The sequence below is a fragment of the Chlorocebus sabaeus genome, chromosome 12, assembly GCF_047675955.1.
Source record: "Chlorocebus sabaeus isolate Y175 chromosome 12, mChlSab1.0.hap1, whole genome shotgun sequence".
Lineage (NCBI taxonomy): Eukaryota > Metazoa > Chordata > Mammalia > Primates > Cercopithecidae > Chlorocebus > Chlorocebus sabaeus.
Window position 1 is genome coordinate 7,547,004 of NC_132915.1, and position 72,089 is coordinate 7,619,092.

At 40.3% G+C, this 72,089-nt stretch overlaps 1 protein-coding gene across 1 annotated transcript; it reads left to right on the top strand.

The window, feature by feature from the left end:
- Positions 1–14,830: 14,830 nt before the first annotated feature.
- On the top strand, positions 14,831–47,608 carry DIRAS2 (DIRAS family GTPase 2). The gene is made up of 2 exons (XM_007969716.3): positions 14,831–15,395; positions 42,756–47,608. The coding sequence occupies exon 2, from the start codon at positions 42,792–42,794 to the stop codon at positions 43,389–43,391; it is 600 nt and encodes a 199-aa protein (XP_007967907.1). The 5' UTR covers positions 14,831–15,395; positions 42,756–42,791; the 3' UTR covers positions 43,392–47,608.
- Positions 47,609–72,089: the final 24,481 nt, after the last annotated feature.

Here is a 72,089-nt window from a genome sequence, read left to right on the forward strand (position 1 = left end):
TTTTACATTTCCAGCAATGGTTCCCCACATTCTCACCAACTGTTGTTATTTTCTGTTTTCTATTGATTGATTGATTGATTGATTGATTGAGACAGAGTCTCGCTCTGTCACCCAGGCTGCAGTGCAGTGGCGTGATCTCAGCTCACTGCAACCTCTGCCTCCCGGATTCTAGCTATTCTCCTGCCTCAGCCTCCCGGATTGCTAGGATTATAGGTGCCCGCCCAGTGAATTTTTGTATTTTTAGTAGAGACAGGGTTTCACCATGTTGGCTAGCCTGATCTTGAACTCCTTACCTCAGGTGATCCGCCTGCCTTGGCCTCCCAAAGTATAGGGATTACAGGTGTGAGCCACTGTGCCCCTCTGTTTTTTTTTTTTTTTTTTTTAATTAGCCATCCTAATGGATGTGAAGGTATTTTCATTTCATTTTGACTTGCATTTCCTTAATGATGAGTGATATTGAGCATCTTTTCATATGCTTATTGGCCATTTATGTATCTTCCTTGGAGAAATGTCTATTCAAGTTCTTTGCACATTTCTCCATCATTTGTTGTTATTGTTCAGGTGTGGAAGTTCTTTAGGTTTTGGATATTAACCCCTTATCAGATGTATAATTTGCAAATATTCTCTCCCATTCTGTGTGTTGCCTTTTTACTCTGCTGATTATGTCCTGATGCATGGAGATTTTAATTATGATGCAATCCATCTATCCATTTTTCATTTTGTTGCCTGTTCTGTTGATGTGATATATTTTGGTGTCATTGCTAAATTTAATGTCATAACACTTTTTCTTAATTTTTTCAAATATTTCTTCGTTCCTGTCTCTCTTTCTCCTTCTGGTATTCCCATTATGCGTAGAGTATACTTTTTGTGCCATCCTACCGTCCTTGGCTATTCAGTTTTGTTTATTTCAAGCTTTGTTTTCTTCCCTTGTCGGTTTTGGAAGCTTCTGTTGTCATGTCTTCAAGCTCTGGTATTCTGTCCTCAATTGTGTCCTTTCTACTAATGAACTCATGAAGAGTACTCTTTGTTTCTGTTACAGTTTTTTTTTTTTTAACCTCATATATATATATATATATATATATATATATATAAGTTATTCCTTAGGATTTTCATCTCTCTGCTTATACTGCCTATCTGTTTTTGCATGTTGTCTACTTTGCCCATTAGAACCATAAGCATATTAATTACAGTTGTTTTAAATTCCTTGTCTAATAATTCCAACCTCCTTGCCACTGTTTGGTTCAGATATTTGCTCTATGTCTTCAGATTGTGTTGTTTTTTATTTTTTTTCTTTCTAGTGTGCCTTGTAATTTTTTAAAATAGTCCAATACGATGTACTTTGCAAAAGAAATTCCTATTAATAGGTCTTTATAATGTGGTGATCAGGTGTAGGAAAGAGAAAGCGTTCAGTAGACCTCTAATTAGATCTTCTAGTGAGTATGTGGCTCTAGTCTATGAACTTCACATGTATTTCTCAGTTTTATTCTCCCCTCTTAGCAGGGCCACAGGATGGCTAGAGTGGGCGAGAGTTGGGTATTTCCCTTCCCAATGTGGAAGACTAGAGGAAACTGGATTTGGGTATTTCCCTTCACCTGTGTCACTTAGGCTCTAATAATACCCCAGCAAGTTAGACTCTGGTTAATTAGTTTCTTCTGAGGGCAGGACTTGTTCAGAGGAACGGAATACACTAGTGTATTTCAAAATGCTTCTTTTTTTCTTCTCCCTGCTGCAAGTACAAGGAGATTTTCCCCTGAGATTTACTGTGGGAAACTGGCTGATTTCCTGGTGGTAAATCTCACAATATTGTGGAGGCCTTGTGATGAATCCCCCTGGAGTTTTTAACTCTCAGAGTTATGTACTGACTCTCTGGCAGTTTGTCAATTACAGTTCAGGTTTTTCTACCCCAGCACTGCGTCCCATGTGGTGTTCCCTCTTGAGTCTCTGCCAGTAAGCTGTGACTCGTTGTATTTTTCTGCCTATCTTTACAGTCTTGGGGGCAGTGGTTTGTTCTTTGTCCTCTCCTCTCTTTCAGATGCCAGGAAGAGTTGTTGACTTTTCAGTCTCTTCAGATTTTTTACTTGTTTTTAGGATGGAAGGAGTAATAACTTTGAAGCTCCCTACATGCTGAACCAAAAATTGGAATTTCTTTTTCTGTTTTCTTCTAAGAGTTTTATACTTTTAGTTCTTATGGTTGGACCTTTGATTCATATAATTTTTGTACATGGTATGAGGTAAGGTTCAAATTTCACACTTTTGCATGTGGATCTGGTTTTCCCAGCATCATTTGTTGAAAAGATGGTTCTTTCCCCTTTGCATTGCATGGTCTTCGCATTTTTGTCAAAAATCACTTGACCTTATATACAAGGTTTGTTTCTGGGCTATCTATTCCATTGGTCTAGATGTCTGTCTTTATGCTAGTGGTACACTGTTTTGGAGGCTATACCTTTGCAGTAAGTTTTGAAATCAGGAAATGTGAGTTCTCTAACTTTGTTCTTCTATTTTTTAAGATTATCTTGGATATTTAGATTCCATTAAAATTCCATACAAATTTTAATATGAATTTTTCTGTTTTTTCAAAAATGTTTGGATTTTGATAGAAATTACATTAAATCTATAGATGGCTTTGGATAATATTAACATCTTAATGATGTTAAGTATTCTAATCTATTAACATGAGCTATCTTTCCATTTATTTGTATTTTATTTAATTTCTTTTAGCAATATTGGATAGTTTTCAGTGTATGAAGCTTTGGCATTGGCTGGGTGCAGTGGCTCACGCCTGTAATCCCAGCATTCTGGGAGGCTGAGCTGGGTGAATCATTTGAGGTCAGGAGTTTGAGACCAGTCTGGCCAACATGGTGAAACTCCGTCTCTACTGAAAATACAAAAAATTAGCCAGGTGTGGTGGTGGGCACCTGTAATCCCAGCTACTCAGGATGCTGAGGCTGGAGAATCCCTTGAACCTGGGAGGCAGAGGTTGCAGTCAGCCGAGATTGTGCCATTGCACTCCACTCCAGCCTGGGTGACAGTGCGAGGCTTCATCTCCAAAAAAAAAAAAAACCTTTGACATTATCAGTTAAGTTTATTTCTAAGTATTTTTATTCCTTTAATGTTATTGTAAATGGAATTGTTTCTTAACTTCCTTGCCAAATTGCTCATTGTTAATGTATAAAAATACAACTCATTTTTACATGTTATTTTCTTTCTTGCAACTCTATTGAATTCATTTATTAGCCTAACAGTTTTCTCTGTGCGTGTGTGTGGAATCTGTAGGCTTTTCTACAACTAAGATCATGGTGCCTGTTAATGGCAATACTTTTACTTGTTCCTCTCGAATTTGGATTTGATTTCCTTTTCTTGCCTAATTATTCTAGCTAGGACTTCCAGTACTGTGTTGAATACAAGTGGCAAAAGAGAGAATCCTTGTTTTGCTCCCAATCTTAGAGAAAAAGCTTTTAGTCCTTCATGGTTATCATATTAGTTGTGAGTTTTACACATATGGCCTTTATTGTGTTAGGGTAGCTTCTTTTTTTCTATTCCTAGCTTGTTGAGTGTTTTTATCATGAAAGGGTGTTAAATTTCGTCACATGCGTTTTTTTGCATCAATTGTGTTGATTACACGTGTTTTTCCTTCTTCATTCTAGTTATGTGGTGGATTACATTGATTGGTTGATTTTCATATGTTGAATCATCCTTGCATTGCAGAAATACATCCTACTTTGACTTTGACGTGGTGTATAACTTTTTATGTATTGGTGAATTGTATTTGCTAGTACTTTGTTGATATTTTTGCATCAATATTCATATAGAATATTGGTCAGTAGACTTCTTTTCTTACAGTGTCTTTAACTGACTTTGGTATCAGGGTAGTGCTGGCCTCATACAATTTTTTACATGACTGAGAGGAATTGTCTGTTAAGTATTTGTTAAGTTTTTGCTTACTGATCAAATCTCCCCATTGGTCATAGGTATATATAGATTTCCTATTTCTTCATGTTTCTGTCTTATCTATGTTTCTAGAAATTCATTAATTTATCTTGGTTATCTGATTTCTTGGCATACAGTTGTTTATAGTACATTTTTATAATCCTTTGTATTTCTATAATATTAATAGTAACGTATTTTCTTTCATTTCTGAATTTAGTAATTTGAGTCTTCTTATTTTTAAAATGTATCAATCTAGCTAAAGGTTTGCCAGTTTTGTTTATCTTTTCAGAAAGTCAGTTCTTGGTTTCGTTAACTTTCTATGGTTTCTCTCTTCTCTATTTGGTTGATCTATGCTCTAATTTTTATTATTCCCTTCATTCTGCTAGCTTTGGGTTTAGTGTATTCTTCTTTTTCTAGTTCTTTAAGGCATGATATGGTTTGGCTGTGTCCCCACCCAAATCTCATCTTGAATTGTAGCTACCATAAGTCCCACCTGTTGTGGGAGGGACCTGGTGGAGGTAATTGAATCATGGGGCAGGTGCTGCTCTTGTGATAGTGAATAAGTCTCACGAGATCTGATGGTTTTATAAAGGGGAGTTCCCCTGCAAACACTCTCTTGCTGCCACATGTAAAATGTGACTTTGCTCCTCATTTGCCTTCGGCCATGATTGTGAGGCCTCCCCAGCCATGTGGAACTGTGAGTCAATTAAACCCCTTTTCTTTATAAATTACCGGGTTTGGGGCATGTCTTTATTAGCAGTGTGAGAACACATTAATACAAGGCATAAAGTTTAGGTTGTTAATTTGAGATATATTTTTTCACTTTTAATATAAGCATTTACAGCTATAAATTTCCCTTAGCACTGTTTTTATTGCAACTCATAACTTTTGAGATGTTGTAATTTTATTTTCATTTATGTTAGCTATTTTATAATTTCTCTTGTGATTTTTTTCTTTGATCAACTGGTTTTTGTTTTGGGGATTTTCCAGTTTTCCTTCTGCCATTGATTTCTAGTTTCATTCCTTTGTGAACATAAAAGATACTTTTATGGATTTCAATCAACATTTTAAAAAAATATTGAGATTCATTTTGTGACCTGATATATAATCTAGCAGAGAAATTTGCATGTATACTTTAAATTCTGCTCATGTTCGGTGGAGTGCTATATATGTGTTTGTTAGTTCCAGTTGTTTTACAGTGTATTCACTCTCTGCTTTTTTATTAATCTTTCGTTTAGTTGTTTTATTTTTTTATTTAAAATGGAATATTGATATCTCCTACTATTGCTGTAGAGTTGTCTACTTTTCCCTTAATGTTAATGTTTGTTTTTTATATTTTGGAGCTGTGATGTTTGGTGCATATATTTTTATAATTGTTATATTTTCTTAATAAATTGAATTTTATCATTGTATCATATATTTATCTCTTATAACATTCTTTGACTTGAAGTCCATTTTTCTAATTTTAGTATAGCCCCCTCTGCTCTCTTGGTTACTATTTTCATGGAACATCTTTTTTCCTTATTTCACTTTGAACTTGTGCATATTCTTAGGCCTGAAGTGAATATTTTGTAGATAGCATATAGTTGTGTCTTATTTTTCTGCATATTCTGTCAATCTATGCTTTTTGATTGGAGAGTTTAAAGTAATTATTGATGATATAAAACTCGCTATTACCCCTTTATTTTTTTCTATGTGTATGACAGGTTTTTTGGGGGCCCTCATTTTCTTCCTACTGTCCTCCTTTGTTTTCAGTTGATTTTTTGGTAGCAGAATATTTTCATTTTTTTCTCATTTTCTTTTGTGCATATTTTACAGATATTTTCTTTGTGCTTACCAGGGGATTACATATAACATCCTAAAGTTATAAAAATCTATATCAAATGTGTAACAACTTAACTTCAATTGTGCATATTTTACAGATATTTTCTTTGTGCTTACCAGGGGATTACATATAACATCCTAAAGTTATAAAAATCTGTATCAAATGTGTAACAACTTAACTTCAATGGTGCATATTTTACAGATATTTTCTTTGTGCTTACCAGGGGATTACATATAACATTCTAAAGTTATAAAAATCTATATCAAATGTGTAACAACTTAACTTCAATGGTGCATATTTTACAGATATTTTCTTTGTGCTTACCAGGGGATTACATATAACATCCTAAAGTTATAAAAATCTATATCAAATGTGTAACAACTTAACTTCAATGGTGCATATTTTACAGATATTTTCTTTGTGCTTACCAGGGGATTACATATAACATCCTAAAGTTATAAAAATCTATATCAAATGTGTAACAACTTAACTTCAATTACGTATAACCAAAAAAAGCCCTCCAGTCATTTACAGCTCTGCCCTCCCTTTATATTATTACATGTCATGAATTACATCTTTATGTATTTTATATCCATTATATACAGTACTCATTAATATAGATTTATAATTATTTTATGCTTTTGTCTTTTAAATTATATAAAATAGTAAGTGGAGTCAAGAACCAAAATGACAATAATAGTATTAATTTTTTTCCCTCAGTTATTTACCTTTACCAAATATTTCTAAAATTTTGTATGGCTTCAAGTTACTGTCTCGCATCCTTTAATTTCAACTTGAAGAATTTCCTTTAGGATTTCTTTTGGGGTAGGTCTAGTGATAACAGACTCGCTCAGTTTTTGTTTACCTTGGAATGTCTTAATTTCTGCCTCATTTTTGAAAGACAGTTTTGGGAGATACAGAGTTTTTGTTGATAGTTGTTTTATGTTTAGGACTTTAAATACATCATCCTACTGCCTCCTGGCCTGAAAAATTTCTGCTGAGAAATCTGCTGATAATCTTATTGGGGATCCATTGTACATAACATGTTGCTTTTCTCTTGCTACTTTCAACATTCTTTGTCTTCGACTTTCAACAGTTTCACGTCTTTGGATTTAGTCTACTTGGAGCTCATTGTCATTCTTGCATTTATATATCCATGTCTTTCTTCAAATTTGGGAAGTTAGGACATTTTTTTTTTTTTTTGCCTCCTTTTTTCTTCTGAAATTTCTCTAATGTATATATTGGTCTGCTTGATGGTGCCTCATAAATCCCTTAGACTCTGTTCACTTTTCTTCATTTTTTTTTTCTTTTTGTTCCTGAGACTTGATATCTGAAAATCATCTGTCTTCAAGTTTGCTGAATCTTTTTTCCACTTGCTAAAATCTGCTGTTGAAGCCCTCTGGTAAATTTTTTAATTTAGTAATTGTATTTTTTAGCTCCCAAGTTTTGATTTGGTTCTTTTTAATAATCTCTTTACTGATATTCTAATTTTGTTCATATATCATTTTTTTCTGATTTCCTTTAGTTCTTTGTCCATGTTTTCTTTGGCTTTTTGAGTACGTATAGAACAGTCTTTGTCTAGTAAGTTTTTGTCTAGTAAGTTCGAAGTCAGTGTTTCTTTAGAATCTGTTTTTACAGATTTATTTTGTCCCTGTGAATGGGCCATATTTTCCTGTTTCATTCTATCCTTTGTGAACTTTGGTTGAAAATTGGGCATTTAAATAAAAATAGCCACACTGCAGACTTTGCAGACTGCCTCTGTGCAGGAGAGATCCTTATTAATCAGCTTGGCATGGAGGTTTAAGGTCTTCTGTGACTCTTTTGGGGATGCATATTCCCTAGGACTGTGTATGTGCCATTTTCCCAGTACCCTTATATACATGACTGTTTTTACATGTCTTAATTTTCCTAGGGGTTTCACCCCTTCTTCTTCCCTGGCCTTAGATGTTCTATTGTGGTCCTCTGCCTATAATATCTTCCTTCCAGATACCTATGGGTCTGAAGTTCCCCTGTAGTTTTCAGGCATTCCAACACCCACCACTGCTTTCAATATCCCCTGACCTACTATCCAAACTGCCATCATTCTTGTGTGATTGCTGAGTCAGGAAAAACAGAAGCCCATTCTTTGGGTGGTCCCCAGACAAGCTACAACACTGCAAATAAGTCCTATTCTTTTACTTTTTTCCCAAGAAAGATACCAGGAATTAAGTGGCTTCCTTTGGCACTCTGCTTGGGAGGGAATGGGGCAAGGTGAGCACAAACACAATGCCATTTTCTACTATTTAGAGTTTGTTTTTTCTTGATTGGGCATTCACTTGGTTGCTACAGAGCCTTGGTTGGCTTCTAGAACTTTCACTGAGCTATTCACTCAGTCTGTTATTGCTTGATATTTCTACAGGGAACAAGAACCTGGAGTTCCTAGTTTGCCATCTTGCTCAAATATTTTGAGTCCTGTATATTCTTAGGTATGTTCTTTACTGTTTTAGAATCTAGGTAGTGAGGGAGGTAGCAATTATGTACATCATCCCTCAATTTTTTTTTCAACCTGACATGCTGAAGAAATGATAAGAAAGACTCATGGTGTCTAACTTCATAGAGCTTATAGAATAAAGGGGAAGACAAAAATAAGCATATAAATGATTGATATACAGGAATAAAGATATAATCTAGACCATAAAGGAAGCAGAAACTAGGGGCTGGATGATGAAAAGTGTCCTGGGCAGTCCAGGCTGCTATAACAGAATACTACAGACCGTGGATTAAACAATAGAAATTTAATTCTCACACTTCCGGAAGCATGAAACTCCAAGATCAATGTGCCACGAAATCTGGTGTCTGGTGAGGGCTCTCTTCTAGCTATGCACATAGCCACCTTCCTGCTGTGTCCCCACGTCATGGAGAGAGAGTGTGCTGGTGTCTCTCCTCATATGAGGCTACCCCATCATTATCTAATTCCCTTCCAAAGTCCCTATCTCTAAATACTATCACATTGGGCATTTAGGCTTCAAATATATGAATTTGGGGGAGGGTTACAAATATGTAGTCATATCAGGAAGTATATTAGTTTGCTAGGGCATCTGTAACAAAGTATCAAAACTGATGGTTTAAAAAAGATAGAGGTATTGTCTCATAGTTCTAGAAGGTTGAAGTCCAAAACCAAGGTTTCAACCTTGTTCCTTTTAAAACGTTGGGGAACAATCCTTCCTCACTTCTCCCAGCTCCTGGTGTTTGCTGGCAATCTTTGGCATGCTTTGGCTTGTAGATGCGTCACTCCAGCCTTTACCTCCATTGTCACATGATGTTTTTCTCTGTGTGTCTCTTTCTGTCTTCTTACAAGGATGCAAGTCATGTATTCTACAAGGGGTGTTCCCCGTAGGGGCCCATCCTACTCCAGTATAACCTCTTCTTAACCTATTCTATCTGTAACAGCCCCATTTCCAAATAACGTCACATTTTGAGTTACCAGGGGTTAGTATTTTACATATCTTTTTTTGGAGGACACAATTCAATCCAAAGCAGAAGGTGATGAGACTTTAAACAAGGTGATCAAAGAATGCCTCTCTGTGGATAAGATTTTTAGGGGTACATTAGAGGCAAGGAATCCGGTGAAACAGCCATGGCCATAAAAGAACACAGAGCCAAGTAACGGTATGTGCAGCCGCCCCAGTGGGAGGAGGGGCAGGGTGAGTTTTGAGAATTGAAAGAAAGCCAGGCCCATTGGCACCTGTGAGTAGGGAAGATGACCTGAGATAAAACTGGAGATGTAGCAAGCAGCTGGATCGTGAGAGCTTTATAAGCCAGATGAAGGTTTGGGCTTGATTCTCAAAGCTCTAGAATATCCTGCTCTGCTCATCCTGGCTGCTGCAGGAACAGACTGGAGATCACATAGGTCGGGGAGACCACTTTGGAAGCTGATACTTACCTGGTAATTCCTTCAATCTTTTTGATTTTTCAGAGGGGACAAATGAGTGAGAGGGACAGAAAATGGTTTTGCCTACCACTTATACAAATGGAGAAGATCTAACAGACAGGGAGAAGTGAGGGTGTGGAAGAGACAGATACTTAGAAAGAAGAGATCCTGAGCATAGGGGAGACATAGGCCTGCTGAAGAGGCATAGCTATGTGACTGTGCTTGAAACCCATATTCTATTGTGATGCCGGGGAGCAGGATATGACTATCTGCGGGACAGCTGGAGTGTGGTGCAGGAAATGTCAGTGGGGAAAGGGAGAACCATGACAATAGAGGCCAGAGGTGTGGTGAATCTTTCAGGCAACCAGGTAGAGAGGAAGACCACCAGGCCAAAAGGATGGCAGATGATGACAGGATGAAGAGAAGAGAATGACATCATCCAAAAAGAGGCAAGATTTTGCCACTGGGAGTAGAAGATATGGCCCAGAAAAGACCATGTGACCGGAGGAAGGAGAACTTCTGCTTGAGATGTGACCAGAAGCAGGGACCTGGAGAACAGTCCTTCCACAAAGAAGTTTAAATTTCCAAGGAATTTGATGAATAGGACACAAGCATTCCGGAGGATGTAGTGGAAGGTTTGGGGAGGAGGGAAGGAGAGGGCTGTGATGGGTTGGATCCAGCAATGTTAGTGCGCAGAGTTATATTTTATGCATATAATCATCTGTTCATGTTCACTAATATTTTGAGTAGACCGAGAAAACTAGGTCAACCTCACATAAGGCAGGGATGAGAAACTCTCTGAGATTACGGAGAGCAGATGTCAGCTTTAGCATCTGTGTAGCTCGGGTAAGCTGAAGAGATTAATGGGGCACACATGGTATCAAAGGAAGGAAGGAAGAAGAATGGTGAAACCTTGTTAAACTTAAGAGCATCTAGTACAGTTGGGTGGTACAGCCTGAAGGGATGATTAAAAATAGAGAATCAGGATTGAAGCCAATGGAATAACACTATAGCTTTATCTGCTGCAAAGAAGACCTACCTCTGAGATTCTTTATTTGCAACAAAATGGCACCATCCTCTAAAAGTCACCCTTGGGGACTGTGGGGGATGCCATCGGGCACAACCTTATCCATCACGCAGGACTGAAGCTCTTATTGCACCAGTGGCAATACAATAGAAATACACATTTCAGTCCCACTTTGGGCCTACTGATTCAGAAACTCTGAAGGTGCAGCTCAGCAATCTGCTTTTTAGCAAACAATCCAGGTGATTCTGATGCACAGAAGGGTTTGAAACTCACTGAGCTAAAACTAGTTTTTAAATATCACACATCTATAATTTTGGAGTATCACTGCGGAAGGCTCTCAGCTGACTCCCTTCCTTGACATTACCTTCTGCCGAAGACAACCAACTTGCCCAAATTATATTCCTGAGGAGTGAGGAGAGACGGCACACAGACAATGACTGATCTAGGGTGGCTTTCTTGCCTCAATATGGGCTGTCTTTGAAGGGCCGCCCCAACTTCAGAGCTCTTATGTTTGGACCAGTTAACTCATGGACAAGAATGAAAGGAAAATTTTATTTTCTTCTTCCATTCTGGGGGCAAGCCTTTATGTGCTTCCTTTCTCCGAGATCTGCAGAGCGTTTTGTACTTCAGGGCTGTGACCTTAGTTTCCAGGATTTGGTTCCTCCAGAGATTAGGATGGAGTGACCCTGTTGAGGAGGGCATGGTGACTGGGCCTTGAGGTTCAGAGAGACCTGGGGCAGTCCTGGAGGTGGGCATCCTGGCTGGTGACAAGACTGCTGGGAAATGGAGTGTCCTCTGGGCAGCAGAGGCCTGTGCCCCACCCTTGTATGGTAGAACTTGAGAAGGGACAGCTGGGAAGAAACCAATGTTGTGATGTCAGGAAGATCTGCTGAGTCTTCATTACCGAAACATCACAGAGGATGAGGTCCATTGTTCCCCGGAGCACATTCTACCAGCATGGTAACTTTTCAAGAATTTTAGAGGAGATATGTTGACAGGGCATTTGCTAAATGTATAATTTAAAAAAAAATTGTAGTGCGATGAGTTTCAAACTCTGTGTGCACCAGAATCACCTGGAATGTTTGCTAAAAAGCAGATAGCTGGGCTCCACCTTCAGAGTTTCTGAATCAATAGGTCCAGGGTGGAGCGGACATGTGTATTTATAACACCTTCCCAGGGTTGCTGATACTGCTGGTCCCCAGAACCACTGTCTTAGAGAGAACAGGATAAAAGTAAGACAAAGAGACCCATGGAGAACATAGTCCAAAGGCATGTGTTTTCATTCACTGCATGCTTGCTTGCTCGGCACCTGATCAGTGCATTTACTGCCTTCTTCCTTAGTTTGTGTCCCCAGTGGCAAAATTTGGCTCTTCCTCTTTGTCGGCAGTGTCTGGCACTCTGTGGACCAAGGTCATAAATGGAGCTATGAGCCATCACACAGACCATGCTGGCCTGGTAGGGGAGCAGAGCTGATGTGTACCTTGAGGGATGTGCAGTTTGTATAATGTACAAGGTGACCAGCAGAGGGTGAGAGTGGCCTGGGGCTCAGCAGGTGCATCCTTCACCCAGCTGGGTACCCAGAGTGTCTGCATCTGTTCAGAAAGTTCTTTGCACAAAGGGTCTTCTGCCCCTCAAGCCACGCACTGTCTGGGCAGAGGGAAGGGTTGTGTCCACACAGAGAGGGGCCGTCTTCTCATTTGCACAAGGGCCACATGTAAGCTTGCAGAGTCCTAAGCTGTGAGATCAAAGCAGGAACTCGGCTGAAGAGGCTCTTTTTACAGCCACCCAAAGACCCTGGGGAAAGTGCACCTGTGAGACTGTGGAGAAGGATGGGGCTTCCCCAAAAGGAGTGACACTGGATTGAGTTACTTTTGAAAATGGAGGACTGTTACGTTTCTTCCACCTGAGCACTGAACAGCCCACCACCATTTGCTACTGGTCTCTGCATGACCTGAGTGGCATAGCTCATCTGGATTCCTGCTCTAAGCAGCATCAGCATTACCAGGGACCCCACTCCAGACCTACAGAATCAGAAAACCAGGGCGTGGCCCAGCTGGAAGTGTTTTAACAAGCCCCCTCCTCCAAGGTGATTCTGATATATCACAGTATTTGAGATACTCTGGCTTGGAGCTTCTCCACTTCTACCAAACTTGGGAATCTCCTGAATGTTTTATTAAAGTCAGATTCTGAGACTGAAGTTCTGGAGTGTGGATTAAAAGTCTGTATTCTTAATAAGTTGCTAGGCCATGTGGATGCTGCAGATCCGTGAATTCACGTTGAGTAACAAAGGTTTATACTAGATTAATGGTTCTTGACTTTGACTTCTGTTCTACTCTTGGCTGTTATTAAAAAAAAAAAACATAGACTGGGTAGCCTGTAAACAACCAAAATTTATAGCTTACAGTTCTGGAGGCTGGAAAGCCCAAGATCAAGGCAGATTTGGTGTCTGATGAGGGTCTGCTTCCTGGTTCATAGACGATGCCTTAGCTCTCTGGGCCCTCTTTTATAAGGGCACTAATCCCATTCATGAGAGCTCTGCACAGAGGTCCCACCTCCTCACATTGGTAACTAGAATGTCACCATATGAATTTTTTGAGGACACGAACAGCAACTTCACATAAACACATTGAAATATATGGATGTTTGGGTCCCATCCACAGAGGTCCTGTGCCAGTTGTGGCACGAGTTGGGCTGGAAATTGGACTTTGTTTTAAAATGTATTTATAACTCCTCTGCTGATTCTAATGTGCAGGCAGATGTCAGGATCCCCTAACCTAGAAGCAAATGGGACAGGCTCTTAGAAGGATGTAAGTTAAGGGAAAGTAAAAGGAGGAATTTTGGAGCAATCTGCTCCTTCTGGCTGATGAAAGGTTAGGGATTGTAGGGAGTGCCAAAGAGGCTGGAGACATCGTTTTAAGTGAGTTGCTCCTTGTTTAAATGAGGCCTCTGGGCCTCTGCTTCACATTCTCAGAACAAATAATGATGGCATGTGGTAAAAGGCAGGATTCTTCTGCGTTATGGGATATTCAGCATAGAACTGGCTCTCTTTATTAGCTCCTGATTTGCTCTCCCTGATTCCATGCTAGCACTGGATTTTTGCCTTCAGCATTTTCACTTCTTTAATCTTTTTACCCTCCTTTGTTGAGTTCTTAAATTCCATTTTGTCATTTAACCTGATAACCTACATTTTGGTTGTCATGGAAAACAACATCCTGACTTATAAAGCTGGATGGTTGTCTCAGGACCCAGAAACTGCATCAGACGGTGCCCAGAATCCACTGTCATCATATTTGGAGCCTCCTCTGGGATGGGTTTCTGAGTGGGATACATTCCTTTGTAATGAAGAGGAGACTGTGGAGGACCGGGTGACCACTCTGCTTTCAGACATCATTAGTGTAGGGGCAGGTTTATTGACAGTAGCCTTAAATGACTTTAGTAAAAACAGTATATTTTTATTTTTATATTCCAATGGCCGTAGGATCAAGGCCATAATTAGGATGAACTGGGGAATAAAATAAGTTTTCTCGACTACAAGTTGTAAAATGTGTAGTTTTTAAGTATGATTTTTAAAACACATATTTCCTGTGAATAGCAAGGCAGAATTTTACTTTGGAAATGAACTTCAAAGGTTACCATGTTTTAATTATTTAGAAAGTGAAGACGGGATTAAAACCGATAAATAGGATTCTACAACACCAATCAAATGTAAAGAACTACAGAATATTAATTTTGCTCAAGTCTTTTAGCATATTTGGTGTTACAAAAGAATGAGTAATATAACCAAGAGAAGAGATCTTCCTTCAGTCTGTAGTTTAAATTTAACATGGATCAATGTTACACTAAAGCACTTTTAAAAATGCCTGCACAGAATTGTTAGCCATTAATCTTTTTTCTTGCTGATTCACCTGTTTTTAATCAATGCGTCTTTGACAAAATTGTTTATCAATGTCAGGAAATAAACGTGGTTATTTCCTTGAAATGCTAATGTGAAACCACTCAGTGAAAAGGCAATTCTAATCCAAGCTTGCCAATAGCGGTGTTGTCATAGGATCCTATTAAATTAGAATATATTAATCTACGCTGTGTGGTTGGCTATGGTATGGGTCAGGGCATTTCGTCTGCCTTTAAATGAGTTGGTTTTTACAAGTTAAAATCTGGAAATTGAAAAAAAAAGTCTATATGGTTAGTAGTAATTATAGTTGGCAATGCGAACAAAAGAATCTGGTTCCCTTTCAACGGAATTATTTTAATTCATTAAATTATCAGAAAATTCCAGTCCTCGCCATCTATTCCAGGAGCATGCAGTAGGTGGCACCTAAAAGCTCTTTGGAGGCGAGCAGGAGCCATTTAAGCAGGAACAGCAGCCTCTGCAGCAGTTGGCACATCTGAGAAGGCAGAGATTGAAGAGAGTAGGAGGAGCGTGCAGCGGCGGTGACAGTGTCAGGCCGGCGCGGCTCAGGCCAGCGCAGGTGCAGGGGCTGCGGGCGGGTGGAGCGCGAGAGCACAGAGCGCAGGGCGCAGGGCGCTCGGCCGGCGGGCGGTGCAGGGCGCACGGCGGGCGAGCAGCTGACAGCATCGTCACGGCGGCGGGAGGGAGCGCGCTGCGCCTGCCTCCGGGAGGAGCCGCATCCACACACCCTGCGCTGCCCTGTCCTGCGCGAGCGGAGCTCTGAAGAAGCTCTGAGCGGAGTTGTGTTCTTCCCCAGGTAACCAATTTCCCCCTTCTGCCGTGGCTTCGCTGTGTCCGCATTGGGCACGGGTGGCTTTGGCATGATTGTTTGCCAGCCCCTGGAAAGGGATTACTGCTCTCTGGGAGGGCTAGTCAGCGTGTACTGGAGTTGGTAAAGGGGGAAGAAACCTGCATTTCTGTATCCTTGTTAGGGAGGGTGAGCATCATGCGACCCTTGTCTAAAACATGTTCTTTTTAAAAAATCTGTATCTTACATATTATTAGGGATTCCTTCCAAAACAGGATTTACCGTTTTAGAAAATTCTACGGTGCAGGTGTTTCTGTTAATGTGGAAGTTTAATGGATTGAGGAAAAGAGTAAGAAGATGTGGTCTAAAGTGAGAAAAATGCCAAGCACGCTAGAGACTGCCGTTTGGTTTCGGCATGCTTTCATCCTCGACTGCTTCACTTCATGCGCTTGGCTGAGACCTGTCTAAATCTTTTGTCTGTCTTCTTAAAGAACGTGTTTCATGATATCTACGTGGGTTTCTTTCCGCTTCCTTGTTGTAAGAGCAGAAGATGGGCAAGGGGCTGCATCCAGTCCTCAGTTGTAAGACTGGTTTCCCATCAGATGACAATGACTGCTGACAGCTCCCAGGCTCGCCTGCAAAGCAGTGCTGGCTTCCGGCGGTGTGGGAACCTGCCTCTTTCGTCCTCTCTTGAAAAATGCTGTTTTTCCTGTTTAAAACTCCAATTCACATTCTATGTGGGTTTGGGAGACTTTTAAACTAGAGGCTCTGTGAATCATCTGTTACATCTATTGAATGTTGGAATACAACATTGTGGTGGAATTCAGTTTCTTCCTACTGTGCAGAGACACAGCTTGCCTTCCCTAGGAACTTATTTTACATATTTGCCCTTGTTATCTTTTAAATAGATCCCTTAGGATGTGAGAAGCTAGTCTAGCATGTCAGAACTTTCCTGCTTCAAACTAAAAATTTTCAAAAATATTATTTTTAAGGAAGATTTTCTAGGTAACGCTAAAAGTCTGGAGAATTTTACATTCCAAATCAGTCACAATGCGCTCCATTTCCAGTGGCATTTGGATTTGAGGAGGTGGAGTGGGAGGGAGAGAAAAGGGGAGGATAAAATTAGAATAAATTTAACAAATTTGTAGGGGAAATCATACTTTTTTTTCTTCTTGGTTATTGCCTGAAATTGCAAATTGTCCACAACTTTATCTATCTCTGGAAATGCAGGAGGCTTTGTGGGCCGGGGACAGGAAGACACATAGTTCATTTTATAGAAATAAAAGATACAGTGGCAAGGAACATTTTCATCCCATTTAACAGATGGCATTTAATTTGGTAATAGTCCCAGGCAAGCACAGGGAAAGGAAGGGGAAAGGAGGGGGAATTGCTGTCTATTCCAAGGCACAGAACTGCTGCTCACACTTCAGTGATCCCTGCAGATGAGAAGTATGTGTTCATGGTTATTGTAGACACCTCCAGAATCTTTCTTTGTTACAGCTTCAATAGAGTTGTTCCTAAGAGGCGACTCAGAAAACATACAGATTGAATGCCAAGTTGTGGAAGTCACTCTTCAGCTTGTGTCTAACAACCCAGCGTTTTCAGCAAAGCAGTTTCCTCATGAGAAGAGTGGAGGAGACTTTTTTTTTTAAAGAGATTATTTATTGTATGTTGTTCGTATCCTATACACCACACACAACTTTTACTGTATTGGAAATGTATTATTTCAGTGGTAAATACTGCATATCTTACTGAAAAATTAAAACCTTTTAAGAAACAACTAGGGTGCTTTTGTCAAAAAGAGAGTGTATCTGTGATAATAAAAAGTATCGTTCATTCTTCTTCTAATTTGGAGACCAGAGTTGATATGTTCAAAATTAACCTACTGATTTAAGCAAAATCATCATTTCGCTCTGACAAATGCCTTACATTTTTCTCCCAGAGAATTTCTTTGTGAGGGGACCGTTCTGTTGTCTGGGGTGGAGTGGTTGCCTGCCAGCTGTTTTAAGTAAGAAAAGCGCTTGGTGTTGATCTGTAACTTTCAATTCAGATAACAACCATCCCCAATGGTCACTCATAGGGTGGATTGGCTCTATTTTTCATCATTCTATCTACCTGGTGTGAGTATTCACAGTGGACAGATGTCTCTTTAAGAGCAGAACTGATTTGTAGGACACTAATTGATTTTGGTTTTGATTTTTCCAGGAAAACAGCTGCTCAACCGAAAGGGAATACGATGGTTGTTATGTTGTCAAAATTGCTGATGGCTTTTTAAGAGTTAAATTGACCACTTCATGCATACATATTTAAACATGAACTTAAAAATTATTTAACTGGTGTCAAATAAATCTTTAGTTTTCATTATATTGCATGGCTCACAAGTCTCTCCTCACTGATGGGGAAGGACTCCTTGAAGTACTAAAAACAAATGTCCCCTCATGCTCTCCTTCTTTGCTCTCAACCACTGGCAAATTTAGGAAAGAGATTCCTTATAGCTGTCTCCTAAATGCAGTGAAGTGTTTTCTTAGAAATCAGTACTGTACAATAGAATTGAAAAATGTGAGTCACATGCACAGTTTAAAATGTCCTAATGGTCATAATGGAAAAGTAAAGAGAAACAGCTGAAATTAATTTTAATAATATATTTAAGCCAGCATATAAAAATGATCATTTGGGTATAATCCATACAAAATACTAATAAGATATTTTACCTTTTTAAATACCTGCTGAGTACTTACAAGACATCTCAATTTGGATTAGCCGTGCTTCCAGTGCTCAGTAGCCCATGCAGATGATGGCTACTGTATTGTCCAGCACAGCTATAGATCATTACTCAATTGATGGTAATTTAAAAGCTAAGATGTTCGGCACCATCACCAACTAAGCACTATCAAAAATAAACATACAAGTGATCTCAGATTGCTGTGAGATATGTGTTCTTCTCCTTCCTGCCATTAACTGTGATGCTGTCTTGAACCTATTAGTTCTTTATCAGAAAGACAAAAGGATTAGATCAAATAATTCCTGTGATTCTGTGAAAAACAACCAGTGAGTAGATATGGGGGATCCAACCTGCAAACAGCCTACAGGTTTATTGTGACAGAAACAAGGGAAATAGGTATGCCTTAATGGGTGTCATCATTTTGCACCACTACGAACTTCTATCCCAAGAAGTACTGCCCCCCTGGGTTTGCTTCAGCATTATTCTTGATTACAGAGGTCAGCAACTTAGTCCGCAAGTCCCATTATGGATCATTCAATTTTCATGTAATTTCTTTTACTGAACAAGCAGTAGCAAACCCATTATAAAACTAATGAACAACTAGTGGGCTATTCTTTACGATGTAATAAAATATATTTTGCAGATCTTTTAGTATTATTATTCTTTACTGGTATGAGTATTTTAAATGATTGTGTCTATTTGACACCATTATATAAAGTTTAGGGTGAAATCTTATGCTTTGTAATTGACCCATGAATACCAGATTCTTGAAACACAGAAATTAATGACCTTAATGAAAACATGTCAATTTCTTCATCTAGTCCCTGAATACCTCCATGATCAGTGAGTGCTCGTGGGGTGGGTACCATTTCCATCACATGGTTCTCTGTCTCAGAAATTATGACAGGAGATTTAAAGAGGGCAGTGTTTTGTATGAAAGGATTTGGGGCAATATTTTTCTAAAGCTAATTAATGTCTGCAAAGTGATTATTTTTCTGAGAAAATAAGAACGCAAAACTTTCCATTAGGCCTTCGCATAATAAACACACAGACGCCCTTCCCTCCTTTACCATCTTTAGATACTCATCGGAGCTCAGACAAAGGAACCTTTGGAGGAGGAAGCTTTCCTTCCTCTGTCAACCTTACTTTCTGATTGTTTTATTGGAGCACCTTTGTGCCTTTTGAGTTTGGGAGTTTCTCTCTAGAAGATGCTGAACAAAAAGGAAAAGTGATCAGAATCCAGGTTTCTGCATTGAGGGCAAATCCAGGTGGAGTCCACTCAGCTCTCTATTTGCATTAAAAAAATCCAGCTTAATGCCATTTTTGTGCAAACTTAGACTCATCTCCCCAGCCTTATTACCTAGCTACCTACCACCCCAATTACACGCATACACACACACACACACACACACACACACACGATCAACGGAGTATTTCATTGCCTCTTTGCCTATAGAACAGTCATCTGACACTTAAAAAAGGATTGACTAAGCCTTTTGCTTCCTTCTCTTTACCTTTGTGCTTCTCTCTTGGGACTTCTTTGGCCTTCACTGGGTTCTTACTTACAGAATGAATGGGAGCAGACCACAAAATGTAAAACTGACATTAGCTTTTTAGTAAGGTCTGTGTAAATGTTTGCAAGCCAAGAAGAGATAGAACTACTGGATAATAGAAATGGCTGGGTAACCCAGATTTTGAAAAGAACCTGAATTTCTCTGAATATCATGAAAATCATGTGCTTATCTATTTTTTAAAAAATTTTGCCAGATTTACATATAATGCTTTGTGCACCTCTTTTTTGTTCTTCCATTCTTTAAATGCTAGTTTAAATTCCTCCACATACACAAGAGTTTCAAGATGCAGAAATAAATCAAGTTGTTGTAATAAATATTTAAACATGAAAAATGAAAAGGTAAATATGGGAGAATTCTTAGTAGGGGAGGGACTTTTTAAGGATAAACTCAAACTGAAATACTAAAAAGGACAAGTTTGTTAAATTGGAATACACAGAAATTTTAAATTTCTGTCCAGAAGACAGTTAAAAATAAACAACATCAAAGGAAAGATATTTGCAACATATTTTAGATGAGGCCTAATTTTTAAAAATACAGTGCTTCTCAAATTTTGTAAACATCAGAATCACCTGATGGCCTTGCTGAGCCTGAGATTGCTGACTTCAAACCCACGTGTCTCTGATTCAGCTGATCTGACTCAAAGGGGACCAGGCGTTTCTAAGAAGGTCCTGGTGAAGGGGATAGTGCTGCTCTTTCCTGCACAGCTGGAGAGCCATGGCCTTAATATAAGATAACACCATCCTGGCAAACGACTGAAAACTGAGCAAAGAACAAGAACACACCGGTTTCAAAGATACAAATACCAATTACTTGGAACAGAAAAGATGCTCAATGTCAGCCAAATTAAGTAAATGCAATTAATTCAGTAATGAGAAACAGACATCTTGTTTCAATGGAAGGGATCAAAGAGTTTGATAATACACCATATTATGCAAGGTCTGGGGAAATAGCACTCATACAGCACCATGGGACAGGAGATGGAGAAGTTGGTAGTAATTTTCAACAGCAACAGGCAATCTCTACCAAATTTGAGGTGTACCTACCCTTTAATTCTGCAGTTCCATTTACAGGAGTTTTCTCTACAGATAGGCTCAGAAACATGAAATATTTATACATAAGGCTATTCATTGAGCAAAAGACTGAAAATAGTAAGAAAGTGGTTAATAAATGATAGCTTATTCCTCAGCAGAGTCTTATGAAGCTGTTAAAAAACACCATCTGACTCTATATATACTAATATGAACAAATCTGTAGATGGCTCCCAACTTGCAATGCTTCAATGTATGATGTTTTGACTTTACAATGGTGGAAATACTACATACATTCAGTAGAAACTGTACTTCAATTTTTGATATTTTCCTGGGCTGGCGATATGCAGTGATATATTGTATGATACTCTCTCACGATGCTGGGCAGTGGCAGTGAGCCGTAGCTCTTAGTTATTCCCATGATCACCAAGGGAAACAACTGATACTCTATAATTGACTGTGTTGCCAGAAGATTTTGCCCAACTGTAGGTTAATGAAGGTGTTCTGTGCACATTTAAGGTAGGCAAGGCTAAGCTATGGTGTACAGTAGGTTAGTTGTATTAAATGCATTTTTGACATGATATTGTCAATTTATGAGGGGTTTATCAGGACGTAGCCACATGGTAAGTTGAGGAACAACTGTACATGAAACACTGTGGATACCATACTTCCATGTATTTATCTATCTCTCTGACTAACTAGCTATCAATTGATGTCTGTCTCTCTTTGACTGTGTGCCATTTTGTTAACACCTGATCACACTGCTGCTCCGTTACCAACGACCACTCAAACCGTTTAGTCACATGCTAAATGTTCCACTACCAACCCCTTCTTCACATTCACTGTATGCTTTTGACAAGAGACCATTTCTGGCGATTGAGAAAAAAATCATGTTGAGTAAGTTGCCATTGGCAGTTAATGTGAAACAATGAGCCAATTAAGTTAAAACATTGTAGAAATATTCAACTTTGTCTGTTTTGTTGCATTTCAAACAAAATATTGTTGATTTTTGCACTGGTAACTTTTTGGTGATATGTTTATTCTTATAGAGGTGTTCTGTAAGAATATTCAGGGCCGGGCGCAGTGGCTCACGCCTGTAATCCCAGCACTTTGGGAGGCTGAGGCAGGCAGATCACGAGGTCAGGAGATCGAGACCATCCTTGCTAACATGGTGAAACACTGTCTCTACTAAAACATACAAAAAATTAGCCGGGCGTGGTGGTGGGCACCTGTAGTCCCAGCTACTCGGGAGGTTGAGGCAGGAGAATGGTGTGAACCCTGGAGGCGGAGCTTGCAATGAGCCGAGATCGTGCCACTGCACTCCAGCCTGAGTGACAGAGCGAGACTCTGTCTCAAAAAAAAAAAAAAGAATGTTCAGTTGTATTCTCTATCCTTTAGGACAATTCAAGATTCCACTGATGTTGTTCCACTTCCATTATGGAAACAGAAGCTATGTTTGGGGCAGAAGGGTCTTGCCCTGCAACCCTAAGACTGCAGATGGAACCCAGACCTCTTGGTTGTAGGACTTGTACTAAATAGGAAACTTATACTAATTAGAAACTGTGAGTCTTGTACCCCAACATTGAAAGATATGTAAATACTAATTATCATCTTATCTCCCATTACCTTCTCTTAAGACTGGCAAAGACCAACACATGAGACTCCCTGTTCTGACTCTAGTCTCCCATGGCCTGGGCCTTCTCTGGTCAGGCTTATGAGGACACTTTTGCCCCCAGTGTTAATTAAGGCTACATTCAAATCATGAATTAAATATCCCATGATGTAAGTATAACCCATGTTTTCCTCCAAACGTGTGTTTTCTTGACCTTGTGGTGTAGTTGTTCAGAGTTCAGCTTTTGGTGTGGACCTTATATGAAGCATGTATAACATTTTTGATGTGTCAGAAAACATACACAGTTATCCATTATAAGCTGCCTAACATCATCGTTGCATTTTTAAAATGAATATTATATAAGTTTCAAAGTTACTTGGCAATATTATAGGTTAGTCTGAAAGGCTTCCTTCTGCAACATTTTAGAATCCAGTGCTCCTTGTTTGGTTGTTACTAATTTGGATTGGTTTGAGTGCCTTCCCAGATTAGCTATGATTACTATGTCTAGGTGCACTAAAACGTTAATGAAGATTCTGTCCCCAGATACCTTCCTTGTTTTAATGGAAGCCTAGACCATGTTTCTGGCCCCCTAGGCTCTTGTGATTGACTGCTCTTCTTCCATGTGTGTTTGGACTTACTTAAACTTGAGTTCAAATGTGGATTCTGTCACTAGCTGTGACTTTAACCATCCAGAGCCTCAGTTCTCTCATCTGTAAAATGGGGCTACTAAGAGCTAAGTAAGTCAAAAGGTGTTTTGAAGATGAAGCTTGCCTAGAACCTCTGGATTCTAGCTAGGTAATAAGGATTCAGGCTGTTTGGGTGGCTGCTATCTGATGAATATTTGAGTGGTTCCTCTTTCTCAGTGTCTCAGGTTTATTCCTCTCTTTTACAACTTGGCATGAAGCCCATTGTCTTAGAGTTTGTACTTTATTTCTGGATGGAATTCTGGCTTCAGCTTCAGCCCTTTCTCATTTACCAGAGCTCACACTCTCAAATGAATGTTAAAACGTTTGATTTTTTCCTATATATCTTTCTGTTTTCATTGGACCAACTGGGACTCTATTTTTCATCTGGTTAAATCCACTTTCCTCCTTTTGCCAACGTTCCTTTCCTCTGTTGACTGGACTCATCTCCCCATAGGAGTTCCTGACTCTAACTAAATTCGTATGGTTTTGAATATGAAAGAACATGCCTTGGTTGATATTCTTGTTTTTCTAGCCTTGAGCTGTTCATCTGTGTAAAGATCTTGGGCATCCTGGCCTTGACTGGAAGCCTGTCAAGGGCTCCTCAGGTATAGGGACTATATGAGGTTATTGATCATTGGATTCTAGACACATTGGTAGCTATTCCCCCTTTTAGCAGTATCGCTAACCTGCCTGGTCACCGTGGAGCAGACACAAATAAATTTTCATTGATTAATGGCTCCTAGATCCTTACTATATGCCCTTGCTCTCTTCTGACCTCCTGGAAATTGTTCTTCACTCACCAAGGGTATTGGCCCCTGGTCCATTGTCTTCCTCCTGACCTCATGTTCAGATATCATCCAAGGTCACTTCACTCTTTTTCCATCACTCTTCTTATGCTCCACAGGCACAGGAGGACCTTTTCAGGACTGGAAACTCTTGCATTTCTAGGGGACCAGAGGGAGCCTCCCCGCTCTGACCATAGCACTTCCTTTTGACCCTCAGCAGAAACTTACATTTAATCTTGCTGGTGAATTCGGCTGTTACCTTCTCTTTAAAATGTATACATGTCTGTATATCTGTATTTGAAAATTAATTTTTAAAAACGTAACAAATCAAAACTGTGTACCATGTAGCCACCAATTCACAGTCTTTCCTCTGATTCACAACCAAAGTCTCAGCAAGTGTTTCTGAGCTATCTCAATTTCTACATTTTATGCTCACTTCTCAATCCACTGCAATCTTATTCTACCCTGCGGTGCCACTGAAGCGCCTCTTGCTGGGTTCACCAGTGACTTGCATTGCTTTGCATCCAGTGGGTGACTGGAGGGTTAATGTTGCTACTGACTGAGACAAAGAAAACTATAGGGGAGCAGTTTTGGGGTATTACAGGGTGTTTAGACTTGTACATGTTCTATCTGGGGTGTGTGCATGGCACCCAGGTGGAGATGTTGAGGCAGGAGAGCGGTATATGAGCCAGCAGTTTTAGAGAGAGGTCCTGGCAGTGGGTGTGCAGTTGGGGGTGCTGGTATACGAATGGTATGCATATCAGATGCCCCCACTGACTGAATGAGTAGAGTAGCGGCAAAGGAAGAGTAGCAAAGATAGGGTGTGGGCTGTCTCACGGGCGAGCTAGTTGCAGTGATGGTGCTGCCTACCTCTCCTGCCGCCTCTACCCTGGTACAAGCCACTGTTGGCATGTATCAGGGTTGTTGCTGGAGACTTCTGACTGGAATCCTGCCTCCGCTCCCGACCCTTGGCCTGCAGGCCCTCAAAGGGGTACTTTTACAATGGAGGTCCCACCCTGTCACTTCTCTGCTCAAAACCCTCCAGCTGTCTCCTGTTTGTCTTAGAATAAAAGCTGACCTTTTCCCTGTGCTTACAAATCTCTACATGACCTGCCTATCCTGGCCTCTTTACTTTGCTGACCTCCTGTGCTTTTCTCTCTCCGTTCAAGAATTTATCCACATGTCTTGAGCACGTTGGACAAACATCTGTGTTTGCACCTACTGTTCTCTCTGCTGGAAGAAACCCACCACCCACACACAGGTTTCTAGAGAGTTCATGCTGTTACCTCTCTCTGACTTTTGCTAACATATCAACTTTTTAGGGAATCCTTCCCTGGTCTCTCATCATCTTTGATGCTCACTACATATTTTTGATATCTATTAAAAATATATTGTATTCATGTATTTTTGTCAAATGGTTCCACACTCAAGGAAATCCTGCATTTGGACAGCCTTTAAAATTAATTTTTAAATTTGATTTTCAGGTTCTTAATTGTGCCGATTGGAGAGTTAATTTTAAGGACGCATTTACATTGCTTTGAGCAATACCATGTAAGGGTGGAATCATTTTTATAAGCCTCTTTTCAAAATGCTGTCTCTGTAGGATGATTAGGTTTCCAAAGCAGGTCCTGTGTCTCTCACCTTTCAATTACAGGGATGAAGACAGTATGCATATTTTTGGAAAATACCTGCTCTATGCTTGCTACTGAAGACCTATCAAGGAGAAAACATCAATAAATTTAGAACAGTGCTTTTTGTATAAAAGAAAAATATACACCTTGATATTAGTTCTGTAACTCATTATTATTATTATTATTATTTGCTACAGAGTAACTAGCAAGCCACTGTGTGATAGAAAATATTTTCATGTTTGCTGCACATCTCCATGTAAAGTATTAGAAAGATTCTGTTGTATTTTAAAAGTCTGATTTTTATAAATGAAAAATAACATATCCAAGTGCTTGCTATCTAGTAGCTCCCACCTACTTTTGGCTTCAGGATCTTTTCTGCAATAGTGTAGTGATGAATGATGCAATAAACTCACCTCTCATTCTGTTTCTATCATGTTATCACATATCTTTGTGTAAGTTTTTCTTTCAATTGGCATTGCCAACCTTTGAGTGGTTTTAAGTAGAGATTTTCAAAAAACTTTATTTACTTTTTTATAGTTCAATTCTCTTCGCTGCTACAACTTTCCTTTGTTGGACCACACACACACACACAAAATGTATTTCCACAGCAAATAATCAATATGTACTGAGTGTTTCTGATGTACCTGACATTGGGCTAGAAGCATGGATGTGCTGGAGAATGAACCAAAAGTCCCTGCCTTCCTGTTGCTATTGACTGAGACAAAGATATTGATATTCAAGTAGGGAGCAGGAGAGAGAGAGAAAAAAAGAACGGAAATAAATGCATAAATAAACACTGAAAGAAGAATATATGTACCAAAGTATCTTATTGTTGAAAGAGAATCATTCTAGCAAATAATAAATGAGCTGAGGTGTATTGGGAACATTTATACTTTTACCCAACTGTTTTGCAAAGCTCTCTCTCTCTGTACCTTCTAATAGGGTGGTGCCCCTCTGTATCTGTGGCATCCACATCTGCAGGTTCAACCAACTGAAAAAAAAAATTGGGAAAAAGAAGATGGTTGTGCCTGTACTGAACACGTAGACTTTCTTTCTCATGTCATTATTTCCTAAATGATGCAGCATAACAGCTATTTATATAGCATTTAAGTTGTATTAGATATGATAAGTAATCTAGAAATGATTTAAAGTATCCAAGAGGGTATACGTATATAGGCAAGTACTACTCCATTATGCATACGAGACTTGAGTGTCACAAAGTTTGGTATTCACAGGTGTCCTGGAAACTATCCCCCTCAGATACAAAGGAACAACTGCATTGGTTTTTCACACCGTCAGCAGTTTTTTTTTTTTTTCTTTATGTCTTCCCATAGGATTTTGAGAAAGAAGTGAATTTTAGTTTGTGCCATACATTCTGGTGGATTATTGTATGTATTTTGCCACAGCGGGAAAATAAATGTTTTTCCAGTGGCTCGTGGCTTTTTGCCTTTCACTATTAATAGAAAACCTCAAAAGAGGATTCTAAGCATTTTTTAAAAATCAAGCTTATTTAAATTTTGTAACACATTCGATTAAGTATTGTGTGTTATTAAACTGTGTATAGAGATTTGTTTTTATGTTCTCCAGCAGTGCAGACAGTGTGAGCCACATATGATTTTGTATTTGTAGTAACCACATTTTAAAAAGTAAAAAGATGAAATTAATTTGAAGTAATAGATTTTTAGGCTGGGCAAGGTGGCTCACACTTGTAATCCCACCACTTTGGGAGGCCGAGGGAAGTGGATCGCTTGAGCCCAGGAGTTCGAGACCAGCCTGGGCAACATGATGAAACTCTGTCTCTACCAAAAATACAAAAAATTAGCCAGGTGTGGTGGCATGAGCCTGTAGTCGCAGCTACTGGGGATGCTAAGGTGGGAGGATCACCTGAGCCCGGGAGGTCGAGGCTATAGTGAGCCATGATTGAGACACTGCACTCCAGCCTAGGCAACAGAGTGAGACCTTGTCTCAAAAAAATATACATATGTGTGTGTGTGTGTGTGTGTGTGTGTATATATATTTTAATTTTGTTTTATTTTGCATTTCATATATTATCCAGTTTTACATTCTCACAGGATCAGCAATGACAATGGCCACCTAGTCTTTCCAATCTGAAATGGCAAGACAATCACAGCTGTGGCTGACAGTAAAGTACGATATACTCACAAATCTATGAAAGGTGATCATTTCAACTTGTAATCAATATCAGAATTTATGAATGAAGTTTAAAAAATTTTTTTATTCTAAGTTTTCAAAATCCAGGGCAGCACATTTCAGTTCAGCCAGCTGCATTTCAAGGGGCCAGTGGCCTTGTGTGGGCAGCACAGGTCTAGGGGCTGAGTGTTAGATGCCATGGCTAATAGTGATGGCTTCACACAGTCAGTGATACAGTAGGGACTTAAGGCCAGCATGAAGATGTGCATTTTAATTGGTCTTCTCAATATATTAGTTTTGTTTTGTTCATCTTGTCAGATTAGGTGAGATGGTTGCTGTTTTTTTTTCTTTTCTTTTCTTTTTTATGCAGAACATGCAAGTTTGTTACATAGGTATACACGTGCCATGGTGGTTTGCTGCACCTATCAACCTGCCATCTAGGTGTTAAGCCTGGCATGCATTAGGTATTTGTTCTAATGCTCTCGTTCCCCTTGTCCCACAACCCCTGACTCTTGCTGTTTTTACTATAGTGTGGATGAATAAGGAGGAGCTGTCTGCCTAGCTAATGCTGCCAATTATGTTCGTTACAGACATTATCTTTAATTCATGGTTCAGTTATTGCTAAAAATGTTTATATATACAGTCATATCTATTTTTATGGTAAAATATATATAACATACAATTTTCCATTTAAATCATTTTCAAGCATGTAATTAATTCAGTGACAGTAAGTAAACTCACATTGTCATGCAATCATCACCACCATCCAACTCTAAGAATCTTTTCATCTCACAAAATCCAAACGCCGTACTCATAAAACAACAACTCTCCTTCTTCCATTCCCTCATCCCCTGGCAACTCCCATTCTTATTTCTGTCTGTGAATTTGACTACTATATGTACCCGCTATAAGTGGAGTCGTACAGTATTTGTCTTTTTTGACTGGCTTATTTCATTTAGCATAATGTCCTCAAGGTTCATCCATGTTGTAGCATGTGTTAGAGTTTCCTTCCCATTTAAGGCTGAATAATATTTCTGTTGTCCTAGTCCATTTTTGCATTGCTGTAAAGAATTGCCTGAGACTTCATAATTTATAAGAAAAGAGGCTTAATTGGCTCATGGTTCTGCAGGCTGTACAGAAACCGTAGCAGTGTCTGCTTCTGGGGAGGCCTCAGGAGGCGTACAATCATGGCAGAAGACAAAACGGGAGCAGGCACTTCACATGGTGAAAGCAAAAGGAATAGAGAGTTGCAGGTTGGGGGTGTGGGGAAGAGGAATGCCACATGCTTTTAAATGAGCAGATCTTGCAAGAACTTACTCACTTTTGCAGACAGCACCAAGCCATAAGGAATCTGCGCCCATGATCCAGACACCTCCCATGAGGCCCCACCTCCAGCATTGGGGATTACAATTCAACACAAAATGTGGGCAGGGACAAATATCCAAACTATATCACCTGTCTACGTACACTGCATTTTGTTTATTCGTTCATCTTTTCTATGGACATTTTGATTGCTTCCACCTTCGGGCTATTGTGAGTAATACCACTGTGTGAACACGGGCACACAAAGACCTATTAGAGTCCCCGCTTTCGTTTCTTTTCCACCAAAAGTGAAATTGCTGGATCATACAGTAATTCTATCTTTGATATCTTCCACAGATTTTGGACCATTTTAGATTACCATCAGCAATGCACAAGGGTTTTGGTTTCTCTCCATCTTTGCTAACATTTTTTATTTTCTGTTTTTTAAAAATAGCCATTCTAGTGGGTGTGAAGTGGTACTTCATTGTGATACTTCATTAATTTACTTCTCCCTAAAGACTAATGACGTTGATATCTTTTTATGTGCTTGTTGGCCATTTGTATGTATTCTGTAGAGAAATATCTATTCAAATTCCTTGTCCTTTTTTTTTTTTTTTTTTTTTCAAAGAAACAGGATCTTGCTATGGTGCCCAGGCTGGACACGAATTCCTGGGCCAAACCATCTTCCTGCCTCAGCCTCTCTGGTAGTTTGGACTATAGGCATGTGCTGCTGCACCCAGCTTCTTTGTTCATTTTTTAGTTGACTTGTTTGTGTTTTTGTGGTTCAATTGTAAGAGTTTCTTTATATATTCTGTATACTATATTGTTTTCAGATATGTTTCCTCCAATTTTGTAGGATCTCTTTTTCTTCTTTTTTCTTTTTCTTTTTTTGAGACAGTCTCAAGTTGTCGTCCAGGCTGGAGTGCAGTGGCACAATCTCAGCTCACTGCAATCTCTGCCTCCCGAGTTTAAGCAATTCTCCTGCCTCAGCCTCCTGAGTAGCTGGGATTACAGGCGCGTGCCACCACGCCTGGCTAATTTCTTGTAGCTTTAATGAGATGGGCTTTCACTGTGTTAGTAGCCAGGATGGTCTTGATCTCCTGACTTTGTGATCCGCCCGCCTTGGCCTCCCAAAGTGCTGGGATTACAGGCGTGAGCCACCACGCCCGGCCAAGAAGGATCTCTTTTAATTTTCTTGGTAATGCCCTTAGTTGTACGAATTTTTAAAACTTAGATGAAGCCTAATTTACCTATTTATATGAGTTACAAGGGGCCTTACATAGATAAAAATTTCTTAAAAAAGAAGTACAAAGTTGAAGACTCATACTTCCCAATTTCAAAATCTACTACAAAGTTACAGTAAACAAAATTGGGTGGTGCTGGCATATGCACAGACATATAGAGCAATGGGATGGAATTGAGAGTCCAGAAATAAAGTCACTTTTATAGTTGATTGATTGTTGACAAGGGGGCTGAGACCATTCAATGGAGGACGAATTATCTCTTCAACAAATGGTAGTGGGATAAGTGGATATCTACATGTAAAATAATGAAGCTGGACACCTACCTCACACCATATATAAGAATTAAATAGATCAGTGACCTAAATATAAGAACTAAAACCATAAAACTGTTAGGAGAAACATAGGAGTAAATCTTCATGACCTTGGATTCGGTAATGGATTCTCGAATGACACCAAAAGCATGAGCAACAAAATAATTCATTATTGTTTGAAAGAATCATTTTTGTACCTTGCCGATTTTGTAAATGTTTAGGTGGCTAACACTAGAAATTCACGTAACCGAGAATACACGGGTAGCCCGCGGACTGACAGTGAATTAAATAGTCTGAGCTGCACACAGTAGTGCATCGAGCCCTCGTAACTGGCATCAAATACTTCATTTTCCATTCATGCAGATTTGTGTGCTCCAGTTGACTTTATCTTTGGGTAACTATTTCCCTGCAGAGGTTAGCTTGCTGCATTGGTCATTGGTCACCAGTCCTCTGACCAAGACAACAATCTTGTTTGTTATTCACATGATTTTCCTTTTTGTTTTCCTTACTCACATAGAAAATGAACAAATCAGAAGATGCCCAAAATGTAGTTAGGCTCTGAGCAGTCTTAAAAATGTCATTAAGCTGCTGGGTGTGGTGGCTCATGCCTGTAATCCCAACATTTTGGGAGGCCGAGGCAGGTGGTGGTGCGTGCCTATAGTCCCAGCTACTTGGGAGACTGAGGCAGGAGATTCGCTTGAACCTTGGAGGCGGAGGAGGTTGCAAAGAGCCTACATCGTGCCATTGCACTCCAGCCTGGCAACAGAGTGAGACTCCATCTCAAAAAAAAAAAAAAAAAGTGCCATTAAGTATGTTTTATTTGGCTCTTTGGAATTTTTTGCCATCGTATATTCCCCAAATGAAATTGTTCTACACAAATATAAGTGAATCTTATTTGTATACTTAAGCTGTGGGCTTATTGGCCTCTTGGATATGAAACCTTAAAAATAATTTATGCTATCCCCGCCATTCCAAGAAGTGTCCCATTTATATCCACTGACTTCATTCTTGCAGATAGTATGCATCTTGAAATGAGCAGCTGAGACCCTCCGGATGTGTCTCTTGCTTCCATACCTGCCCCACTGCCAGGAAAGATGTCTTTATAACACTACAACACAAGATTCTTGGAAAAGCATTCTGCTTTTTTAGATAAAGTTGAGCCATGGATGTTTAAGTCTCTTTTATGATCAAACATTTCCCACTAACAAATCTATCATTTTTTAGATTCAGCTAAGAAGGGATATAAACATTTATTTAAATCAAGATTCTAAAAATATATAAAAGTACACTTTTCTACCTAAAGAATTTACATTTTGTTGATTTTTGTTTCTTAATGACCATTATTCACCTTGTATTACTAAGAGTTTTAAGGGGCTCTCATGTACAAACTTCAAATACAGGGTTTGTTTAAAGGTAATAACATTTTGTGGAAACCAAGTCAGTAACGGAGCAGAGACAATCTGTATAAACCTTTTAGCTTCATAAACCTTTTAGCTTAGGCTGTAGATAGAACATTTAGGGCACAATAGTACACTAAATTATCAACCTTTTTCAAACATTTGCTCTCAAAGATCGGAATTCTTCCAATCTATAATTTTCCCTCTAGTTTTGGCTGTTTGTTTAGACAGGGTCTCATTGCATCACCCAGGTTGGTCTTGAACACCTGGGTTCAAGCGATCCTCCTGCTCCTCCTGCCTCAGCCTCCCAAGTAGCTGGAGTTACTGGTGTGTTTCACCATGCCCAGCTCCATGACTGTGTTTTGAAGCAGAATTAATTTAGAGTAAAATACAGATAAAGGCTGTGGGTTTCTTTTGCCTGAGATCATGCTTCTGTCTCATTCCCATGAATTCAAGTTTCTTCTAAAATATTCCTGAATGGGAAACTTGTGTCACTCAGTAATCAAAATGCATTTTCCCTCAATCTAGGCCCTATAGGCCTAATAATGATTTTCACTGCCTAGGAGGTCTCATTTTGAATTCTTGACATGTATTTTTATATTTTATGCACTTTGGGATGGTTTTTTTTTTTCTTTTCTTAATCCTTTCCTTCCTCTATCTGTCTATGTATAAGCTTTTTCAGAGTATAAGGGAGTGTTGAGGCAGTTTAGTTCAACCAAGTTCAAGAAAAGGAAAATAACAGGGGTGTGTATCAAGTCACCCCAGCCTTCCCATTCAGGGGATGGGCTGTGGATAAACAGAATTGCACATCTTCAAGAGTACGCACACTCCAGCTACCTCTCCCAGCCGACGTGATGATTCTTTCATAAATCAAATGGAAAACCAGAGACCAGCAGACATGTGGGGAAATGAGCAGATGAAAAAGAAGGATTAACATGAACAAATAGAGACAGAGATAGCTCAGATAAGCGAGGAGAACAGCCACAACCAATGACAGTGGGCATTCTCATTGAAATTCTGCATGGTAGCTTATTTCCCAAGATAAGAAACTACTTCTGTGAAAAAGGGAAAATCAGAGGACAAGAAAGGTTATTAAAAATAGAAGATGCTGGAGAAATCGAGAATAGGTACAATCAGTCCGTCATCTAATAGAAGCTTCAGAAAGAGAAAAGATACAGGGATTGGAATGTTATAATTTTTAAAAGTAGAAGAAAATATCCCCAGGCTGTGGGAAAAATTGGGTTTTTATCCCTTCTCTCCCCCTCCAGCCCTCAAAAAGCAATTCTGAATGGATCCTTGTGAATCTTCATAACTCCAAGGTTAAAGAGAAAACTCTAACTCTTCCAAAAAGTAAGGAAAAAACACAAATTTCTTACAAAGGAAAGATAATCATACTGGCTTTGGATTTTACAGTAACAAGCCCGGATGCTAAACTTAAAAATGAAATAACGTCTGAAGAAGGAAGAATTTGAACTTGGACTGCATTCAGGACTCTTGTCAATCAAGTGAGAGACCATGAATTCAGAAATTTTAATGTCATCTAAAATAATTTATTAGTCTTGTTTATACCAGCACATGAAATGGTTGAAAGGAGACAAATTGAAATACCAAAATTGGCAACTAAGAATTAGAGGGAAAAAAAAAACTCCAGAAAAAAAAAAGTAAGATCCAAATGTTACTGGCAGAAAATGATTCTTCAATTAGCAAAGTTTGATGAAAGAAGATTATCCTTCTCTCTTAGTGGGTCCAGTCCTATTACCTACTCCTGCACTGAAAAATAGTTACAGAATCCTATTAATGTTCTTTATTGATAGGGTATATATGTATTTATTTATTTGAGACAGGGTCTTGCTCTGCTGCCCAGGCTGGAGTGTAGTGGTATGATCACAGCTCACTGCAACCTCACGTTCCTAGGCTGAAGAGATCCTCCTGCCTCAGTCTCCTGAGTAGCAACTATCAGAGGTGTGCGCTATCACGCCTAGCTTATTTTTGTATTTTTTGTACATACGGTGTCTTGCTATGTTTCCCAGGCTGATCTCGAACTCCTGACCTCAAGCAATCCTCCTGTCTCAGGCTCCTAAATGCTGAAATTGTAGGCATGAGCCACTGCACCCGGCTTTTTGGTAGGATTTAGAAACAGGCTGTGGACAAAGCATAGAACACTCATACATTTTAGAACAAACTATAAATAACATAGCTGGAAATCTTAAATACTGATACATACTTTATTTTTCTTGTAACAAAAATCAGGATAGTGGAGGAAGGAATGCCATTGTGTTAATTTTGTAGATATATATGGTGCAAAGTCAGTAAGTCAAGATGCAAAGATCTGTTATTCAAACAATAAGTGCCTGATTTAAAATTATAATCTTTTAAATAGCTGTTATTTCTGAAAAGAGAAACTGGGTGGGGTGGGGGTTGCTCCTGAATGAAGGGGACTGGCTATGCATGAAAGAACATTTTATAATCTCCTTATATTTTTTTAACCAAATACATGCATTGTGCCTATTTTTTTGTTGTTGTTTTAAAGTGTACTTTTATAAAAAATTATTAAAATGCAACCAGGCTTTCTCCTGTGCTCTCTGTGAGATGAGTGATTTGACTTGGTCTGGGCAGCTTTAATTTGAGCTTCTGAACTAACACCTGCCCTCTCTTCTCTCTTTCCTCCCCTCCTTGAAGACGGACCTGCCGTGTGCATCCTAGACCCCAGTGACTCCTGCTTCCTTGAAGATTTGCTCCATCAGTTATCCATCACCAGATCTATACAGAATCTTTCCTACCGCTCTAACCCTGCATCACCTTTTACTAGTCATTCTTTCTCCTTTCCTTCATCTCCACATTTATTTCAAGAGAAATCTACATTTCTTGTCTTTCTAGCCATCTCTTCCATTTCCATCATTCCCAGGCCTATTGCAACATAACTTCTATTCCCTTCACACCCCTCAATGTCACTTAACTAAAATTTTCTCAGTCATCATCTTCTGATGTCCACGATTATAATTTTAAATCAGGCACTTATTGTTTGAATAACAGATCTTCACGTCTTGACTTACTGACTTTGCACCATATATATCTACAAAATTAACACAATGGCATTCCTTCCTCCACTATCCTGATTTTTGTTACAAGAAAAATAAAGTATGTATCAGTATTTAAGATTTCCAGCTATGTTCTCAATTAAAATTATTTAACCCCTGCTTTGTGAAATCAAAGATTTACTTTCTATTTCTATCATACTTCATATCTCAACACTCCTATTCCTCTAACTGGGATCTGAAAATGTATCCTATTAGATTTTTGAGTTTTCAGATTTTTTAAATTTGAAATTTTATTTTCACGATAATTTTAAATGAATAAGATAGGATAATCTAGATATTGGCCATATAACAACAGTGTTAACATCTGTCACCACCACCCACATTAAGATATGTAACATTTCCAACACCCAGCAGGCCACCGTCAGGTTCAAAGAGGTTATTGCATGTATCATTTTTTGTAGTATTTTCTCTTTTTTTAATTTCTTTTCTTTTTCCCTTTTTTTTTTTTTTTTTTTTTTTTTTTTTGTGACGGTGGAGTCTCACTCTGTCGCAGAGGCTGGAGTGCAGTGGCGTGATCTCTGCTCCTGGGTTCAAGCAATTCTCGTGCCTCAGTCACCTGAATAACTGGGATTACAGGCACACACCACCAGGCCTGGGTAATTTTTTGTATTTTTACTAGAGACGGGTTTCACCATGTTGTGCAGGCTGGTCTTGAACTCCTGGTCTCGAGTGATCCACCTGCCTCAGCCTCCCAAAGTGTTGGGATTACAGGCACGAGCCACCATGCCCAACCTGTACTGCTTTTTCTTAAGGTATTAATATGTTCATTTAGGGTACTGTTTTTCATGCTATGAATATTTCAGGGTTTGTTCATCTTCCGTGAATATTTGGGATATTTCAATTATTTGCCTAGTAGGAATAAAGCTGAGGTCTGTTAACCTTTAACAGGTTATTTCTCATACCAGGGTCTGTGACCTGATGCTCTGTATGTGTTTATCATTTTCAGTAGATAATGGATTATATACAGTGGATTACTGGCCCTCCTGATGTATATTTTTAAGTAAAAGCTTTATTGAGATATAGTTCCCCCTATTAAAGTATACATTTCAGCAGTTTTTAGTACATTCACAAGGTTTTACAGCATAGCCATTACCACTGTTCTAGGATACTTCAGTGCCCCTCAAGAAACCTTGTACCTATTATCAGTTATTTCTTGCTTCTCCGCTGTGCCTACCCCACCCCATCCCTAGGCAACCACAAATACCCTTTCTGTACATTTGCAATTCTGAATGTTTCATATAATGGAACCATACAGTGTGTGTGGTCTTTTGTTACTGGCTTCTTTTACTTACCATAGTATTTTCAGGATTCATCCATGTTGTAGTGTGTACCAGTTCCTTTTTCTTGATGAATAATATTTCATTGAATGGATACATCACGTTTTACTTATCCGTTCGTTAGTTGCAAACGTTTGTGCTATTTCCACTTCTTTGCTATTATGCTTAATATTGCTATGAGTATCTTTGTATAAATTTTTGTGTGGCTATGTGTTTTTATTTATCATGGGTATATACAAAGGAGGGGAATTGCTGGGTCATATTATAATTCTGTTTAACCTTTTGAGGAACTGCTAGAATTTTTTCCCAAACAGCAGTATAATTTTACATTTTGGCCAGCAATGTACAATGCACAAGGGTTCAAATATTCCTACATCCTTGCCTACATTTATTTGTTATTTTCTGGGTTTGTTTTTTGTTGTTGTTGATTATAACCATCCAAGTGGGTATGAAGTAGTACTTTATAGTTTTTTGTTTCATTTTGTTTTTGAGACGGAATTTCACTCTTGTCGCCCAGGCTAGAGTGCAATGGCGTGGTATTGGCTCACTGCAACCTCCGCCTCCCGGGTTCAAGCAATTCTCCCGCCTCAGTCTCCCTAGTAGCTGGGATTACAGGCACCCGCCGCCACACCTGGATAATTTTTTTTTTTTTTTTTTTGTATTTTCAGTAGAGAGAGGGTTTCACCATGTTGGCTAGGCTGGTCTTGAACTCCTGATCTCAAGTGATCCACCCACCTTGACCTCCGAATGTGCTGGGATTACAGGCATGGGCCACTGTCCCCAGCCTTTGTTTTGTTTTTTGAGACGGAGTTGGCGTCTCACTCTGTCGCTAGGCTGGAGTGCAGTGGTGCGATCTTGGCTCACTGTAACCTCTCCCTCCCATGTTCAAGCAATTCTCTTGCCTCAGCCTCCCAAGTAGCTGGGACTACAAGCATGCGCCACCATGCCCAGCTAATTTTTGTATTTTTAGAGACGAGGTTTCACTATGTTGGCCAGGATGGTCTTGATCTCTTGACCTTGTGATCCACCTGCCTCAGCCTCCCAAGTGCTGGGATTACAGGCTTGTTACAGTTTTGATTTGCATTTTCCTGGTGACTATTATGTTGAGTATCTTTTCATGTTATTGACTTACTATTGACTATTTGTATATCTTCTTACTGACTACTAAATATAGTCAATATATTCATGTATCTTCTTTCAAGAAATATCCTTGTAAGTCTTTTGCCCATTTCTAATTGAGTTGTTTTGTTGTTGTTGAATTGTAGAAGTTCTTTATATATACTGAAACTAGTCCCTTATCAGATATATGATTTATAACAATACTCACTTATTCTGTGGGTTACTTCTTTCTTGATGGTGTCCTTCAGTTTTGATGAAATCAGATTTACTTAGTTTTAATCTTGTTTCTCATACTTTTGGTATCACATCTAAGAAAACACTGTTTACTCCAAGGTCATCAAAGTTTATAACTATGTTTTCTTCTAAGAGTTTTATAGTTTTAGCTCTTATATTTAGGTATTTGATCTATTTTGAGTCAATTTTGTGTATGGTGTGAGCGAGAGGTGCTCCCCTTATTCTTTTACCTGTTTCAGCATCATTTGTTGAAAAACTATTCCTTCTCCCTTTTGAATTGAATTTTCTTGGCACCCTTGTCCAAAAACAATTGACTGTAAATATGAGGGTTTTTTTCTGGACTCTGAATTCTGTTCTGTTCATCTATCTCTGTATCCTGTGTCTGTACCACAATTTTTTGATGTATTATATCCTTGACGTGAGTTTGAAATCAGGAAGTATGGGTCTGCCGGCTTTTTCATTTTTATTTTTTCAACATTGTTTTGACTATTCTGGGTCTCTTGAATTTTTATATAAATTTTGGGATCAGTTTGTCAGTTTCTGCAGAGTAGTTAGTGGGATGCTTTTAAGAATTGCACTGAATCTGTAGGTGATTCCTGGAAATATTGCTATCTTAGCAGTATAAGTCCCCTGATACATGACACAGGGTATTTTTCTATTTATTTGTGTCTTCAATTTCTTTCAACCATGTTTGTAATTTCCAGATATGTTTTGCATCTTTTGTTAAATTTATTCCTAAGTATCTTACTCTTTTTGATGTTATTGTAAATTGAGTTATTTTCTTAAATTTCATTTTCAGATTGTTCATTACAAATATATAGAAGTACAGTTGGTTCTTTATATGAATGTTGTATTCTGAAATCTTGTTGAATGAATTTAATAGCTAGTTGCCCTCTTGCGAGTTTTTCTCCCTGTCCATCATACTGCTCCTTTATGAACCCCTTATCTGCATAGTCCTTCTTGAATGTAACCAAAAACCCATGTGCTGAGAGCTGTTCAAGTGCTTGATTGCATTGTGTTACTCACTCCCCACACTAGTCTCATAAACAATGTGGCATTATTATATCCATTTCCTGGCTGAGAAAACTCAAACGCAGAAAGTTTAAGTAACTTGCCAAGTTCTCCCAATAGCATATAACAGATTTGGCGTGTGGTATTCTCCTTTCATTCTACATGCTCTCTCCCTGGAGAATTTTTATTATACTGCTGTTTGTATATGAATGGTATCCAGATATTTATCACTAGATGAAACCTCTCTGCTGAGCTTTCACACTAAACCCCAATCACCTACCAGGTATCTCCCCCTATTTGTCCCATAAACCTGACCCAATCACAGCTCCTTTCTCCTTGTTATTTACTGCCATTTCTCTAAAGCTACTTCTCTCTTCGGCCTTTTATCTTGATTGACGGTCAGTGCCACCACTCCCTCCCCCAGATTCACTCCTGGATGCCAGTTTACACAAGCTGTTCTACCGTGGCACGAGCATTAGCTCTATTTCCTTCATTTATTCCTTCTTATGAGGTTCTTTCTTCTGACTAACATGCCTTTCATCACTTTGCCATCTGGCAAGTTCCAGCCCTCTATGAAATGTTTCCTGAGGGCCCCAGGCAGAGCTGGATTCCCCACTGGGTTCTTCTCCTGCCTTTGTTGATAACTAGATCACAGCATCTGCAAAGTGGGGTATAATGTATACTTTCCTATGCTTGTCCCCCAGCCCCCCAATGCTATGAGTGCTATCGGGTAGGCATTGAGTTTGCACAGTATCTAGAAGACATTTTATAAATGCTTGTGAAATAAATGAATGGTTCTGACATGGAAGAAAATAGTTTACAAGTTTTTTTTTTTGAGGTGGAGTCTTGCTCTGTCACCCAGGCTGGAGTGCAGTGGTGCGATCTCAGTTCACTGCCACCTCCACCTCCTAGGTCCAAGTGATTCTCTACAGTTTGGGTTTTTGTTAGTGAGTTGAAGATCACTATGGAGTTATTGACCCAGGCCTATCTCATAAATGCACATTGAACTTCATACCCCTTCAACTTTCTGACTCCTGTTCATCTTTCAGATTCATGCTTCCATGCCACCTCCTTAGTGAAATTCTTCCTGATATCTCAAATTTCATGAGGTTCCTTCAGACCTCTCTTTTGCAGCACTTGCTATGATATAGTTTATTACATATTTGTGAAGTTATCTTTTGATGTCTGCTTTACTTGGTTCTGAGTTCCATGAGAATAGAGATCCTTCCTTAAGTCTGTCCTTTTCCTTAGTTGTTTCCTGGCCCTTTGTCTACAGCCTGGTTTAGTGGAAGCTCGATGGATATTTCTCTGGGTAATTGAATAATTGTAGCCATGAATACTTTATTTTATGTTTAGCATTTACTTCCTGTGTGTTGGTTGCCAGTTTAATAATGGAGAAACCTTAACATAGCTGACCGCATATTCAGCAAACTCATAAAGAGTGTGTGTGTGCTGTGAACCAAGAGATCTTTGAGATATATTGGGATGCAGAACTTGTTAAGACATGTTCTCTTCCAGTTAGATGCTTAGGCTCTAGTCTGGAGCTAAATAACCATAATACAAGGCAAAACAGAGTGAGGAAACTCCCTTCTAAGCAAAAAGAGAGCTTCATTCTGAGGATGTAGAAAGAAGCTTAAGATTAGATTCCTTTGGCCATTTTCTATGGTTTAAATGTGTCCCCTAAAAGTGCATGTGTTGGCCAGGCCCATTGGCTCATGCCTGTAATCCCAGCACTTTGGGAGGTTGAGGTAGGTGGATCACGAGGTCAGGAGATCAAGACCATCCTGGCTAACACGGTGAAACCCCGTCTCTACTAAAAAAATACAAAAAACTAGCCAGGCGAGGTGGCGGGCGCCTGTAGTCCCAGCTACTCAGGAGGCTGAGGCAGGAGAATGGCATAAACCCGGGAGCTGGAGCTTGCAGTGAGCCGAGATCCAGCCACTGCACTCCAGCCTGGGTGACAGAGCGAGACTCCGTCTCAAAAAAAAAAAAAAAAAAAAAAAAAAAAATTAGCTGGGCATGGTGGTAGACGCCTGTAGTCCCAGCTACTCGGGAAGCTGAGGCAGGAGAATGGTGTGAACCCAGGAGGTGGAGCTTGCAGTGAGCTGAGATCGCACCACTGTGCTCCAGCCTCGGCGACAGAGAGAGACTCGGTCTCAAAAAACCAAAAAAAGTGCATGTGTTAGAAATGGAATCCTCAAATGTGTATGTTCATGGTATTTGGAAGCGGGGCCTTTGGGGAGGTAATTAGGAATAGACGAGGTCATGAGGAGGCTGGGCAATGCCTGTCATGGCATCAGTGGCCTTCTAAGACGAGGAGAGGGACCCTAGCTGACATGCTTGCTCTCTCTCATCATGCCATGCTCTCCACTATGTTATGCCACAGCAGAAGGCTCTCACCAGATCCAGCTTCTTCATATCAGACTTACCATCCTCCAGAACTGTAAGAAATAGATTGCTTTTAAAATTATTTCATGTGTGATATTCTGTTATAGTGACAGAAAACCAACTAAGACACCATTGAGTTTTTTAAAAAAAATTGTAGAACAGTTTATCACAATGCTCCACCCTTGAATTAATCATAATAATCTCATAAGCATTTATTAAACTTTATCAAACTCCTAAGCAGACTCTTCTGCTGTCTTTTGGTGTTAATGAGCTTCCTAATAGTCTTTTATATTCTCTGTTAGCACTGATGTTTCCTTAGTTTCTTGGAGGGTTTGGGATTCCAAAGTGCATGCAAGAGCAGCAGAGTATTGAACTGAGCAGATCTGTAAGCAGACGCACAAGGCAAATTGAGAAGGTGGGATGCCTCAGTCCGAGACTTTGACCTGATGTTCTGTCTGTCAGGAGAACATATTCACTGCACACATGCATTTCCTTCCCTTGTTAGTTCTGTTTAATACTTTTACTGGACTCTAAAACGGATTTTCTTCTGTAAAGCTTTTTATTGTTTTTCCACAGTTGCCCTAAAACTAGAAAAGCAAAAAGTCAGCACAATGTCTGCTTGCAGAAAAGAATGAATGAATTCCATGCTTCACATTAACATGTCAGTTTTAAAAATTTATCCAAATTTGTGTAATTCTCTATTTTATTTGTGTTATATGCCCTTCGTTACCAAAGAAGATACAGAATGAAAAAAATTTGATAGGTTGTAAATTAAGAGGGCACATCTACACATCCCTGAATAAAAATACATATTAGACTGGGGGTGAAGTTTATGATGGAGAGTTGCTGCATTCTCTTCATTTTTAATGACCCTTAATAAGTAGTTTATGCTACTATCCTGGTAATACCCAATTCCTTATGTTTCTTAAAAATAAAGCTTATATAATAATTTTAATTTTGATGAATGAAATGACTATTCACGCTTATTAGTTAGCTCTTCATGCTTAATGGAGACAATCTATACTCTGGCCCGAGTAATGCCTAAGTCACTGTGACCAGCTCTGTCTACAGACAGCCTACGGGATGGGCGTTGACATCCACAATGCTTTGGTTGTATCCTAGCCTTCCCTCTTACTGGCTGTGTAACATCAGAGACTTTCCATTCCCCATCTCTTCCTCGTTTCCAGTTTCATCATTGTACAACAGAGCTAATGGCACCAACTTTTGCAGAGTGGTAAGGATTTCATGAGTTAATATAAACACTGAATTAATATTAAGAACATCCTTTTCCCTCACTCATCTCCCTCTCCCATTATTTGTTAAAACACACACACACACACACACACAGACACACACTATGATGACCAGTATATTGGGTACTCAGTACTTCAGGTAAAACAGCAAAGATATGCTGCTGCTGCTGCTGATGGTGATGTGTGTGTGCATATGTGTGTCTGTGTTTTTTGGGGGGTGGTTAATTTCTTTTCTCATTGCCCTTCCTTGGTGCTGCCTCTTGGGCTCACTTTGCATGTTTTCCCTGGGCTTAGGGCCTATGTGGGAGCAAAGATGCTCATTGTCATGGTCCAATAAAGAGAAATAGATGGGCTTCAGTGAGCCCGAGTAGATTGTCTGTTCTTTTGAAAACGGCAGATTGACCAAATTTATTGGATTTAGAATTGTAGCTATTATAAATGTCATGACCTCCCATTTTTAAGCTATCAAAAGAGGGTAGAGCCATCCTTATTAACGTTTTTATATTTTAATTATTAATTCTCTTAAACATCTGGTTCCTTTGCTAGGTGCGTCCTGGCTGATAGTTGGAACCCTCCAGCAACATGCCTGAGCAGAGCAACGATTACCGGGTGGCCGTGTTTGGGGCTGGCGGTGTTGGCAAGAGCTCCCTGGTGTTGAGGTTTGTGAAAGGCACATTCCGGGAGAGCTACATCCCGACGGTGGAAGACACCTACCGGCAGGTGATCAGCTGCGACAAGAGCATATGCACATTGCAGATCACCGACACGACGGGGAGCCACCAGTTCCCGGCCATGCAGCGGCTGTCCATCTCCAAAGGGCACGCCTTCATCCTGGTGTACTCCATTACCAGCCGGCAGTCCTTGGAGGAGCTCAAGCCCATCTACGAACAAATCTGCGAGATCAAAGGGGACGTGGAGAGCATCCCCATCATGCTGGTGGGGAATAAGTGTGACGAGAGCCCCAGCCGCGAGGTGCAGAGCAGCGAGGCGGAGGCCTTGGCCCGCACGTGGAAGTGCGCCTTCATGGAGACCTCAGCCAAGCTCAACCATAACGTGAAGGAGCTTTTCCAGGAGCTGCTCAACCTGGAGAAGCGCAGGACCGTGAGTCTCCAGATCGACGGGAAAAAGAGCAAGCAGCAGAAGAGGAAAGAGAAGCTCAAAGGCAAGTGCGTGATCATGTGAAGGCCCTTCCTGCGGGAGGAGCAGCTGTGTGTCCCCGGCACCTCACTCCCCCCAAGTGACACCCACCATCGTCAGGGTAGCATGTACAATGCCCACGTGTTAAACATTGCATTTAATCGAGATGCGCCCTATAGTCCTTAAGAGGGCGTTCCACACCACCAACAGTAAGCCAACCCCTCTGGAGTCACAGAAGCTGCCAGGCGTGCAAGTGAAAACCAATACGCTCAGCATCCCCGGGAACTGAGAGCTGCCGGCAATTTCTGAAGATGGCGATGAACACCCGAAGGTGGGAGGGAGGACTGGTACCCACAAAGCAACATGTACCGAGAGGACTAAATGTCATCTACGTGCATGTGAGAGCCTGTTAACCCAGAGCTACCCGCACCAACCCCAGACAGAAGCCAATCACATCTTTGGGGGAGCGGAGGGGCAGGAAGAGGTGAGAAGATCAGATGGTCCAAAGTGGACCACAGTTGGTCCATTTTACACATTTTTAAAGGTGGTTAAAAACCACAGCCTCTCCCCCAAAGGGTGTTCATTCTTAATTCCCACCTGGCCTGTTAGGAGCCTTGCTACCCTGAGGGCATGTGTTCACTTCACGTAGACCTAGTTAGGAAGTATCATTTTAACCTATTAGAGTATTTATCTTCATGTGCAGGGATAAGTGCACTAATAGTGTGCGGCTCTGTCAGAAGTTCTTCAGTTTTTAAGTGAGGATATCGTGACAGTATTAAAACATCGCAATAATGTTCCTGTGTGTTATACATCGAGGGTTTTAGAAATGTGATTTTCTTCTTTTGACCTGTGAGAAGTATAACTTCTTTCAGCCCTCAGATTTTAAATATAAGCAAATAAACTCGGTATTTTTAGATGTTTTTTTCCTCCAAGGTGGTTTTCTTCTCTTAAATAACTCAATCTGTACCCAGCTGGGTAGCAGCCAGCAAAGGCCATCAGACAACCTGAAGCACATGCATTTTTGTAGTGTCACAAACGTGTATATGCCACACTTTGCACATTAATGAAATACTTTGAAACAGAAGTTATTCACTGTGTTTTTGATGATCTATCTATATTGGAAATATATTCCTGGACAATGCATTTAAGTAATAGTAAATTCTCCTGCATGTTCCATTATACATGTCTTCTAAGAGCTGTTCGATACAGTATTCACTCTAGAAACAATTATCTTTTTCTCCTAATGATTTTGTGTGCATCTTTAATCTTTCAAGCCAAATTACAGCCATTTCAGGTTTCCTGTGTTAGCTTGGGGATAGGATGGTGGCTGGAGACAGGCGGGCTGCTCTGCCCTGGGAAGAGCCCACTCAGCTTAATTGCTCTGCCATGGTAGAGCCTGGTTGGACTTGGCTTCCTGAAAACTCCCACTGATAGTGCCTGTTAGATCTCCCGTTTGTTTCAGTTGGCAGAACATTTACTGGCCCCAACTGTGGCATCATCCTCTCAGCAATCTTCCTGTCACCCGCCTGGCAGGCAGAAGAAGCTGCAGTCCCACGTGGGCCTGCCTGGGGGGTAGGGGCTGCCTGGCTGTTGGGTGGCAGTGACAGCACAGGCAGGGCTTAAGTTGGGGATGTTTGACTGTGCCACCTCCTGCAACTGCTGTTTCTCCTGTCCCTCCTGTGCAGGGTTAGCAGCAGCAGCAATGTGGCCATCTCCATCCCCCAATGCGCACTTGCTCTCTCAATATGTCCTAGTTTTCTTTAGCCTTTTCTGGTTCAGTTCCCTTGTCCTGATCTCATCCTCTCTGGTCTCCCAATAACTCACCCTTGGGATGTGTTTAGTGCGTGGGAGGTGCCTTTGAGAACTGCTGGACTCCATGGTCTCCTAGAACAAAACCGCCCTGACTTTGCAGGGGGAGCACTCATGCTGAGCTGAGAAAGCAGAGAAGTGGCCTGGGAGCCAGCTGGGGGTGCAGAGCATTTGGGCCAGTCTCGTGCCTCACTTCAAATTCCTCAAGCAGGATTGTTCTGTTCTAGAAAGCTGTTGCACAGCATTCGCAATGAGATCTTTAGTTGGCGGATTTTCTGGAACATTTGTTTTTCAACTTGTCCCGACATTTTTTTCTGTTTCTATTCTGAGAGAGAGATGATCAAGTTTTAATTTGGGTATAGGTTAAATGGAAGAAGAAACAGAACTTCATGGCCAAAATGGGGTGTATAGATTTTGAGTGGGTTCTTTGCTAACAGTAGAATGTGATATTTACCACCGACTGTAGTGTTAATAAAGCTTTTAATGTGAGACATTCCTATAAACCATCCGATTTCTACTGATTGTAAGTCAGAATTTCTTTTATCCCTTTCAAATCAGTTTCTACATGTTTAAGTGTTTAGGGCTTCATCAGCATGAGAAGTTTATAATTACTGAAAATCTGATTTCATTCAGGACACGTTTTTTTCCTTCATATTTTGCCTGTGAATTTATAGGCTAGGAAGGCTATTGAAGCTTCAATTATGGGTCTTCATTTTGAGATCATTTTCTATGAGCTGAACTGAGGATATCGATGGTTATCGCAAAATCATCTTTTAGGAGCTCCCCAATTGACTCAGGGTTTGAGGAGTTAGTATCACAGAATCAGATCTTTTTATAGCATTTGTATGTTTCCATTCCCAAATATGTAGCTGTGGTTCTTGAAAACACATCCTACATTGCATATGGGCACAGCAGTTTTTGACCCAGCCAGAATCAGTTAATATTTAATTAAATATTGCTTTGAGGATGGCGCTCTGGGCATGAGCATGGGGCTCCATGACTTCCCTTCTGTCCCCACGAGCCCCTCCTCCATCCAGCGACAAGCCATGGGCATGCACACAATGCAGCAAGACCAACACAAGAGCAATATTGAATTGTTCATTCTATCTAAAATTACATGTATATAAAACATATAATTTATCTTCCTGCATTTTTGAAGTATAAAGTCATAAATTGTACATATCTGTAAGCTAGTATATTTGTTTCACTGTTTGTAATATTTAAGAAATGCTCATTCTTTGTAGAACAAAAATGTATCAAATATTTTAAAAATTGCTCTGTGATACTTAGTTTTTTTCCCCTAAATTTGTAATGTGTTGCTTCTACATAAGTTCTCTGGAAATATCTACAACTAATAGGACACATGTAAATCCTTGAAGACACATCCTGGAATTCAGTACCCCACAAGGACAGTGTGTAGACAAAGTACTTGCAGAGCATGACTTTTATATGCGTGGGATATCAATGTGTATATTTATATTTAAAGTGTATTTATTGTTACAAGTCTATTCTCTATTATATTTTATTTACTCTGCGGTTATAAAAATCACCCTTGCATACAAGTTTCTAGTTGCCAGTGATGTTCTGGAAATAATGGGACATATTACAATAAAGCTACAGTTATGACACCCTGGCTGGAAGATGGTGCTATGTCTTATGGGGTTAGCTGGTCTAGGATGACCTTGACTTGGTGACCTCTCAGCAGCTGTTATGTGCTTATTTCCACAATAGAAGGATATCAGGCTCTGCACAGAACTAGTATAGGCAACAGTAGCTCACCCTGGGGTGTCCCGTGAACCTTTCCCATGCTCCCTGTCATTGGGTAGAAATGAAGCAGAAGCTCCAGACAGGTTAAGGTGAGAGGGAAGGAGTAGGGCAGGGCCCTACTTGTGTCAAAATAGAAGTGAAGACAAACTCCCTTCTCTTTTTTTAAATCCTGCCTTCCTCCACAACCCCAGGCTATTAAACTGTAAACCAAAAATAAAATTCTAAGCCCCTCAACTGATTGATGGATACTCCCCTTGGCCAAGGGCATTCCAAAGTTAACTCAAAAACTAGTTCAGGCCATTATGGGAAGTAGGGATCAGACATGCCTCATTATATCCTCCTCCTCTTGAAATTCAGGCACAACTAACCAGCATTAACATTAAAACATCTGAAGAATGATAGACTGTTCGGGTCTGGTAAGAGGCATTTCCTTCTATTGATTGTTTCTGCATAATAGGAACCTTGGTTTCCATAAGCCCTATCTTAATCCAGACATTCCCTTCTATTGATTCCAGTCTTTAGATAATAATCTAACTCTTTCAACCAATTGCCAATTAGAAAGTTCTGGAATCTACCTATGACCTGGAAGCCCCCATTTTGAGTTATCCCACCTTTCTGGACCAAACCAATGTACATCTGACATGTAGGGATTGATGTCTTACATCTTGCTAAAATGTGTAAAACGAAGCTATAGCCAGATCACCTTGGGTACATGTTCTCAGGATCTCCTGGGGTTGTGTCTAGGGTCATTAGCCACTCCTATTAGGCTCAGAATAAATGTATTCAGAAATTTTATATAGAGTGTTCTTTTCATTGACAAAATGATGGTGTTAAGCCTGGGACAAGTCAATGCCTGAGACATGGAGTTGCAGTAGAGCAAGAGGTTTAATTGTAGGGTCACCCAATGAGGAGACAGGAGGAAACCTCAAATCCATCTCCCAGAGGACTGTGGGGCTAGTGATTTTAAGGGTTTTGGAGTGGGCCACAGCATGAAGTGTGGAAATCATTGATTGGTCAAAGAGTGAGGGGTGAAGTTGTGGGATAAGGATGAAGAAACTGCAGTTTCATGCTGATCCCATCCTTCTGTGGGGTCTTCAAATTGGGTGCTGGAATTTGGGGCCTGAAAAAAATCTTAACCGATCCTTAAACAAAAGCCTTATGATTCTAATGTCAGAGGGTCTGTCTATGGGAACAATAGGGATGCAAATCAACTCTTAAACCATCTTATAACCTTAATGACAGAAATCTTATCTACAGGAACGAAGAGATACAAATGGTCAGGATTTAGTGCTATGTGACTTTTAGCAACAAGGAAGTGGGCCAAAGTGCAGCCTGATTAATGCTTAATTATGACTATATTTCTATCCAGAACTTGGCATACTGTTCTTGTCAACCCTGTGAGGACAGTTTCTGCCCTAGCATTGTTGCTGAGTACTGCTTCAGTTTTGTCTTTATTTCTCTTTTTCCACACTGATTGTAAAATGAAGCTTAATTTTGATGATGCAGGAAAAATCCATCAAACACTAAAAGCAAAAGCGTCACTCTGCGACGGAATGGTTGAGTGACACTGGGTAGGTTCTTGCCCTCTTAGTGCTTCTGCAAAATGGGAATGATTGACATCTGCAGGGTGGCGGCCCTGAGGATTAATTTCATGATAAGCACAAAGCACAGAGCTGGCTGGTCATGTATTGAGCTTTCAGTGGAAACATACAAAAATCTGCTGACTATGTAGCATTCTATCAGGAAGGTTGGCGGCAATGTGAAAATCAAACTACCCAAGTATAAAAACCACCAGAAACTTCCGCTTCTTCCAGCCTCTTTATCAACAGCTTTCCTGGTCTTGCTGTCTGCATGCTCCTCCCCACTCCAACCCTCCGCCCAGCTTCAGGTCATTATTGCAACATTAGTCAGGGCTCCCATTTATGGAGATAATGACAATCAGCAGACCCCATTAGGCACCATTAAAGCGTATTCTGGTGCTTATCAAACTTTAATGTGCAAATGAAGCACTTCAGGGTCTTGTGATTCTGTAGCCTCTGAGGCAGCAGGGCTGAGTGGGGCCTGGGAGTCTGCATTTCTATCAACTACTAGGTGATGTCCTTGCTTCTGGTCCAAGACCACACTTTGACATGCAAGGCTATAATCTATTTGCTCTTTAGTTTTGTTGCACATAAGAATCACTTGGTAAAAGAGTTTTGCAAACTATTGATACCCAGACCGCCTACCCCTCGCAGAAACTGAGTATTAGTAGGTAATTTTGATATGGAATTGAATATAAGAATCACTGCTGTTAGCCAAGTTTAATTGGGAATGCCTGCCAGCTCCCTAAGTCTTGGGGTGGGATGGAGATGGGAGCAGGCTTTGTTAAATCAAGTTTTCCTTTAGTGACTTTTTTCAGTCAGTGGTATTGAGGGTCTCAGCTTTCTCTATGTACAGCATTTTCCAAGGTTAGCATTGAGTGAAAATTGTAATTCAGGTATAGAGCACCTGCCCACCTGCTCCACCCTGGGGAGTTCCATCAGGGCTACGTGGGCAGTGATGTCCCTGGTTGTGGTCTGAGCCCCAGCAACCATCTGGACCACCCCTCCTTGCCCTCCTGATCTAAGCATGGCACACTCTCTATTCTTAACAACTCCTCAAGCGTCTTCAGTGTCTGCAAATACTGAAGACAGGTGCCCCGAAAACCATCTTGGCAAAAATTATGACGGTGAGAAAAATCTGACACAGGAAAATTATGAGTGAAAGAAATCTGACCTAAGAGACTCCATCTTGCTTCTAACCTCCAAGCTGCCCTTATTTATTCCTGGGCTTAGGCCGAACTAACTTTGAGATGAATTTATAGTTTAACTTTGAAACATAGATAATAATAGCTCCTGCTTGAGCAAACTTCTCTTTGCCTGGAGACCAGACTCTTTAGCAAAACTAACAAATTAGCCACAAGATTAGAAATTATTATTATTATTATTTGAGACAGAGTCTCTCTCTATTGCCCAGGCTGGAGTGCAATGGCACGATCTTGGCTCACTGCAACCTCCGACTCCCAGGTTCAAGCAATTCTCCTGACTCAGCCTACTGATTAGCTGGGATTATAGGCATGCACCACCACACCCGGATAATTATCATATTTTTAGTAGAGACAGGGTTTCACTATGTTGGCCAGCCCAGTCTCGAACTCCTGACCTCAGGTGATCCACCCACCTCAGCCTCCCAAAGTGCCGGAAGATTAGAAATTATTATGGCTCAGAAACCATGCAGCCAAAGACCACAAGATTTCTAACCTCCCCAATTTTTCCTATATATAACAATTCTACTGTGATCTAAGATTGATGTTCAAGGTATTTTTCAGACCCTGCATTCTCATGGACCAGCTAGTACCACCCAGACTGGTAAACTGGCACATCTGGTCTTGTGGCCCCCACCCAGAAACTGACACAGCGCAAGAGGATGACAGCCTTGACTCCCTACAACGCCGTTCCTAACCCAACTGTGAGCACTTCCCATTCTCCAGCACCCTGTCCACCAAACTACCTTTTAAAAACCATAGCCTCTGAATTTTCAGGGACGCTCATTTGAGGAATAATAAAACTTCCAGTCTACCGCTTAGCCATCTCTATGTGTATTAAGCTCTTTCTCTGTTGCGATCGCCCTCTCTTGATAAATTGGCTGTCCCGGGGCAGAGGGCAAGATGAACCTGTCAGGAGGTTTTGCCTCCATCAATTCTGCCTTGGCTTTGCTGATTTGCGGTTGCCCCAGATACTGTGAATGTGGGGTCCGTGGCCACAGTTTCTTGCATTCAGCACCCAGTGGCTGCTGCTGTGGCCACATCCACAGGATTCCTTTAACCCACGGCCCTGGCTCTGCCCTGCCAAGGTTGCTGCTTCGGATCTGGGCAGGAACTCTCATGCCTTCATCTTTTCACATCTCTGAATTGTCCTCATTCACTTTTCAATTTCCATTTACCTTTCTTCACTACAAGGGGTCTTTGCCTATCCTAGTCTATCACAAGTTATTGAGGGGTTCAAAGAGGCAGGCATCTGCCTGAGACATTTTAACATAAATTCTATTGTCACAATGATAATAATTATCATTATTGTTGCTATTATTTGTTTGCTCTTCTAAATCCTCGGAGTTTGCCTCAAAAAACACAGAGTTAGCTTAGATGTAGGAAAACAGAGGAAACCACCATACTCCAACTTTACTTCTATAAGGAGAGATGGGGAGCTCAGAAAAAAAATCTAGTGGAGCTCGAACTGTTCACCATGAATGTAAGATGAAGGTTATGCAGTTTCTTTGTTAGGGAGCAACACAGTAGATGTGAAATGTGTTATGTGCCCTTGCCAAAAATCAAGACTATATCTTTTACAGTCCTTTTAATAAAAAGTACACATTAGCTTTCAAGAAGTACCTCTCCAAGTGTTCATGTGCACACACACGCACACACACATGACATGCACACACCCCAACAGAAATAAAGCAGCCCCCAAAGTTAGATACTACAAAATATCTCAAATATCCCCATTGCAATCTTAGCATAAGAATCAGGAACTCACAGTGGGCTGGAGAATGGGCTTTAATATATCATTGTCACTATGAAACTGGCAACACACAGTTACGAGTGGATGTGTCAAAATGTACGGCTTTGATTATGTTATTTCCTCTGCTTGGAAATCCCTTCTTTCGGTCTCCATGTCCATCCCTGCATATGAACATCTTTCCTATACTAAGGCTGCCCTCAAATGGCCCCCTCTATGCTTTTTCCATTCATTTAAGTCAAAAAGAAAAAAAAAAAAGGATTTTCTCTCTCTTTGAAATGTTTCTTGATTCTTGCTTTCTTGACCTTTCTGGCTTGTAGGACATTTTGCTACACAGAAGTGATTTCTTTATAATTCTGACTTGTTTGAAGTTTAACCCAAGTCCATTATTGAACCCTCTCGACAACCTGAACTATGCTTTGGACCAGTAAGTATCCCATGCACGTTTGCTAGACAGAGCAGCAAAACCCGCCTGGCTGCTCTCCTTGGGAATCGCCCGTGCAGTTCTCTGGGTCTTCCCATTCTTCCCCCTTCTGGGCACAGAGTAAGATTGCACTTCTGGCCCTCTTGTTGGTGACATCCGACCATTTCTGCTGTGCAGTTGTGAGTGAAGGAGGACCCTGATTTTAGGCTGCAGCATTTCATTGCCCTCTCCCCAAAGAACAGGCAGTGTTCCAGAGAGGGGTTGCTCTCCTGACTTGCTTTTCAGAGTGAGGGCAAGGCTGAGATGGGAGCAGAGGTCCCTGTTGACCTGTGATAGATTTAAAGTCTATGGGAGAAATAAACCTTTGTTGTTTTAAGCCTTCAAGATTTTGGAGTTGTTTGTTACTGGGCATAACCTAACCCATCTTGACTAATGTGTTACCTCTTTTTATAGTCTCAGAGATTAGCATTTCCTTCTTGTCACCCTTTTCCTTCCAAGATTCAAATGAGAAATTGCTAAAATCTGTGCAATGTAAATAAATACAGTACAATAGAGGTTGAAGTTCTCAAGAAATTTAAGAAATGCCAGAAATTCATAAAGTGTTTTTTTCCCAATCCTTTTAGCAGGTTATAAAAAAGAATATTGTCAAATGTAGGCTGACTAGTGTTAGCAAGAAATAAATTAGACTACAGAAATTATGCAACAAAGTCAACCTGATAAAAAGTACTCAGGTATTCTACACTTTTTTGTCTTTGCCTGGTGAGTCAGTATTGTTCAAGATATTCGGCAATTGAGTAGTCTGTAAGGATTTGCACAGTTTCCAAAGAAAATGTAGTGACGTTTTTTTTCTTCTTATAAATTTAAAGATGTGAAATATAAAACTAATTGACATTTATCAAAATTCCATTGAATTCCTAACAGTGGTGTTGTCAACAGCAGTTGCAGAGACAGTGGGACCTTTGTCATGACATTGAGGCAGATATTCTAGTGACATTGTGCGTTTCATCTTGGCTAGTATACGGTAGGCTCACCTGACAGCAAGCATTTTTTTTTTTTTTGAGACAGAGTCTCACTCTGTTGCTCAGGTTGGAGTGCAGTGGTACAATCTCAGCTTACTGCAGCCTCCATCTCCCAGGTGCAAGAGATTCTCCTGCCTCAGCCTCCTGAGTAGCTGGGATTACAGGCGTGTGCTACTAGGCCTGGCCAATGTTTGCATTTTTAGTAGAGACGGGGTTTCACCATGTTGGCCAAGCTGGTCTCGAACTCCTGACCTCAAATAATCCACCGGCCTCAGTCTCCCAAAGTGCTGGAATTATAGGCATGAGCCACCAACGTCCAACCTGACAGCAAGAATTTGAGAAATGAAGATTGTCAGATGGAGGTTGCTGAGGGTGCTGAATCAACTGCATGCTTTTTGCTGGTGGTTGTGGTTCTCCCGTTCAGCCCTCCACCATTGGACTGTCCCTGTATTTAAAATTCCCCAAATAAAATCCTATGTCTCATTTGCTGGCTCTAGGTCTCTTTGGTCTCTTGAACCTGGTGCCATCCCTACTGAAGCGAACAGGGATTTGACATGACAGCTAGTGTATTTTCATGTTTGTTGCATGTACTTTCTTATGTTTGTTAAATTGCATTTTCCCGTTATATTCCTAACTCATGGTTCAGTGAAGCACGAAGGTCGAGATAAAATAAGAGCAAAATACTCAACTTATAATGTCATAAAGCACCTTGAAGCTTTCTGTGCCTGCAGTCAATTCGTCAGTCTGTGAGTATGATAATTTTCCAAGTGAAAAAAATGTAAACTAGTACGACCACAGTGGAAAACAGTGTGGAGATTCCCTAAAGAACTAACAGTAGATCTACCATTTGATCTAGCAATCCCACTCCTGGGTATCCACCCAGAGGAAAAGAAGTAATTTTACAAAAAAGATACCTGCACTTGCATGTTTATAGCAGCACAATTGCGACTGCAAAAATATGGAACCAGCCCAAATGCTTATCAATCAATTAGTTGATAAAGAAAATGTGGTATGTGTATGTGTGTGTGTGTGTGTATATATACTATGAAATACTACTCAGTCATAAAAAGGAACAAAATAATGGCATTTGCAGCAACTTGGATGGAATTGGAGACCATTATGCTACGTGAAGTAACTTAAGAATGGAAAACCAGACATTGTATGTTCTCACTGATAAGTGGGAGCTAAGCTATGAGGACCCAAAAGCATAAGAATGACAAAGTAGACTTTGGGAACTCAGGGGAAAGGGTAGAAGGAGGTTAAGGGATAAAAGACTACACATTGGGTACAGTGTATACTGCTTAGGGTGATGGGTATACCAGAATTTCAGAAATTACCACTAAAGAACTTATTCATCTAACCAAACACCATCTGTTCCCCCAAAACCTACTGAAATAAAAATTAAAAAAAGTTTTAAATGTCTCCCATACCAAAAATAGTGTGTATAGGAGATAAGACAAAAATATCTGAAGATGTGATATTTTAGGTCTGGATTCCTCATGACAATGCATTGATCTTTATGAAAGTTCATCAATTCATTAAACTTCTGCCACCATTGGTACACCAATCAAGATCTTATTTTTTAACAGAACGAATGCAAAGTAATTCTGTGCAAAATTTGAAATAAATGAGTTGTTAAAAGACAATAAAGAACCCAAATTATATATTTTGTAGCAGTGTGAAATAAATAAGTTTTTAAAAGAGAAAAATAACCCAAAGTTATATATTTTGTAACAGAAAGAGACATAAGTAAAGTAACAGAGACCTATAAAACCAAACCCAAAGTTTTTTGCAAAATTTCTCAGAGAGAAAGAACAATTGGTCTTTGGTTAAAATTTCTTTACTTATTGTTAGATATCACATAACATTAAAAGCACACGATGTGGAAGAACACAGCAATAGGCTGTTAGCTGATTCTGTTTCATGCTTGGATCAGCTCGTCATATGCTGGTGGAACATGTGAGTGGTCAATAGAGAATCCATGCCATATAAGATGTTCTGTTATTGTTATTTGTTTAATTAGTAATTATTGTTTAATAGAGGATATGGGCTGGAGAAAGTACACTGGGGTCAGGTCCAGCGGGGACTCATGATGACTGGCATGAAAAGGGAAGATTTTACTTAAATGCCAAATCACATGCTGCTTTATTTTGCAGAGCAATTGGTGGTTCACAATATGTCTCCTGCTCTTGATGTATTATTTCTTGTTCAAGGAAATAGTGAAAGTTGTGAACATAATTAAATCATGTCCACCAGTGTGTTGTGGTCTGCTATGTTTAGGAAAATGGGGGGAGGGACAGAGGATTGATTGAGCACCCTGATTTTCAGCACTGAGCATGGTGACCCTTGAAGGGGAAGGCGCTTACCATGGTTTTGACATTACAGATGGGTAAAACTGTTTTCTTTTTGATATTGATAATATCAGTAGCATGATCAAATGACATACTTTTGAGACGCAGTGAGTACCTTGACAGACAGATGTTATGGTTTTTCTTCCATTAAGAATAGTGCATTATCTGTGATGAAGTCTAGCTGAGTGCAACAGAAAAACCTCAAATAATAGTTACTTAAAAAACAGATTTTCATTATTTGTTCCACAAAAGGAGTCCATGGCTCCACGAAATCATGAGCTATTCAGATTATTTAGGTAAATCATCTTCCCCCTCCTAGACAATTCTAGGATGTGAGTGTGGGCTGCATCCTAACGGCCCATGATGACTGCTGGAACCCCAGCCATCAAATCCTCTGTAGCTGGAGGAGGCACTCAGAAGAAAGCATGCATCCTGCACAACACTTCAGAGAGCACTGTAAGCAAGGAGCTGACCTGATTCACGTGGCCGCTGCTAATAGCCAGGGAGAATCACCAAAGGCTCAGTCTTTTTTTTTTTTTTTTTTTTTTTTTTATCTTGGAGGCCATATGCTTATCTAGAAGTTGGGGATTTTTTATTAAAAAGAGAAACATGGGTATTGAGAGGAACTGACTATTTCTAAATGTAGGTTTTATTACTATTCAGGTATGGTGAAACCAACAGATCAGGAGAGGGCTTCCTTTGAAAAGTCAGCAGTTACTCACAGTTCCTAAGAGGAGGGGGCATGCGATGCCAAGTGGGGCTACATGGGGAAGTACCAGGGTCAGTGAGGAGGCTGAGAGAGGAGGGGTGAAACCTGCACAAGAGCCTTTCTCATGTGGCTTCTGCCGGAAAGACGAGGCAAGGCAGGGTAAGCAGGTTTAGCATTGGCTAGCTTGGATAATTTCAGCAGGCTCTGGGACAGGAGGGCTATCTCTTGACATCCGGTGCCTGGCTCTGGGGTGATTAGGGAAGGAAGATGGTGGCCTAGATGGTGAGAACCTGAGGAAGAAGGTTGGAGAGGAGGTGGGCGCTGGGTTGGTTGGTTTGCATATACGAGGTGTGCTCGTAGGCATCATTTACTGCTTTTAAAAGTTGGCTAATCTGGATAGGATGCCTCCAGGGTCATCCAGATATCAAAGCATCAGAAATATAGAAAATAAAAAAAGATGATTAATAAATTGCCATTCTCTGTCTTGGATAGGACATCAAGATTTCATGAGAAGGTGAAATGGTTCAATCATCAGCATTTCCCTGATATGTTATGATTTTTCCAAATTTTTAGAGAAATAAAGCAATGCCATGTTATGAATAACTTGAAAGCATATCCAAATGCTGAAAAAAGAGCATGAGGAGACACTTTATAAAGCCAAATGAAATAAGTGACTAGAGTAAGAATCCATTTGCAGCCACCTTTTCATTGAAATTTTAACCTCTGGCTTTTGGGTATGTCATGCTCTTTGGCTACCATTAGGTAAAACACTGAAAATAGGGTCCACTGAGAAATCTTTCCCCCTTCCTGGGTCCATTTTTAATCATAGTGCCCAGAACTGCCTGCCAAAATAATCAACCACTGACTGTCACTCATAATGAGCCATAATGAGCCATTATTCCTCTGACTTATGAGTTTCTAATTTGGTAGGCCTATATTAATATGACCAATAAAAGACTGTGACTAGGCAATGAGATGTGACAACCTTATGAAGAGATGAGAGCACTTGCTAGTGCCTAGGGACACTGCTTCCCCCAAGCATATGACATTTTCCCGTGGGGTCTGTTCAATTGTCCCATGGTTGAGAGACCACATAGGGCATCCAGGTCCCCAGACCTCTGTTCAGGGGCCCTTTAAGTGTCCAGACTGTTGCATAGTACGAGTGGAGGATGGTAGCACACCACATCCAAGGATGCTCAATTCACTGTCCCTCCCAGTGGTCCCCTGGTCCCTTGCAGTCAGTGTGTTCTAGAGGATAGTTCCTATTGGCTCACAAAACCAAATGTGTCCAGTTTTTCAAATGCAGCCAGTGACTTGAAATGGGCTGTAGCAGGAATATTTCCACCTTGGCAAAACGCTACAAATCAGGGTTTCCCCTTTCTTCTCTGGAGAACTGATTGTTAAGCTTTTACCAGCACACTGTTGCTTGCAATACACAAAGCTTGTAACTTCTGCCCTTTGAGATGTCGTCACTCTTCATATCCTTCCTCTCCTGGTTCAGTGCTCTCCATCATCATCCTCTCACCGGAACCTTCCCCAAATCTCCCAGCTTGTCCGTTACCAGTTGATTGTTAAATTCACACTTAGGAATTACATTTGAAGAGTTTTGAAGAACTATAACCTGGACGCAGTGTGGTAAAAATTTGTGCAGCATTTTGGGAACATTTTTGGAAGTATTAAAAAAATATATAACCCTGTTGGCCCGGCATCCACTTTAGGCATATCTGAAACTAATGTGAAATATAAAAGAAATAATCTTATACTCAGGGATGCTCTTTGTAGCCTTAATTAGTAGAAGAATGGAAAAAAACTAACAGTTGGATACAGCACGGAGTGGGGAGAAGTGACTGTCAGTATAGCCACCCTGAGGCACCGTCAGTGACTTAATTATCAAAAAAGTTTAAATCGGGTTCACTAAGTCAAGAAAGTGTGTTTTATGTACTTTAAAACAATGTGTTTTAATGGGAAATTATTTTTCCGGTTAGTGCTCAATTAAGCCAGGAAATTAGATTACTTGGAACACTCAATTAATTGAAGACTCCTCTAATTGAGATTTTTTACAATCACATGTAGTGTCTTTAGAGTAGGGCTGTTTGTTTCTGCTGCAAGCGATGTAGCTTTTTTAGGTAGATAGAAAATAGCAATGTCAAATTCATCGAGAGCTATGACTGGGGGCAGATCCACACCCCAGTTTCCTCAACTCTAACTGGGAATTATGGTAATATCTCTTAAGGTTAAGTGAAACCACACACAGGTAAAAGACTTGGCCCAGTGTTGTCAATTGTAAACACTCAGGTATAACAGACATGATTATATTCACTCAGTGAGAGCTGGTCCCAGGCAGGATGCACCAGATAGTATCCAGCACCTTACGTGATTGTAACCTGCGCACTATTTCTTTATGTCTTTATTTATTTTTCTGATTGTAACATCATGCTTTCTAATAGTCAATGAGAATTGAAATAATGTAGTTTAGAATGACTTTGCTATAGTTTTTCTTCTTTAGGTTACGTTTTCACTGTTTCTGTTCACATTCTGTTTTAAAATCTGCTGTTACTTTCTTTCACCCAGAACTCAAACTGGTGCTAAATATAGGTAATTTGAAATAGCTATTTTTACTCCTTCCTTTAAGGTTCCCTTTCCTTCTGAGTTCTTTGAAAAGAGGTTTTTGGTGGGCTCCTGCTCACTATTCCTGATGGAGACCCAGGTGGCCCCTCCTGAGGTCAACAGACCTTCTTCCTCCTCTGCTGCGGTACTGGCCAGGGGCTCGTGGTCACCTTGCTGTGGGCCAAGGTCTTTATGAGAGGCCCTGTCCTCCCCATGACGCAGCACCTGATGAGTGTGATGCATGACAAGGAGGGGTGCCCTTCTCCTGAAGGCTTGTGCTCAGTTGCATCTGAAAGAAACCCCCAATGACAGTGGCTTGAGCACAGTTTTCCTCTTGAGTCATAAGGGAGTCTTCAGGAAGCATCCAGGGGTCCTTGGGATTTCTCTAGGCTTCTCCATCCTGGTTACTTGCAAATGGCTGCAGCAGCACCAATTGCTATGCCATATTCTATATGGCCAGTGGGAGGAAAGGCAAAGGGGAAAAGAGATCCTACCAGCCAAGTCAAACTCCTCTGCTTTCTGGAGCTTTCTGGAAGCCCCACCTAACAACCTCCACTCATCCTCCACTGCCCAGCACTGTCTCACAGGGCCACCCACCTACTGGTCTATTTATAAGACTAGAAATAATCTTATACGCAGGGATGCTCTTTGTAGCCTTAATTAGTAGAGGAATGGGAAGGGAGAGGGTCAGCAGTGAGCTAGGCACATTGCCACACCTTGTGAAATTGGTATTCTGGTAGGAAAGGGGAAGAGGCCACCACTGCCTTGTCCCTTCATTGTTGACATCATCCCTGACACAACTCTGTGTTTTGATTCCATATCAGACATTATTGAACAGCTGGGGCAACTAAAGGAGATTGTTTCATGGAAAGCGTCCTCATTTCCTAGCCTGGCTGGGCTGCTGCCTTTGTCAGAATGTCTCCATCAACTCTTCATGAAGCCCCCCCCCATCCCCAGAAGGGCGCTTGCCTCTGAACTTCACCCCCTTATTCCCTTACCCTCAGCGGCTGCCCAGTATCTTCAATATTTCCTCCCAAACAGCACTTCTCTACTTTGAATAATGAACTGGTAACTTTGCAGGAAAAAAAAAAAAAAAGATTGTGAACCTTGGGTGGAGATCTATACTATGTGTACTTAATGTTACTTAATATGTCCAAATGCAGTGCTTGCTGAACTTAAGCTGATAGTTTTAATGCAACTTTAACACAAAAACAAAATTCCACAGAAGCTTCAAGTAAAACCGTCCAATCAATTCATATCAAATTAGCATCATTAGTCTAGTGGGAAATAGATTTTTTTCCTTCCATGTCTGCTCTTCGTCCAATACAGCACCGATGGGTCTGATTCTGCAATTGTGCGGTGGCTACAACAGATTATGCTGTGTGCTAGCTCAATTATTCCAGCATATTGCTGTCTGCAAGTCACTGCAAAAAGCATTATTGCAAAGTGTATCAGATGCCATTTGGGCCCCATCCCTTTCTCACTCATGATAAAGAGAGTTAGTTTTCCTTGGTTCCAAGGGTATCATAGATACAAGGAAGCTTCAAGGTGGGATGCCACATTAGGTGATCCTCCAGTCCTGGCCAATTGTGGTCAATGCCTTCTGTCTTCCCTCCGTCTCCCCACCAAATTTTCCCTTAGGCACTATCTGACATTACAAACTTTCTAAGAACATGAAAATCTGGGAAAATTTAAAACTCTTGCTTTGATTAGGCTCTCAGTTAAGCCCATCATCTACCAAGAATAGGGATGAAGTAGGGAAGTAGAGGGGTGGGGGAGGCCTTAGAGATTAGCAACTACATGTCACTCATATTTTTGAGAATAAAACAACTCAATCGGGGTATCCCAGTGCCATGGGCCTTGGACGTTAATTTATCATCTGTGATGGTTAATACTGAGTTAATACTTGATTGGATTGAAAGATACAAAGTATTGATCCTGGGTGTGTCTGTGAGGGTGTTGCCAAAAGAGATTAACATTTGAGTCAGTGGGCTGGGAAAGGCAGACCCACCCTTAATCTGGGTAGGCACCATCTAATCAGCTGCCAGCGAGGCTAGAATATAAGTGGGCAGAAAAACGTGAAAAGAGAGACTGGCCCAGCCTACATCTTTCTCCGTGCTAGGTGCTTCCTGCTCTCAAACATCGGACTTCAAGTTCTTCGGTTTTGGAACTCAGACTGGCTCTCCTTGCTCCTCAGCCTGCAGATGGCATCTTGTGGGACCTTGAGATCATGTGACTTAATACTTAATAAACTCCCCTTTATATACATATATATATATATATATATATATATATATATTCCATTAGTTCTGTCTCTCTATAAACCCTGACTAATTCATCATAATTTTATATGAAGTATGAGCAAAGCATGGCATAAGTGATCTGAGAAGGAAATAAAAGCCTATTCACTTATCTAGAGCAAAGTCTCAGGAGAGTTTAGGAGAGTTTAGCACGCTGGAAAATCTGATCCTATGTATGGCAGTAAGGAACTTCTCAGTCTCTTAGTAGAAGTACATTTTTACTATTTTGCTATATAATTTAACACCAGAATTTATTGACTCGAGTGGAAAAAATAATGATCAGACAGCATCCCAGCATTCTATCTAGGTTGACAGTCTCCATTAAGCAGCAACAGGGGAAGGTGGGGGAAATGTAGTAGGTATTGTTTCAGAAGTATCTGTGCCATTTTTTGGTCAAATTGAATATATTCCATTCAAATTCTGATAGGAATCAACCTTCTCTCATCCTCCAGGAAGAAATGAGACCTTAGCTGAGGATGACTGGACCCACGAGTGCCATGAGCCACAGGCATGGTTTAGGCCTTAGCTGCCCCACTTCATGTCCCTGTAATGTGGAGTTGCTCTTGCCTTTGAATGTGACTTGCATGAATTTCTTCTCCTGGCCTCTCCTCTGCTCATTAAACGTAACTAACTCTGCTTAGTGTCAGACAATGATTCTGGAAGTAAGTCTGAAAATAGTTCTGAAGAACTGAACTTCCTAATCATATCAGTCAGCATAGGCTATGTTATACGGTGATAACAAACAGCCCCAAATATCAGTGCCTAAAAACAACAAAGTTTCATTTCTTGTCCTGCTGCTTTTCCTCTATTCCTTAGCTGGGGCACTCCTCCAACAGGATCTATGATGTTAATGTAGCCTTTATTCTCTGGAATGAAATGACACACATTGTCTCTGTCCATAAGTAATTGGCCAGAATTAGTCATATGTCTTTGCCCAAGCTCAAAGGAGCCAGAAAATACAGTCCCACAATGTTCCTAGAGGGAGGAAGCCAGTGAAGAAGGAAATAGCACTAATGATCACCTGTCAATCCAGCATTCTAGCTGTGTGCAGGGTCTCCATTGAAAAGCAGTGAAAATAAAATGGGAAACTGGAATTAATCCTTCTATTGGTGGATTCTATCCTCATAAAATTCATAGTTTTTACTGAGAATACGTGCTTTCAAAGGAGGACAAAAAACCTCTCTACTGAGAGTAGAAAATGAGACCATGTACCATTTGGAGAAGATGCTGTCTGCATAGCCAATCACCCCTGCCATTTTGGTCTACATTCACCAGTTATTTTGTTCAATTATGTTCAATTTCATGCAACATCCAACTGGCTGTGTGTTTAGATAAGATCATAATCAAAGTCTCATCAGAAGAGCTTGCTGAAGGAAGTCCCACTGCATAAGATTTTGGAGGCAGAAATATCCCTATATGAGGTAGATAGAGGAAAGATATTTTAATTTCCTGTTAATAAAAGCACCAGCTAAGGTGGGAAAGGTGAGGTGAGGGTAGGTGGTTTTAATGAGGTCCCAGGGTGCATCCAAGACTGGAGCAGCATCCAGGCGGAGAGTGAATTCTAGATATTGGAACTTGTTGCCATGGTGATTGGTTGGAGGAAGGTGGGACCATTTTTAAGAAAAGGAATTCTAGATCATCTGAATGAAAAGAGACACACTTAACTTCCACATTGTCTAATTCTATGGGGAAACTTGATTAGATGGCATTTGAAATTATGTACATCATATCTACTTTATTATGCAGTATCAAGAAAAAACATGAAGGCAGTTAGCAGCCATGGAAACCCTGGCAAAATTTGACAATACTTGTATTTCAACCTCTTGCAACCTCCAAAACAAACAAACAAATAAAAAATGGGAACTGGAAACCAGTCAGAAATCAAGTACAGAGAAAAAGAAACTTGATTTTAAAAGAGAATGGTGCTAGTGATACACTGAATTGCATACAATCATCCTCTGCAAGCTGCAAAAACATGCTCAGCCATGGCAATGGTACCCACACTTCTTCATAAACGCAAGTTCTACCCAGGTGGAAAAAACAGGTAGACAGGTGCACCAAAATACCAAAATAATCCACCCAGTTTGAAAGATATTAATAACATGGTGGACTGATATCACCATGAATATCTAACTGGAAATACCCTACTAATTTTAGTTTCTAATGGAATGTAGTCAACAAATGTGATAGAAATTGGTGAGCTCCTTGAGAAATATGATATGGCCACAAAGGTGAAAAGCAAGCTTCGGCTATAGTAATTAGGAAGTTTCAATGGCAAGTGAAAACCACCTGTGAGTTTTCTAGAAAAGGAATTTTTCTTTTTACATCACTCAAAATGAGTATCTTCACTTTCTATTTCTAAGAAGTTAGTAGTAAATACAAATAATAATAATAAAAGGAACAACAACAGGTAGGCAACAGAGGAACCTAGAGAAAATAGAGAGGAGTTGTTTGTGAACTTGGAATCTTCGCTTCTCCAAATTCTGTGGATCTAGTTAAGAAATGGGAAGCCTATGGGCATCTGTCCCATTCTACACACAGTTTAGGTGGAGGAACCCCCAGGGTTAGAGTGGATGATGCCTGTGTTATGAATGAAAGGCGAGAAGATTGAGTCTTGGTTGGGCATGGCGACTCATCCCTGTAATCCCAACACTGTGAGAGGCAGAGGTAGGTGGGTAGCTTGAGCTCAGGAGTTTGAGATGAGTCTGGGCAATATAGTGACACTCCATCTCTTCAAAAATTGCAAAACTTAGCTGGGCATGGTGATGCATGCCTATAGTCCCAGCTACTCAGGAGGCTGAGGTGGGAGGATCGCTTGAGCCAGGGAGGTTGAGGCTGCAGTGAGCTGTGTTCATGCCACTGCACTACAGTCTGGGTGACAAAGTGAGACCCTCTCTCAAAATAAATAAATAAATAAATAAATAAAAAATAGAAGACCGAGTCTGGGTTCCTGTGGTCAGAGGGGATGGAGGAGGGTGCCGGGGGAGACGGTGGCACTGAGGCCTAACCAGGGTGTAAAGGCTAAGAATTACCGTAGTTTCTGGTCCTATAAACAGGGTCCCCCCGTGAGCACTGGGGAAGCCCAGCTTAAAAAGACAAGTGCCATCCAGACTTTGTTTCCAGCCATTTAAAAAAAAATAAGAGCAAAAAGATGATTCTCATTTATTTCCCCAGGGGAAACCCATCAGATTGGACCTGATGGAGTCAGGATGCACTGAGTAATGGGATCCTCCACAGACCTGAGGCTGCCTGTAGGAAAGAAGGGTTACAGTCTCACCAAATATGAGAGCATCTTCTGTGTGTCAAGCTGAGACTGATGGGCTCTTCAGCCTTATTTCTGAAAGCATATATGCAACAATCCCCATTTCAACAAGGAGAAAATTCATCCCTCTTTGTTTCTTTCCCTGTCCTCCCACTAACAGACAACTTGTTAGAAGGGAGGGGAAGACCCTCTCTGTAAAGTCTATGGATGCAAACAAAAACCTCAGACCTTATGCGGAAGTGCCAACTTGCATCCTAAAACAAAGATATTTCTTTATTGCACCTTTTTGAGTTTACCTTGTGAAGACGTGGTACCAGCAACATATATGAAATTTTTATATGCAAAAGAATATGAAATAGACTTCCCCTAAGACTCAGCAATTGCACTTTTGGGAATTTATCACAGAGAATTGAAAGAATGGAAAACTTACTTTTATGCAGACACTTGTACACAAACATACAAAACAGCCCTATTTGTAATAGCCCCACACCAAAAATGACTCAAACGTCCTTCAGGGGATAAATGGTTAAATAAAATGTGCTACTGAGTTGCTGCAAAAGTAATGGCTGTTTTCATGACTTGAGATGGCAAAAATTGCAATTACCTTTGCACCAACCTAGTACATCCATACCATGAAATACTAGCCTGCAATAGAAAGAAACAGATGAATGATACAACAGCTGAGATGGACCTCAAGGAAATTATGCTGAGTGATAAAAGCCAATCTCAAAAGGTTATACAGAGGTGATTCCTTTTAGGTGACGTTCACAATGTAACCATGGACATTGAGAATAGATTAGTGGCAGCCCGATATTAGAGATGGGGAGGAGGGGTTGGTGTGGCTATCAGATTGAGTACGTTGTTTGTGGTGGTAGTTACATTAATCTACACATGTTGATAACATTGTACAAAGCTACACGCACACCCAGACTCATGTGTGTGGTGCATGTATACTTTGTGAAATCTGAATAAATGCTAAGGATTGTACCAATGTCAACTTGTTGGCTTTAGTATTGTATTATAATTGCAAAAGATGGGGGAGCCTGGGTGAAGAGTGTTCAGAATGTCTTGGCATATTTCTTTGCAACTTCCCTTGTATGTATAATTATGTTTTTTAAAAACGTTAAAGGCAGTATGAAGCTAACTAATTCAATTGCTGCTGCTCATTTGGTGCTATTTTTCCATTAAGACGTCTGAGGAGCCTCAAATTCCTGTCCTTTTAAAATGGAATATGGATAATATTTTAGAATACCACATGAATACAGCTATCACATGTAAATAATATTAAAAGTTACAATGGAAAATTTAACAGATATTCAAATGTTAAACAATCACTATTATTGAAACTATTGGTGAACCACTAGCCGTTGGCCAACAGACTCAGCTTCAAAATGAAATAAAAATTGTGCCCAGTGTACATTAAAATAAGAACATCTATGATTCAAATAATTACAAATACTTTAGGACATGATGTGATGTATTGTAAACCTTTTGAAATGTTTCTAACCTTAATACTTTAAGAACGGTAATCATAACACTCCAGTGAACTTGACAATACAGCTTGGTTCAAAAGTGCAGACTGTGTTGGGGGGGCAAGAGAGACAGGTGCAGTTTCATGTTTAAGGTTTTTCTGAGGATGTTGGTACCATCTCATTCAATACCAGAGCACAGTGTATCTCCATGAAATGGCTGTTAACCTGCTGAAGAGAGAGAAATGAGTTCAATAACTTTTTAAGAATGCTAGAGACAGAAGCAAAATTTCCCAAAAACCACCATATATCCCAGATACAAAAGAGAAATGAGAATAAAAGTATTATTCCTGCAAAGATAAAGCATTACTATTTATCTTTAGTGTTGAAGAACAGAAAGGAGGAAGTACAATAATTTACATTTGACTTTGGAAAATGGCAAATTCTTTTTTTACATTCTATTTTTATAGTCTTGCATATTTGACATCTTTAATGGAAATTAATATATTTAACTAATTAAAATGATATGCTTTCATTATATAACAGAATTTTATTGATATGCTTGTCTCAGAAAGAAGTTAAAATTTGTTCTGTATTCTGAACAGGTTCCCAAATGACCTACTCTATTTTAGCATTAAAAACTGTTACTTTCCAGAATGGTGGAATTCACTAAATTAAGAATTATGCCTCTAACATGATATAGGCAATTTAGAAAGCTGCAACAAATCAGGAAAAGGCACAAGAGACTCTATGTTTAGATAAAAATTTTCTTTTTGTCTTAGGACCACACTTTGAATCCATGTTCATAAATATTTATTGGTTGATATCTTGATGTGCCACACTGTGCACATGAGTTTCTGCACCATCATTCCCTTCTCACTGTAACTCAGCCTCCTGCCACGTCATTATTCTCTTACTACCAGTGCCTCTTTGTGCCAAATATTTTCCTTCCTTCATTCTACTTTGCACATCACAGTGGGCAAAACTTTATTTCATATTGGGTAAGTTTTTGGTAGTTGTGTTTTTGAGGAATTGTTCAATTTTGACTAAGTTTAATTTACATCTGTAGGGTTGTTGATGTTGTTATCATTCTTTTAATGTCTGTGGGGTCTGTAGTGATATCCACTCTTTCCTTCTTGTGTCGGTAATTTTTGTCTTCTCTCTCTCTTTCTCATCAGCTCTTCCAGAGATTTACCAGTTTTAGAGTTGCAAAGATCACTGTTTGGTTCAATTAATTTTCCCTATATCTGGTTTTGATTTTCATTGATTTCTGCTTTGAGCTTTATTAATTCCTTCCTTCTTCTTCACTGGGGTATTTGGGTTTATTTCTCTCTTACTTTTCTATTTCATAAGGTGGGAGCTTATTATTGACTTGATGCCTTTCTTCTTTTGTAATGTAAGCCTTATGTTTATAAATGTCTTTCTAAACACTGCTCTTGCTACATCTCACAAATTTTGAAGTTGTATTTTCACATTCATTTTATGTAAAATATTATCTTATTTCTCCCTTTAAACATTTTCGCAGGGACTGGAAAACTCACTTGGCAACCATGGTAGACTGAATAATGGCCCCCAAAAATGTCCACATCCTAATCCCTGGAATCTGTGAATGTTAGTTTACATTGTAAAAGGGACTTTGCAGTTGTGCTTAAGATGCAGAGGTTATCCTGGATAATCCAGCCAGGCCCAGGGTAAACACAGGGTTGTTAGAAGAGATAGACAAACAGAAGATGTGATGAGGAAGTGGTGACAAGCAAGGAGAAGCAGGAAACTGCGAGAAGATGGATCTCTCCTTGAGCCTCCAGAAGGAGGGCAGCTCTGCCAACACCTTAGTCTTAGCCCATAAAACCCATTTTGAACTACTGATCTCTAGAACTGTAAGATAATGTGTTGTTTTAAGCCACTTAGTTTGCGGTAGTGTGTTACACTTGTCATAGGAAATGAATATACCAACTTTTATTTTGAAAAATGTCAGGTCTCCTGATTAGCTGTAAGAATAGTATAATGCACACCCATGGGCTGTTCCCCTGCATTAACGTCCTGCTGGGTTTGAACCCCTCCCTACATGTGTGTGCTCTGTGGATCATTTGGACATGAGTTGTAGACATCACCATGTTGACCCTGACTATTTCGGCATGAATTGAAGAACAATCACCTCTCCTTTACAAACAGTAAACTGATGACATTCAGGTGATTTAAAGTTGCTGTATACTTTACCTAACACAGAGTTCATGTCCACATTTCCCCTTTTATGCCAACAATGTCTCTTACTGTCGGGATTTTCCCCCAATACAAGACCCATCAAGCATCCCACGTTGCATGCAGTGTCATGTCTCCATATTTAGTCTCCTAAATCGGAGCAGTTCTCAGCCTTTCTGTTTATTTCCCTCCAATAGTATTGACAATTTTGCAGAGTCTGGACTGGTTGTTTTGTAGAATGTCTTGCAATTCGGGCTGTTTCCTCGTGACTAGATTTGTGCTCAACATTTTTTGGAAGGTTTATTACATAATGATATTACAAACTTTTCAGGGCCTTACTTCAGGAGGGATTGATACTTTTTTTATGTACGTGACTTTACATTTTATTTTTCAAAATGTATTATGTAGTGACTTATTTTTTGGCATACAGTTCTATGAATTTGAACACATGCATAGATTCCTGTAATCCCTATAACAATTGGGATACAGAATAGTTCCAGCCCCACAAAATCTCCCAGGCCCCACTCTGGACCTACTTTGCCAGAATCTGCACCTTAACAGGATCCCCAGGGGATTCTCAAGCACAATAAGTCTGAGAAGCACTAGTTTAGAGGACTTAAGATAATGTTTGCAAGTTTCATGGCACATAGCAGACTATCAATTAATTATACCTGTTTTAAATTATTCTCTTTTATGATTAGAAAGCTTCCAAGCTCATACATTCATGTTCCATTATGTGAGAAAGATCAGCAAATTTATGGTTTCAATAAAGAAAATTACGCTGTGGTCAAAGCCAGGCACAGTCTTGCTGTAATCACAGTACTATATCACTTCAGTGGTCATTAAATTGTCTCCTCTCCACTGTGGTGACTTCAGAAAACTTTAATGAGTTGAGATTGTTGACATCTGCTCCCCACGTGTATGTGGTTGTGCACTAGACAGACAAACCCAAGCGCACGCACAGACATTCACACCTTAACTAAGGTCACTAGACACACAAACCCACGTACACACACGGACCTTCACACCTTAACTAAGGTCACTAGAAATAGCCTTTTGCTTTTCCTCATGGAAGATGCTGCTGTAAAAGTTAATTCTCCACTTGAGCCTTTTACTGAGAAGAGCATTCTACTAAAACTGAGGAGGCTGCGTGGAATGTCCTGGGTCCTCTGCCCATCATCACTTCTCCTGTAGATGATTTTAAAAGGATGGTGCAAAATGGCCTGCTGAGGGTGGGCTGGGCAGGGCTAGGTCGTGGTTCGTGTCACTAGTCTTTGCATACTCATCTAGAGCCCAGTGTACTTGACTCTCTCTTTCCCAAATCTTGCTTAGTTAGGGACAGTTAGGGACTAAGACTGCCATGTCTTGAGAGGGCCTTGAAAAACGTAGGGCATATAGGATTCGTGGTCCCTCTGATATCATATTAATGACCAATTTCAAGATCATTTTAATATATCAGTCCATTAAACCAAAGTGAGTATTGACATATTTGTGTGCTGTCATATTAATGGTAGGGTTTACAGTCCTCAAATGTCAGCTGTCCATTCCCCAAAACAGATCACTCTCAAAATTCCTGTTGATCAAGCAAAGCTAATTTTGTTAGATTTATTGCAGTATGGGAAACCACCAACTCGAGAGTCACAATGTCTCTGATGGGGGAAGTAAGGCAAAGAGTTTTATCAAGTTTTACAGACTGGGCTGGGTGACTTAAAGGCAGTATTTCAGAAGAGGAACTGGTTGGAGTTGGACAGAGGTTATGACCAATAACTTTGATTGGTGTGCATAGCCAGGTAAGGGTCCAGAAGAAAGTATTGATATTATAAGAGGCTGGTATTGATAGTTAACTATTTCATCAGTCAAGCAACTATTTTGTACAGCAAGTAGCCATGTTATTTTTGCCTGATCCCAGTATTATTTAGCACAGAAATGAGAAAGTATCTTTGTGCTAGAAATGTTTAGCACACAAACAAGAAAATATGTTTGATCTGAAATGATACAGGAACACGAAGAGGAAAGTTGTTGGTTTCAATACTAGCAAGCAACATCTTGCATCCTGGATCAGTATGGGGCAGTCCTGGGCCTCTGTAGTCATCTAAGATCTGAGAGTGATGGGACACTACTGATGTTCTGCCATCCTGCTGAGAGGTACACATGTACATCTGTCAGCGGTGTGTGGATGCCAGGCCAAACAGGGACATCCCTCTCAATGCTATCCTCCTCCTCTCTCATCTGTGCTTTGGTTTATTACTTCGTGGGGCTGTTTTTATGGCTTTACAAAAACTTGAACTGAACATCAAAGTGGGGACTTACTGTGTAGACTAGGAAAAGAAAAAAAAATATTCTATGAGATGAAAAATATGAATTGTGAGAAGAATTGAGGCAGTATTTAGCATAAATCACTGGCAATTATTGACTGCAGTTGCATTTTCCACTTGAGTTTCATAGAGTGCTGTGTCCCTAAGAGAAGCCTTCTGTGGACCAGAGGCCTGGAGATACGGCCTGCATGCTCTTGAAAGATCCTTAGTGCTACTCAGCATCTTGCTTCTACAGGTTCTCTTATGGTGCCACCGGTGACATTTGCTTGCTAGCGATGCTCAAATGTGTGACCACTGAGTACTTTTAACATTTAATGAATACTCTAGTCCTTCAGAAACCCATTTTAGTAAATGCTGAGCCATATTGATTGTGGAAAGTAGATAAAACTATCTTTGTAGACTAGAAAGACAGTGAAAAGAGAAAAAAAAAGATAAAGAATGAAAGGGAAATGGACATGGTGATGAGGCAACAAATGAGGACTTTGACATTTAGGAATCAGATTTCCAGCACCACAAGGGCCCTTTCGCTTTACTTTATTTTTTAATATTCAACAATCTTTATCTGAAAAATAGTGTCTAAAATAGTACAATTCTAATGCTATCTATCAAACTTCAATAAGAGCAATTTCAGCATCAACTAATGGAGAGTAGCTAAACTGACAATAGGTCAATCAAAAGTGCTTTAAAGGGGGCAGCACCAGCTAATGTTCTGCGGTGTCTCTGGGCGTTCTGGACCTGGCTACAGGGAAAAGAGAATCAAATGGGCAGGTGCTCTGGACTCAAGCCCTCCCATCATGACCTGCCTCGCTCCTGGGGCCCCCGGCAGCCCATGGTGCCCTTGGCACTTCTGGGCCCCTGCCAGCTGTGGGCAGAGCTTCGGGAGCCAAAGGACCTTTCAGGAAAGATTGGAACTTGGCCTCACAGCTTCTGCCTGTTGGGGTAATTTTCTTTCTAGAGCACCTGGAGTGCTCTTGAGGGGATGCGACTGCCATCCATCCTTCCTGGGCCCTTTTCTCATGGAAGAGGATCACCTTCTGAAAACTACAAGTGTCTTTCTTTGATTACCTGGGCCGGGTTTTGGGCTATCTTCTTGTAGCAGATGTGAGTCTTGACACACACAGTTCAAGTACCCATGCACCTTGGGAAGTCTTTGCTTGAGGCCCAGGCAGGAGGCGTCCTCCCACTGAGGCCCCATTATGCATTCTCAGTGCAGTTCAGGCAGAGCGGGAAGCCTCAGCTGCAGCTTCAGGAGTTCCCTCCCTGGCTGTGCCCTTGTCCTGCAGAGAGTCCTGCTCTGGTCAGACTTTGGGCCTGTGTTATGCATTCTTTACTCCTTGGAAATTCTTCCCACAATTGCACGTCTGCTGTTCCAATGTCCCCCTCGGGACATTTGAAGGATGCACCTAAGTCACCATCGTCATCCACACTCTTCAGAGAGACCTGTGACTGGGACGCTGGGGAACCAGCATGTTCTGCTTTCCTGTTCCCCTCCACTGCTAAGTCCTCATCCTCCATGTGGTCTCTACTGCCCTGGAGCAGATGCAGGACCCTCATCGGGGTGTGGGCCAGGGAAGTCAGTAGTTACCTCACTGCAACATTTGTGGCCTGTTTGATGCCTGCCTTGCCCTGCTCTGGTCTTTCCGTCTTCTCCTTCTTTGACTGCAAGCGTTGCTTCGGTCTCACTGTTTCTTGGTTGAGCAGCTCTGCAGGTTGCTGACAGTCAGTGCAGTCATTCAGATCATTTATTCTTTGCTCCTAAAGATCTTCTCCACTGTGTGGTGAAGGGTATAGGATACTCCTTGCATCAGTCACGTATGGCAGTTCAGGAGGATGGCTTTTTCATGCTCTTTTCAGAAGCTCACCTAGATGGGAAGACCATCTTATTGGGATGGGAAGACCTGCTTATTTCCTTTAGAACCCTCAAGCAGAGGATTTGGGGTGATCAAGGACTGGCTTCTAGCCTGGGTGACATGAGGCCAG

What these genes read in the sequence shown, in the direction of transcription:
- DIRAS2 (XM_007969716.3), top strand. Translation starts at nt 42,792, where the DNA reads ATGCCTGAGCAGAGCAACGATTACCGGGTGGCCGTGTTTGGGGCTGGC.